At 38.3% G+C, this 65,875-nt stretch overlaps 5 protein-coding genes across 5 annotated transcripts in view; 4 read left to right on the top strand and 1 right to left on the bottom strand.

Annotated features, from left to right (window-relative positions):
• The window catches only part of LOC122086642 (ATP-dependent Clp protease ATP-binding subunit CLPT1, chloroplastic-like), an 8,355-nt gene extending 7,449 nt beyond the window's left edge, over positions 1–906 (bottom strand). Inside the window, exons 1-2 of the mRNA XM_042655598.1 lie at positions 210–906; positions 97–132 (exon numbers count right to left, since the gene is read on the bottom strand). Of these exons, the coding sequence (XP_042511532.1) occupies positions 97–132; positions 210–436 (263 nt within the window). The 5' untranslated portion in view covers positions 437–906. The remainder of the gene's footprint in view (positions 1–96; positions 133–209) is intronic.
• Positions 907–9,092: 8,186 nt separating this feature from the next.
• Positions 9,093–12,641, top strand: LOC122086251 (LOB domain-containing protein 19-like). Its single transcript, XM_042654992.1, has 2 exons — positions 9,093–9,573; positions 12,166–12,641. The coding sequence occupies exons 1-2, from the start codon at positions 9,280–9,282 to the stop codon at positions 12,481–12,483; spliced, it is 612 nt and encodes a 203-aa protein (XP_042510926.1). The 5' UTR covers positions 9,093–9,279; the 3' UTR covers positions 12,484–12,641.
• A 941-nt stretch (positions 12,642–13,582) lies between these two features.
• LOC122086250 lies at positions 13,583–39,430 on the top strand. Its single transcript, XM_042654991.1, has 2 exons — positions 13,583–15,511; positions 34,760–39,430. Exons 1-2 carry the CDS (start codon positions 13,664–13,666, stop codon positions 34,832–34,834), a joined length of 1,923 nt encoding a protein of 640 aa, XP_042510925.1. The 5' UTR covers positions 13,583–13,663; the 3' UTR covers positions 34,835–39,430.
• LOC122086791 (uncharacterized mitochondrial protein AtMg00810-like) lies at positions 36,941–37,622 on the top strand. Its single transcript, XM_042655748.1, has 2 exons — positions 36,941–37,306; positions 37,458–37,622. Exons 1-2 carry the CDS (start codon positions 36,941–36,943, stop codon positions 37,620–37,622), a joined length of 531 nt encoding a protein of 176 aa, XP_042511682.1.
• A 17,578-nt stretch (positions 39,431–57,008) lies between the features above and the next one.
• On the top strand, positions 57,009–60,671 carry LOC122085475 (ACT domain-containing protein ACR8-like). The gene is made up of 8 exons (XM_042653919.1): positions 57,009–57,492; positions 58,232–58,277; positions 58,381–58,495; positions 58,610–58,677; positions 58,795–59,361; positions 59,455–59,559; positions 59,669–60,019; positions 60,089–60,671. The coding sequence occupies exons 1-8, from the start codon at positions 57,431–57,433 to the stop codon at positions 60,254–60,256; spliced, it is 1,482 nt and encodes a 493-aa protein (XP_042509853.1). The 5' UTR covers positions 57,009–57,430; the 3' UTR covers positions 60,257–60,671.
• The last annotated feature ends 5,204 nt before the right edge of the window (positions 60,672–65,875 follow it).

The following is a 65,875-nucleotide window of genomic DNA, read 5'->3' as shown; positions in this document are numbered from 1 at the left end:
AAAAAAAAAAAAAAAAAAAAAAAAAAGGAACAGATCGAAACACGAATTCAAGTCCAAGAAAGCAAATGTGAATGAAAAAGATTCAATGAAACTTACTTGGGTGTCTTCTCAGAGGAAGCTCTATCTGGTTTCCTGCAGAAATTAAAAAATCAAATCCCTTCAAAAGGAGCTCCACAGAGAAACCAAAGCACAGCGTGATTGAAACTTACGCAGTCGGAAGACAAAACGAAACCGTCGCAACAGCCGCCCGAGGTCTCCGAAGGAGAGGCCTCAAACGCGAGGAACGAAGTGATAGCTGATTCGAAAGCAAAGAATTCACCAACACGTCTAGTTTGAGATTCGTAGGGGAAGATAGAGAAGACTGTTTGGGTTTTCTACAATCGAATTGTGAAGATGCTGCGGGACTATGCAATAAGGAGAGCGTTCTTGCGGCCATTTTTTCAGGAACCCTAGTTATTGAGACAAGAGGACAAAATGGGTTCTCTACTCAACCAGAGAGAAGTATTACCCGTTATGGATGGATCCAGACTTGCGAGAAGGAATTTGAGCGAAGAAGGAAGAGCAGTTCTAGCTCCGGTGGTTGTGCAGTCTCTGGGTTTCGATGGCTTGGCCTCTACTCGTTTTCCTTCGGCTCGCTAGTCCAGAGAATCGAGACTCGAGACTCGACACTACTGCTCTGAACCTGCAATTTGAGGATTGTTACGAGATGGGATAGCGCGCTTAGCAACTAACAGGAGACATCCATGACGAAATGTCGAAGGTAGAATGGTAGATTACAGAATCATTTCGTTTTCGCAATTCGCCGTCTTCGACAATCAATCAGGTCTAACCCGGCCCAACCCAATCAACACTGACTTCATACTGGCTAGGCTTCAGAGAACGTAAGGTTGGGCTTAGGCTTAGAAGCACACTGTTGGCGTGCCATAAGGTTTGAACAAAGGTTCAAACAAAATGAATCTGTGACAACTGAGAAGTGAAAACCTGCACATAATGATGGACAATCTGAAATCACAGTTTGCAAATTACCGATAACGATCATCGATAGTAAATCAATTACAATTACAAAATCTAGTTTAGCCTAGTGGTGACAGTTTTGATTTGAAGAGGCGATACCTAGGGAAGAGGTTGTGAGATAAAACCCGATCGTACACAAATGTGAGTGGGTGAGTGTGTGTAGGAGTAGGTGGTCATTGACCCCAGCTCAGTAGAATAGGATTAAAAATACAGAGAGAGCGAGAGGAAAGATCACCGTGTTTTTATCGTTGCAATTGAATCTTTTGCAAGAGAGAGAGAGAGAGAGAGAGAGGAAAGATCACCGTGAGAGAGTCTTTCCTAGAGACTCTCAACATTGATTCTTTGGTCTCTAGACTTTAGGTTTTCATCGTTGCAATTGGATCATGAGAGAGAGAGAGAGAGAGAGAGAGAGAGAGAGAGATCACCATTAGAATCTTTCCTAGATACTCTCAATATTGGTGCTTTGGTCTATAGACTTCAGGTTTTCATCATTGTAATTGGATCTTATACATTTTGGTATACAAAAGATAAATTTCAATATTGACCAATTATCGTTGGATTGAATTCGTAATGTTCATATGTGAATGGGATATATTCTCAATATGAATTCCAATTTATGAGGAAAAATATTGAGGGGAATTCATTGGTAGTGATTGACTAAATTCCAAGCTAGATGGAAATTTTGTAGACTTGACGGATGGTTTTAAATATTAATATTATTACTGAAATAAGAAAAAAATTGATTAAAATCGAAGTTGTAAACTAATAAGTTGTAAGCTTACTTTTTTGCCCTTCTAAGATAAGAAACATTTTTTTTTCCTAGTAAGAGTAAATCCTATCATTTCACATAAGTAATGGATTAAATAACTTTTAATTTTTTGGAAACTCTTTTTTACCTGAAGAGACCAAATGAGGACAAGAGCCATGAAGAAATATGTAGAAGGAAAAATATTTTCTTTTCATAACCCTTCCCCACAAGATTTTTTTTTTTTTTTGGTTTCAAAAGTTCTCATGCTTTTTTGGCGAGCAAGGCTTGATTCATATTAGCAAAAAGTTTTTAAGTCCCTTGATTTTTTAGATTTGCAAATACTCCACACGCTCACAGTCAGGACTCAAGACGAAAGATTTATCTCCGTTTGACCAAAAAAATTTCTGACTTGTGGAATTTTGATTCTTCAACAGAGTCGAAGGAAGTTCAAAAGAGGATATGTAATATTGGGGGATGGGAGATAAAGTGGCCCGAATTAAGACATGCTTACCAAAGCTAAACTCAAGAATTTAGCCTTCCAGATCCTCAGCTTATAAGTTAACTTTGTGTAATAGATCCTCACAATGAGCTTTGGTCAATCTACCGGCCACAATAGGGATTCCCAGATATGTATAATGATTACAAGAAGCAGAAGAAATATGAAACTACTCATACGGTCACCTCTTAACAGATCCAGGCTTGCCATGGTCTGGTTAGTTAATTATTCAAGCCAAAGCCCACGATAATAGTCTCGGCCCATGATGCATTGCCACCCCTACTGGCTAACACAACCAAAGCCAAGCATATAATGATGAGGAGCTAGCTTCTTTTTGGCTGTGATCGAGTTTATACAGAATTACAGAGAGGGCCAGTCATTAGCAGTTAGGTAATCTTTGAAAAAGCCTTCATTGGTGTACATATGAACTAAGACAATTAGGTAATTAATCATATTTATTGTCCTTCCATGTAACCGTTGAAAGATAAAGAGAGTCAAAGGTCTAATAATTGGTTTCTTGGGATTGTTTGAACATTAACTTAGTCTTCATGCATGCATATATTAGATTGCTAAGGTCTGTTTGATTTTGTTTTCATAAATAGTTTTTCCATTTTTCTATGTTCAGAAACGAAAAAACACCAAAAAAACCGTTTGATTTTTTTTGTTTCGTTTCACTTGTTTTTGGAATCAGAAATAGAAATTTATGCCTATTTCTGTATCTAGAAATAGGAATGGAGAAACAAGTTAGATTTGTTTTTCTGTTTTTAGAAACAAGTGGGAGCGACAAAATTTGTGAAAAAACCCTATACTTCACTCGAATTACCTAAAGCCCTAACCCATTGTTGAAACTTTTCACTATGCATATACGACGATTCTAACCTGGTTGTGCGAAGCTCACAGTTTTGGATTGCCTTCAGCCTTCTAAAGTTCATCTTCATGAAGCATACTTGCAACTCCAACACATGTCTTCACTCGTGAGTTGTATTCCTATAATGTTGTGCCTTCACTCATGTCTTGAACTTAACTATACTGTTGAAAATGTTTCGGGAAACAGAAAAATCAAACTCCTTTTTACATTTTCGAAAATCATTTCTTAACACAGAAATAGAAACAAAATCAAATGAGGCCTTATCATTAAAGCATAAATATCTTCCTTTCAAACCATCATAGCATTGTCGGTGTAGCCATGTAGCAATCTCTTAGTTTTGTTTCGAAAGAAAAAAAAAAAAAAAAAAAAACCACATGATCATAGGGGAGAAAGAATGTATATATACATATGAAACCTAGATGATCTAGAGTTTGAGAAAACTTAGAAAAACAACATCACATTGTCGGTGTAGCCGTGTAAGTATCTTTTTCCGAGAGTAATATCATAATTAATTATCTAAGACATTTGGTCTCTTGGAACATGGTTGTTTTGACTGAATGGCTTCTTGGAAGGTTGCCTAAAGGTTACCATGTGGTGGTTCAGTTGACTTTGAAAATTTGAAGGAAATTTTGAAGAATAATTAGATAACTTGACAAGAAAAAGTCACTTCGTGTTCCACCTACTTCTGCTTGATGTCCGATCATGGCACACGCGGGGCCAGCAAGCCAGCCGTCACGGCATGCTTTGAGAGGTAGCCATCCCCTCATACCTTCTTCTCCTTGCAGCCTTCAGCCTTACCCCTACGCTTTGCAGCTATAGTATGTGAGGAGGTGAGCGAGCCAAGTACGTAGATCCGTCGAGTAATTCTTACTTCATGGCTTAGTCTCTCCTCCAAATCCAATCCAAAAGGGTCTCCACAGCAGGTGTTTGCGTCCTTGCTGTGCCGTCCGTGTCGTCCCTCGCAGGCACCAGACAAGTGGCGGACGGCGCGGCTTTCTACCACAACGGCGAGAGCGAGCGAGAGAGAACCCAGACAAGTTAGGTAATTAATCCCCACATTTGTTGTCTTTCCATGTAAACGTTGAAAGATAAAGAGAGTCAAAAAAGTCACAGATGTTGATCACTCCAAAATGTCGTTTATGGCTTTATATATACAGTTTCAGTGGGATTGTTTGATCATTAAATTAGTCTTCATGCATGCACATATTAAACTTGTGAATCATTTAGTATTAAAATAACGAGAGAGGGTTCCTCACATGGACAACAGAAAAATCCTTAATCATACATCAATCATGATATGAGAAATAGTTTTATACTCTAAGAGTTCATTGTGAAAATGTAATCTTAAAATGATGCAGAAAATGATGGGAAAATAAGTACAATTAATCAAACAATGTAGACAGATTTACGAGATTCAACAAGATTGCCTACGTCCTTAGTGAGATGAGATCCTGTTTTACTATCAATGGAGAATAAGGTTACAACACTCGTCCTCACACCTCTCTCAACTTTTGCTTAGAGAGAGAAAATCTCGTTGCAATTATATAGTAAAACCCTATATAGAAAATTTATACAAATATATACCTATATAGCCCTCTGGAATTTCGGTCCACTGTTGCCACAAATAAAAGAAGAGAACATATGAACCCACATAGTCAAGATGTAAAAGAACATGAAGAAACATCCCCGTATTGTCCGTGTAACAGTGTATGAAACTTTTTTCTCTAGGTAATACCATTAGTTAAGGATACTTTAATCATGTTTATCATCATTAACTAAGACATTTGTTCTCCTCGGAACATGGTTGTTTTGAATGACTCCATTGGAAGTAAAGTTGGAATAGCTTCTTGTAGGGTTTGCCTAAATTAGCTACCATGTGGGTGTTCAGTTGACTTTGAAAATTTGAGACATTTCCGTGTTCCAACCTTCTACATGCATGGTCTCTTATCAGTGATCACAGCATACGCTGGACCGGCAGCCACGGCATGCTTTGACAAGTTACCGTCCCCATATACTTTCCCTTCCCTTTGCAGCCATTACCTCCCTACGCTTTGCAGCTCTAGTGCGTGAGGAGGTGAGCAAGGCACCCACGTTCGCCGTCGAGAAATTCTTACTTCATGGCTTTTTGCACCATTCACGTCGTCCCTTGCATGTACTAGACAAGTGGCAGACGGCGTGGCCCTCCACCACTATGGCGAGTGCGAGCGAAAGTGAAGCTATTGTCACTATTGCATCATACCTAGCTATTCATCCCCACACCTCACACTATACATCAATGACATCACAAGATATCTGAGTCCGGTGAATCATCACATACATGAATGTACGTGGATGTCCCTAATCCGTGGATATGGCATCTATTTGTTCTATAACTCGATATATACAAGTTATAAGATAACATATTTAATTGTTGTCTTTATCTTTTTCAAGAACAGTTATAAATCTCACTGTCTTTGTAAGTGTCTAACTTCAACTTCAACTTCAACTTCAACTTCAACTCTTTGAGTCTCATGAAGGTAAATTTTCTACTGCATCTCCTCCTCCCTCTCCCATCTCCCTATTTTCTATTCCCTCTCTATGATCTCTAAATGTGAACCAAATTGAATTTGCAAAATGTTTTTCAAAACTGACACTATAAATCGCATATAAATCAATTGTGAATTAGATAATAAAAACTGATAAAATCGGAACTGAATTTAAATGACTTTGATTTGAGCTTATTCATATTTGGCGCGGTTTTGATTTTGCCTTAAAAAATTGAACCGTATAACCGAAACTCCATCGTTTGACTGGCCTTAAGGGGAAACAACATTGCATGTGGACTACTTTGAATCTATTACAAGTAGATCACCTGATCGTATATGTGAGTGTCAAACACTTTTTCTATCTTATGCCATTACAATGATGAAGAAGGGTATATCCATAAACATAAGGGACAATCATTGCATTCGGTTATCAAATGATTTTGCCTTTTTTTTTTTTTTTTATTAAATATCAAGAGATATTTATTGATAACTTACTCTATGGGGGAGAGAAATATTACAAAGATTATAAAACAAAACTAAAGAAGCGAAAGGAGGAGGAAAATATCTTTTTAAACTTGTCATAGGTATAGCTCATAGGACATAGAGTCTGGGTGGATGCCACTAGCACTCCAAGGCCGCGTTTGTATATGTGGAGGAGGGTTGATAATTCATAACCTTACATTTGAAGTCAAAATGCATATATTTTTCTCTCATCCATTGTTGGACACCATACTAGCGTTAGGAGAAAATAGATATATGGTTTGTGCCATGTGGGGTTCACCATGCATGACAAGATTGATTGGTTTAATTAAGGACCTCTAGTTGATTTTAAGATGGCTTAAATGATTTTCTTGTTATAAAACATATGGCACCAAGGAAAAAAAAAACATATGACACCCAAAAAAAAATCCCAATAGATAGGCATTTAATCTTAACCTGAAATCTTTTATCCATAAATTTTTGACATCCATCTGAATAAATTTATGTTTATCAAAGAAAAATTCTAAATTTTTCATTAATTGAAAACATATATATTCATAAGTAATTAGCTGACGTTAATTTTTTACGTCTCTACCAAAATATTAATTGAGCCATCAAAGAGATACGACTGATGATCTTTATTTACAAGACTTTGTGCAAGATATATTAAATTTTTATTTTTTTTTTAGAGAAAAAAATATCTTGTTGTAACCAAAATTGATAAAAAAAAATAAATTTGTAACGATACTTTTTTTTCTTTTAATACACACTATTTTTTGGCAAAGATAACATGTCATTTCACATGGACAAGAACAACCCTTAAAAATATATATATAAAGGACAAAGTTTTCTGTCTAAGAATGCCCCTTGTGGTGCAAACACAAGGGATGCGAAATGACTACCCTCTTGTGCCTCTATGTTCGGATGGAGGGATGCTCTCAAATGGAATAACTTGCCAATAGTATAATTATAAAAAATAAAACAAGGGCCAATAAAAAAAAAATTAAAACACTATTAAAAGCAATGAAGAACACTAAACACCTCGTGTGAGTGGCCTAAGATGTGCCTAATGGGAGTCAAACTTATAATGTTCGAATTTACGGCTCGTACCAAGTTTGTTGTTCATCAATTGCGCTATCCCTTCGAGTTGACCATTGGAGACACCCATTAAAAAATGTTACTTTCTATATTAGGATCCACATAGATAAAATGATGTAACAATCACTAGCTAGTTATATCCAGCTTACTATGGTATTAAGTGGTAATTTACAATCAGCTACTTTTGGTCAATGTGACATCATAACCACCATCATATGTCAAAGTAAATGATGCCATCATTCTCATATCCAACCACTTCTATTGAAAGTGCAATGTAAACTTTCGGTCAGTGGGCCCCGCTTAATCGATCCCACAAAGACTTGACTTGATGGTTTTTTAACTGCTAAGAGTTGGCTAAATAAGCACACGGTTTTAAAATTGGTTGATTTTGGTTCATTCAAGGGACCAAACAGGCCTTGACCATCAAGCATGAGTCAAGGGACAAGCTTCTCAACTATAATCTAATACTTTTAAGGTTACGTTCGGATTGTTTATTGAGAACCGAGTTTCATCTCATGGTGGATAGAGAATCTTTTCACTATGGAAATCTAAATCGTAGTGAATTTTCGACCTTTATAAGAAATGTGGGAGTTAATAATATCCAATGATAAGGTCACATCACTAATGTTGAAACGATTCTCTCTTCTCTCCGTTTGAAGTGAACTTAATTCTTTTTCGTTAGTTTATTAGTTTTTGAGATTCTAAGAAGTCACCTATAAGTATCATCATAAAAATATGGTGTTAACCTTGGTTGATCTAAAATTAAGGAGATTCTTGCTTTGGTTTTAGAATCATAATGGAAGAATTTATCTAAAATCAACGTTTAATCATTCATTATAATTTTGTCCACAATATTTAAAATAAAGAACACATCCAAACATGGCCTATAGAACCTTCAAGTATCATATAAGTAGACATAATAAGGATGGAAAGGGTTCCAACTTTGAGAGAGCAGGGAATATTAACGTACGTGAATGTACGTGAACAATCCTGGTCCGTAGATATGGCATATATTTTCTCTCTCCTCATTTAACAAATGTCATATCCAAGGACCAGAATCGTTCATGTACATTAACGTACGTGAATATTCACTTTCCTCCAACTTTTGAAGCCCAAAAGGGAAAAAGATCCCATGTCAAGTGCTTAAAAATGCTTTCCCAATTCCTTTCACATCTTGACCATATAATTCTTGCACTGATAGTCTCTCTCCTCCCTGATCATGTAGGCCTTTCACTAGATGAAACTATTTCACATGCCTGATTAATATGCTGTAGGGAAGTAGTCCTTTGTCCATGAGCGTAGCATATGCTAGCACTCCTCTCTCTCTCCCTCTCTCACACACACACACACACAACAGAGGAGTAAATCTGTCATTTCATAGGGAAGCTAGACTCAGACTTAGACTGAGGGAGCTACACTAGTAGACAAAGTTCATTTTCTCTATAAAATAATAGATTTTCCCCATTTTCCCCTCTCACATGTTGAAAATTACCATAAGACCCAAACAAGCATTTGAAGATGGAGATAATAATAATAATAATAATAATAATAATAATAATAATAATAATAATAATAATAATAATAAAAGAATTAGACGAGACAAAGAGAGGAGAGGTCAAAGGAGCATTATATAGAAAAGGGGATGGGGGATGTTTGTCCCACGTGGGAGCCCCACGCGGGCAGGAGAATGGCAGTTGGAAGTGTGGGGGAAGGGCTTAGAGATTTGCTAATCGCCACTATCGTATCGCCTATCGATCCACAAGTATATATGTTTGCTTCACGCAAGCAGCTGCAATTGTGGCTTTGTTAGCCCTTCCGTGGCTTTAAAGTTTAAATCCGCACACAATACATTGAATGGGAAAAAAACACTCTATTTCTTTCTATGACCCACCACAGCAAACAACGTTTCCTTCCATTAAATTAATCATCAAACACCCCAAAACACCACCACTCTTAGGCATCTCCTATCCCTTATTCTTCTCTCTCTAAACACCCCTTTTGCATTTCATTCTCTTACCCATCTCTCTCTAGAAACATTAAAGAGAAGGAGATGAGCAAAAGTAGCACCATTAATGGTGGTGGGCCTTGTGGTGCTTGCAAGTTCTTACGCAGGAAGTGTATCAAGGGTTGCATCTTTGCACCTTACTTCGACTCAGAACAAGGGGCCTCGCACTTCGCTGCTGTGCACAAAGTGTTCGGTGCTAGCAACGTTTCTAAGCTCCTCTTACGCTTGCCTGTGCACAAGCGTCTCGATGCTGTCCTTACCATTTGTTATGAAGCATTGGCTCGGATTAAAGATCCTGTTTATGGCTGTGTTGGTCAAATCTTTGCTCTGCAACAGCAGGTATTGCCCTTCTTTTTTTTTTTTCTACTTTGTGGGTTTTAGTTGTTATTTGGTGAGGTTCATCCTTGTTGGGGTTTGTTAGTGGTGGGTTGAAGGAATTCATCGCCATTAATGGCGTCCATGACTGTGAGAACTCTCTGTTGCTTGCCGGACTAAGCATGTAAACTTGGGAACTCAGGAAATTTGACTTTCGAGGAAGAAATCTAAGGTATAGTGAGTTACCTTTCTCACATGAGATTCTACTGTCAGTATTTAGATACAAGTCAAGGTACATGATCTGGGATTCTGATATTTCATAGCGGATGAAATCCCATGTGGGTAGGTCTCCACGTGGGGAGAGGGTCCAGACTCTTAAAATATGATCAAAGGGTTAGGAGTAGTATTGGATTGCATCATCTGTGATTTAAGTACTATTCTTAAAGAAGGTAGCATACCATAAGGATCAGTTTGTGAGGAAGAGTGCTTAGATCATTTTGATCACAGAGCGGGAGTCCCACATGCAGTAGAATTAACCATTTCTATATAATTTCATGTAAGATCATCTCTGTGAATTGAAGGTGTCTACTGTTTGTGGAAAAGAAGAAGATAAACACTATCTGGTTAGGTAAAAACCCAACACTCATCTTTAATTCAAAATTCTCTCTCTAATTTCTTGGATAGACCCACAACTTTGCCCAAAAGATAATGAAAACAAATATAGCCATTACAAGTAGGTTTGTCATCAAGTATGGATCTCTTGACCATTCAATAATTAATAATTAATAATTAATAATAATGGAGGATCTATATTCTAGAGTATCATATTACAGTTTCAGTGTATATAAATACGTTTTTCATTAGCTAAATTGACATTATTTCGTACAAACAAATGTCATTATTTCTCTAATTCTTTTACATAGTTTTATTTTCATGTGTTTAAAAAAAAAAAAATAGAATTGAAGTACTTCATGTCTATTCTTTTTAATATAGGGTGCATCTTGTTGTAACCAAAATAGTGAAGTAAAAAAATTACAACTGATTTATTTATTTTTTTATAAGTCCTACTCCATAATATTCTATAGGGGAGGGGGGAGGTGTGAACCAAGAGGCTTGAACCTAAAACCGCCTAGTAGCAATAGGCTTCTAGGCACCACAAGCTACATAAACTTCTTTTGATTATACTTGTCCCCAAAATTATTTAACAAAAGGATTAAAAAGAGTTTTTGAAATATTTTGAAGATTACTTATTATTATGTTATAATCAAAAACTGTAATTGTCTTGCACATTTTCAAGTACACATGTGAAATGACGTTTCACACGATTTATACTCGTTAAAAAAAAAAAAAAAAAAAAAAATGCTTTAATAAAAGCGCAAAAAAGTAAGATTACAACTACTTTTTTCACAAAACTTAATACAACAATGGGATTGCAAAAAAAAAAAAAAATCTTGGATAATCCTCTAACAAGGACCTTGAATTTTTCATAATTGCATTCATGAAGGTTCGGCTGTTGGTATCCCTTAATTATTTATGCAACCCCAAATAATATAAGAGTAATAACTTATCATGCCAACATTTAATTCTAACTTATTAATACATCCTATTTTATATGATTGTATGTGTAGTTCTATATAAGTACATGAACATGAAGGCATTTCTTTACCTAAGTTTAGGTCACTCTTATCCACAATAATTAGTGTCATACTAGTATAATAATAATATACCAGAATATTTAATACAATTTATAGTCAACATGTCATCAGAGGTGGAACTTTTGATTTTGATATCAAACATCATTTTATACAAGTGTGGAACTTTTGTTGAATGCCAAATCTTGAAATCATTATTTTTTTTTTTTTGTTATATTTGGACCAAGTTTTCCTTTACTCACGGTGAAAAATGAATACCCTCACAACGGCCATCAATACCCTTGGATTGGAGAAAGATAGTTTCAACCTTATACAATAGAGGGTGAGAGTCAATGACAGACAAAAGTCCAATCACATGGTGGTATCATCACCTTCCTTATTTAAGAGGAAAACTTCGTCTTTTATTTTTGGGATTTTCTTATTGACACCTCTTGAAGCGTCAAATAATTTGTAATCTTATTTTTTTGCCCTTTCAAATAGTATAACACACAATTTTCATAATTTATTTCCTATGAAGGTAATAGTATCATTTCACATGTGTATTTCAAAAATATGCATGACAATGACACTTTCAGGATGTAATCAAATAGTGATACGTTACCTTTGGCTTATTTTTCAAAACTGTTTTATATCATTATCTTAAAAAACTTTTAGAAATAAGGCAAGGACAATTAAATGGCGTCATTCAGACACTCCCCTTTACTTCTAGTGCTAAAAAGTATAGAAGTATGGCGTAGAATCGCTATTGAGCCCAACCACACCAGCCGAACCACCAAACCTTTGAAGCGGCTGGAGAGGAGCAGACTTGTATAATCCTTTGGGTTAACCTGCTTTGATCAGATCATGAAGAATTAACATTCCTTCTCATTATTAACCAACCAATGTTGTAGTACATATACACAATTTCACTCTAATGATGATCACAAATATTGACCAAAAGAATTATTTATTTTGGGATCTGTAGGTGGTGAATTTGCAGACAGAGCTAGCCATTATTCAAGCCCACCTTTCAAACTTGGAGCTTCCACCACCACCCATGTCTTCAACACAGTCTCCTGCCTCTGCAAACTTCCATGTTTCCTCAAACAATTCACTACCCATTTCTGGTACATCAGCATTATTAGATCCAGTACAGTTACAAGAGATGTTTGAGACGACGAATTATTGGAACCAAGCTGATCTTGATGAAGATCCCAACAATGGCGATCTAACGGCATTAGCTCGAGAATTTTTCTCTAAATACTTGCCAGAAGCAAGATTTCGGCCACCAGATTCCTGTTAGAACCTAAGCAACTTGAGCCATTTTGGGACCAAATTAGCTTCAATGCTGTTGTGATATCTATTTTTTGGGGGGATATGCTGAACATTAATCCTATGTTCTTATATTTTCAGTTGTGTTTGTAAACCATATGAAATGAAATCATTTCATTTTGGTTTCTCCATTGCATTTCAATGTATGGTACAAGTTCAGCACCAAACTAGGTAATAAGGGAAGGGGAGATAAATCTCAAATGACAAAGCAAGAGTCTCTACTATCACATTGCCTTGCTTATAAGAAAAATGATCTGGGTTGTATGGTTTCTCATTGAAGAAGGAGGCTTTGGAAAGTTTAGTGGAAACTTAGGTTTGGATGGATAGTCTTGCTGCTAGAGATAAATTGGCCAACTTTCTTCCTATGACTTCACATATCACTAATGCAACATGCCATTGTGACCAGGGTTTTAAAGAAGGAATAGATTATTGAATCAATCTTTGTCGATTTCGATTAGATTGCACCAGTCAAAATCTATCATGAGAACCCTAGAATTGGCCATTTGATCTAAAAATCCATCTTTGGGGGAATCTTGGCACATATATTTGATTTGGAACGACAGAAGATCAATTTCAAGGTGGATTTTATGGGGCCGAAAGTAGCAGCATTCATTCCACTTCAATAATAAGAATTATTTCAATGGTTGATTATCTATCGAATTCATTAATTTTCAAAACCTTGAGAGAAACCCATGATTCTAAATCTCAGCCAACTTGATCCAAATTTCAAAAGTTCAGCCATCTCGTGGACTTCGAGATGAAACCTGATTTGTTAAAAAAAGAAAAAAAATAAAATTACATAATTATCCATTTTTGAGTTTATTTTTACAAAATTATCACCCGAAGTTTCAATTAATAAAAATATTTAAAATAAGATTTATGTTTATAAAATTATTTTAATTAATAAAAATACTCAAAATAAAATTTTGATTTACAAAAACTATCTAATCAAAGTTTCAGTTAACAAAATTACACCCCAGAGAAAAAGAGGGAGGAGAGGAAAAGGGGAAAAGAAGCAAATCCTAATCTAAAAAGCCACGATGTCAGAGTAGGGGAAATATGAAGCTTAGATTTACTTTGCGGAAATCAACCATCGCCATCAAGACTCTCTCTCTCTCTCTCTCTCTCTCTCTCTTTCTTTTCTGTGTGTAATGAGCCCCAACAAAACTCAGAACCTCCTCCAACATCACCACTACTACAGCCAAATCATGGACCAGCCAGAGGAATTACAACCTCCACCACCTCTACCATCACAAACCCAGACACAAGAGCCCTTCTCTCTTCCTTCCATGTCAGAAATTGTGGTTTTCAGAGACGACGACGACGAAGAAGAAGACGAAGACAAACACGGCGACTCCCCAAGCCCTAGTTCCTCCGACGCCGAAGACACCCATCACCTCTCCACCACTGCTTCCGCCTCGTCTGCTGCTCCTGGCACAGTCCCCCCTGGCATACACCAGCGTGCACCGGTCTACATCAACCCTGAACCCCATATCTCCTCTCAATTCTACACCTTTAACCGCGATTCCCATGCTCTGATGGTCCAGTGCATTCTAGACCGTCGCCTTGCTACGCCTGAAGAGATACGCCGCGCTACCCCTCGGCCTGTCCTCAGTAGCTGGCGCTCCGTCTGGAAGGACCGGAACGAGGACACCGCTTACCTCACGGCTTGGAAGCGCATCCAAGATAAGCTCAACGCTCACGTCGACGCTCACGGTAACGAGGTATTGTATTTCAAGAACAATTCTCAGCAGTATGTGTCTCACATTGATCAGTGGCAAGACATCGTCATGAGCTTTCACGGTGATGCTGATCTCAAGCACCTAGGGCTTAAGGAGACTATTGAACGAATCAAGCAAGTTTGGACCGTAGGAGCCAAATTCTACGGTATTCCTGAATCATTTATTAGGGTTTGTGTTGCCTCCTGTCCTGTTTGCTCTGATGCTTCAGGGTCCGCTACCAGGACTAAACGCCGCAGATTTGAGTATACGGAGTCGTTCGATGTTCCTGCCAAGGAGGTCCCTCACCGTCTGCAGCAGCTGGCGGCAAAGCATAAGGTTGTCCTTTGTATTCGTCAGAAGTATATCAGGTACAAACCATTCATGGCGGAGGTTAAGGATTATGCTTGTCATCGGGCTGGGGAGCCTGCGGTGAAGAAATCAAGGATTTTGAAGAGGGAGCCTTATGCCTCGAAGCGGTGCGGCTGTGGGTTCCGGATTAGGGCAATTGTTCCAATTGCAAACTATAATGAGAAGGACAAGACATTTGTGTATGAGGAAGAGGGGATGGCTGTGTTCAAGCTTTACGCTGTCCATTCTGGACATGAACCAGGGCCGTTGGACGGAAACGCTAGGATCATACATAGAGTTGTTGGGCATAAAAGTGGATTCTTGATGGATCAGGATGCTGTTTATGGGATGAATGAGGATACCGAGACAGATGCATTTTCCCTTATGGGTAAGGATGATGGTGATTTTCAGCTTGCAGTTTTGCACCAGGTGCAGGAACTTAGGGCTGAAATTGGGATGCTTGAGGGCAGAATCACAAAAATGCCGCATGAGCTGTTGGGTTCGTTGTCTAGAGAACTGTCAGAAGTTGTGAATAGGGTTAGGAGCATAGGGGAGGATGCATCTAGGCCGATTGGATTACTTCACGATGAGCAGCGGGTTGAAGATGTTCTAGTGGCAGAGAATGAGCTGGCACATTGGGGTGACCACCACCATGATCGGTTATATGGGGTTGGGAAGGACACTGAGCTCATTGAGGAGGACGATGACAGTTTTGAGCAGACACTTGGGGATGTCGCATCTTGGGATCGAATGAGGACTGAATGTAGGAGTAGAAAATCTCTGATGAATGATAGCTGTAAATCTGACAAATGGTTGAAGGATGCCTGTGGTGATTTCGATGAGAAGAGCATCCTCAATTGTGAGGATTCGAAGTTAATTAAGCCCATGAGGCATGATGGTACAATTGATGCCAGTCTTGTTGGTATACAGGTAGACAGCTTCTACCCAGATAATTCTAAGTGGTATGATTCACCTTGCAGTTTGGATCCTAGTACAGATTGTGGTGATAGTGGATTTAGACACGAGGAGATCGTGTAATTGTAGAGAGTTTGGTTCACCCATTTCTGCATAGTTAGTTGGAAGTGGGATTATAAATTATGTACACTATTGGAACCTACCACCCATACTTCGGCATCTTTACTGTTGAATGGTTTTGTGGAGTATCCCTTTTGGTTGCCTGCAAAGGCTTCATCAACTTTTCTAACCATGATGTCGGCCTTTGATATGTTACCTGGTTCTTCTGACAATGCATATAATTGACTTTTCTCCTTGTTGGTTCTTCGAAGTACTTATGTTAGTCAGAGTATATTGTCTACATAGAATTATTTTGGTTTGTGTGCTGTATTTCCCACTGCATCCCTATCCCTAAGGGGGCATTGACATGGGCTCCACTGGATTTATGGCTGCAGAAACAGCAACATTTCTGATTCAGTACCATTTTTCATGAACATCTGCCACTTAATTTGCTTGATTTTCTTGTGCTAGTCATGATGGGAGTCATTCTGCCTGTGTTGATTTGGATGAAAGATAGTTGGAAAGTATGCAGGTAGTAATGTAAACCAATCCCGAATCAGGAAATTCCCGCAGGAGATTAGATTAAACTTGAATAAAATAGATAGAAAGTTAGAACGGATAATGAGGTAGGAATCCACCAAAACCCATGAATAGAATCCACTCTTCCACCAAGAAATCCACCAAGCACACTATTGAATCCATTACAGAAAAAATTGAACTGATGAATTACTTCAAACCATTACAGGAATCCACCTTAGTTTTATTTCATGTATTGAGTTACTTAGTGGTTAAGATTGATATTAAGTAGAAGTTTTAGTTTTGTTACTTCCTTTTTGCATCTATTTTGCATGTAATAGCAGTGGATCCTCTAGAAGGATTCCATCCTAGTTTCTATTTTAGTTGCTTTCTATTTTCCGTTAGGATCCTTTCTAGAAGGATTCCTCTTTATTGTTTTCTTGGTAGCCAAGTAGCAAGGAGAGTTTCTATTCTTGTAATTAGTCCATTAGTTATTATAAATAAAGAGCAAAAGGCATGCTAGCCCACAGATTTGATGTTTGAGAAAGCTAGCTCTGTGTGAGGGTGTGCACTGTGGTGAATCAGTCACGGCCCTTGTGGTGAAGCAAGTGGCAACCCAAGGTGATGCAGTCCAAGACCTCAGATTGCGTTCCAACTTTGCTCTATACTTGGCCCATGTTTTCAGCTAAATAATCTAGTTCGATTCTGGCCCATTAGCAATCAAACTCCTCAAAAAAGAAAAAAAAAAGAGAGGTTATTGGCTAGCTTAATTGGAGGATTAATTAACCCAAATGATTCTGGTCAAGGACAACTAATGTCCAGCATATATTGTTGAAGATTGTCTTCAGGTTTGAATAGATTTTGAACCAGCATGTTTCTAGATTTGAAGAGTATATCATCCAGCATGTCAAGCTAATATTCTGTCCACATAACAGGGATTGACCAGATTTCCTTTTGGGAAGTGATGGTCATATCGATCAGCCTTATTTGAAGAGATATTTCCAGAATTGACTTCTGTCAAAGATTAATCATTGTACAGCCTGTCTGAGAGAAGATATTCTTCAGATTGCCAATATGTGGAGAAAATATTATTTGACAGCTTGTGTTAATGCTATTTTTTAGGGAAGTTTTATTCCTTGCATTGGGGATTTTATTAGCTAAGATTAGTTTCTATTTCATAGGTTGTTAGTAGTCTCCTTTTCTAGGACTCTTTAGTTTGTTAATTAGATTGGGATTGGGATACCTTCTAAGTAATTTCTATTTAGTGTAAAACTTAATTATGATTCCTTTCCACGCAAGGCCCCTTGATGTAACCGATTGACTACATTAATCTATGTACAAGAAAAACTATGACCCCAACACAAAATAAATGCATAATTCTTCAGAAAGCCATAGTTTGTAGCCTATGGAATTCAAGGTATGATTTGATTAATGTAAGAAAAGATGCAGTCAAAACTTTGGAGTAGAAATAGAGACTCAAAATATCACCTAAGCGTACATACCTTTAATACTTTTATATGGGCTAGAGATCACTGTCTGGTTGTGTGGCCCATACACCAGCACATGAGCCAATGGGAGTGCACATAGGGGCATCGATACATGGGATATTTTATTTTACCGGGGTGAGCTGAATTTCGCAAACCCCTATGTCTCGGCGTAGGGGCTTCCAGGAAACATTCTTTTTCCCTTTTGCTATTACTTTTCAACTGTTTGAGATATTAAACTTGTTTTTGTTTAGGAAGCAACTAAAGATATCACAAAATATATAGGGTATCCATGCATGTGGGGGTGATAGGGCACAACCAACCAAACAAAACAACAGAAGAGTAAAAATCCCCCCCCTCCCAATTGGTTGATCATAACCGGTAGGGTCAGGCCCATCGGTAGGTGGACCAGGGGCTGCCCAAGTTCAGAATTCACCACCGGTAGGTCCCCAACTTTGATCAACCTGTGCGGGAATTTCTGGATAAAAACTGAATCGTAAGTCTTTTCTCACTTTCATATTCACTCTTGGCTCTGGAGAAACAACCGGAGAGACTTCCCAAGGATTTCCCACACTCAACCGGGGCATCCTACGTCGATTTTTCACCGCACACTCTTCCAAGTAAGTTCTCCAACAGTTTTTATGGTGAAATATCAATTTTTTCTCCAAATTCCAAGCCCTAGGTTCACTTTTTTCTCTATAAACCCTAGGTTTTGGTTCCTTTGTGCATAGATTGTACATTTTTGCTTATTCCTCCATACAAATCGTGATTTTTACATGTTCTCGTGAGGTTGCACTCAAACCATTTCGTTAGAACACTACCCTCACTGCAAAATCACCATATCGGGGAGGTGCCTGGGCTGGCATAGGTGGAGTGGGAGGTGCATTCATGGCATTTGTGGCAGTCTGGATGCGAGTCTGTATCCCGACCATGAACTGTTCTTGCCGTTATTCCATACCTTCGTGTTGCCCACTATGGCAGCAACATCCTATGCGGTAAGAGCTGGCGGGGTAGCAGTACATTAGGTGGCCTGTCTCTACCTCACGTAGGTAGGTGAAGCGGGAGGTGGGATCGAATTGGAGCGGGTACTCTGACGGGACATAATTCCTGTTAAGGAATCAAATATTAACCGCCACAATAGCAACATGATTTAAACATATATTTAAAACAGTTGCAATTAGAACAAAGGCTGATCTAGAGCCAACGATTTGATGACTAAGGCTCCGTTTGGTATCGTTCTAAAAAAACGTTTCTGGAGTTTTTTCGTTCTATTGGAACGAAAAAAATGGAATCTTCTGTTTGGTGCATTTATGGTCCGTTTCTGTTTTTTTGGAACAAAAAGTGAAATAAAAACTGAAAAAACGAGTTGGACGGAACTCCAAAAATGGAGTTCCGTCTTCCCAGTTTCGTTCCATTTTACAAAAAAAAAAAAAAAATTTCTTGATAAAAATCTGAAATTTTGAAACACCATTTTTTCGTTTAAACACTGCGTTTTGACACAGAAACTGAAATTTTCGTTTTTGACACGGAACGGCGTTTCTGGAATAGAAACGATACCAAACGGGCCCTAAGAAAAGAAGGGTTGTTAACCACAACTGTGAGAGGCCGTGGCACTAGACTGAGATAGTACCTTGTCCCATTCTTCTTCCCTTTCTCTATCTTCCGATTTGTCCTTTGAATCAGAAATTTATTGATCGTGTTTATGACCCTACTTGGGGTTAGGTTATTCGTGATCCAACCTTATATTTCAAGGTGGTGAATCCTTGGTTTGGGACTGGTGGTGAAGCCTTTCCGCAGGCTATAGGTGGTGAAGCCTATGGTTGTATTCCCTTTTTCTCGTTTCTTTTCTTTTCTTTTCTTTTCTTCCTCTTCCTTAAGGCCCTGTTTGTTTAGTGGGGTTTACAGGGTGGGAAACTTGGACGAGTCGGTCCCATGTGTAGTGGGGTGGGTCAGCAAAAAGGTAAAGGGAAAGGAAACAGAAAGGGGAAGATATTGTAGCATCCCACTCCTTGCCTTTTGGTTGGGTGGGAGTGTCGGAGGGATTGAGAGAAATAGTATGGGGGGGACAGGAGAGTTGTAGAGGGGTGGGAAGGGAGGGAGTGAGAGAAATAGACCGGGGGGGGCGGGGAAGAGGGAGTGAGAAATAGAGGGGTTAAGTGGGAGAGAAACAGAGTGGAGGGGGAGAGGGAGAGTATGAAGGGTTTCTTGCATCTTCGAGATCTCCCCAGTTTTTGACAGCAGAATGGTTGAACGCCTATGTGTTTTAAGCGGTTCTGAGGGTGACCGAGATAATGATCCGAGCATCTGCACTCATAACCAACACTTGACATATGTATTCTTGGCACCACAAGATTGACGTTGGTGTCTCAGAAACACCTCTGCGGTGTAGGGAGATTTCAATTGACATAGGGGTATTCTTTTCTAACTTTTTGGCGACTTCAATTGAACGCCAATGAAAGATCGATTTCGGATTCAGAGACAAACTCAGAAAAGAAGGGGTGGCTGTGTGCTTGCATAAATGGTATCTACAAGAAAGGGAGGAATTTTGGGTTGGCGAGGAGCAAGGTAGGTTCATAAAAGAAGAGAGTCAAGAGAGTAGCAAGGATTCCATCCTAGTTTCTATTTTAATTGCTTTCTATTTTCCTTGTAATAATTGAGGATCCTTTCTAGAAGGATTTTTTTAGTGTTTACTTGGCAGCCAAGTAGCAAGGAGACTTTCTATTGTTGTAATTAGTTCATTGGTTATAAATAAAGAGAAAAGGGCACACTAACGCACATATTTGATGTTTGAGAAAACTAGCTTTATGTGCATGTGTGCACCGCAGCACCGTGGTGATTTATTCACAGCCTTTGTGGTGAAGCAAATAGCAACCCAAGGTGGTGATGAAGCCTTTCCCGCAGGTGGTGAAGCCCATGGCTATCCCCTTGTTTTTTTTTCTTCCTCTTCCTGCACTGTTCTGCAGAGTTTTTACTAACGCACATATTTGATGTTTGACAAAACTAGCTTTATGTGCATGTGTGCACCGCAGCATCGTGGTGATTTAGTCACAGCCTTTGTGGTGAAGCAAATAGCAACCCAAGGTGGTGATGAAGCCTTTCCCGCAGGTGGTGAAGCCCATGGCTATCCCCTTGTTTTTTTTTTCTTCCTCTTCCTGCACTGTTCTGCAGAGTTTTTAGCAGTATTCTCTCTCTACCGTGGTCTTCTCTTGGGAGATTGCTAACTTCCTTTCTGTGTTATCTAATCCTCTATTTTTTTCTTATAGTTTCTCTAATCTTCCTAGTAGAAGCTCGGTCTAGACCCTAGTATGACATCAAATAGAGCTGTTTGGAGGGCAAAGATCCTTGTTGCCAATCACATATAGATTGGATGTCTCAGAGATGTTGCTTTGCTATGTCTCTTTCTTTCCCTTTCTTTCCTTTGCCTTTATCTTGAACCATCATGGATCCATGTAACCGACCCTATTTAGTTGGGAAAAGGTCTTCTTGTTTGTTTGTTTGTTTTAGTTTCTCTCATCTTCCATTGATTAACATACTGTTACAGGTCTTGTGATAAGAGTTGTTGTCCTTTTCTATGTCTGAAACTTCAGCCTGATTTCAGAGAATTCAACCATCAAGTTAGGCTGGATTTGGATATGTTATTCCCTTCCCTTCTACTCCATTCAACCCAAACATGAGCACCATCACACTGATGGATTGAGAGATATGGTAGTTTTCCTTTACTCTCTATTTTCTGTGTGTGTTTCTCCTAATATAACCATTGCATTTGCTTTGATATTTTTACCATATACCCCATTAATGTTAGTTTCAGCTTGGAAGTTCTAATCACGTTCAGATTCTGCCATATTCTTAGTTTTCTGGTTCATTGCGATTCTGGTTTCTAGTGTATGTTTTGTATGAGCCTAGCAAACCTCATCAGATAACTTTATGCTAAAGGAAAATAATAGAAAACAGTAATCTATTTTACCGAAAGATTGACTCTAGAGATAGAGATAAAATAGAAAGAAGGTGGATTGCTAACACCAGGCCTATTCTTGTTAATGATAAGATGAATTAATAAATCAGAAGTAAAATAGAAAAAAACTACTAAGACCCCAACTTAACTAATAAATCCCGTATTCCTAATTTCTATCCATATTTTATGTCCAGTAAAGTGTCCTATTACAACAAAAACCCCTTGGACCAAAGGCACAACACTAATGTAATCCAACCAAGGTTTATGTCCACTAGAATAAGCCCACTTCTATGATTTATCCACATCAATTCCCCTTTTTGGAGAAAAAAAACTTATCTTGAGTTTTTAAGTGATGAAGAATCAACATCACATGATCAACTTTCATTATGAAATAAAGTTCTGGCGTCTCTCGAACTGAAAGAATAAAATCAGCAACTCTCGAACCCTTCTCATCTAAGAAGAGATGGCTCTGAAGCCAAATAATAGATTTCTATTGTAATGGATGAAATACAGCCTCGGGCTAATGGTAGCCGAGCCCTATGGGAGCTAAGCCCCTATTTTGGCTTTAAGAAAGACGGTCAAAATGGAGATCTTTCATCAACCAGGCCGGCTGCTGGATATCTGGGGAGGATCGACCTCTCTTTCGTGATTTCACCTTCCTCATGCCTGTCCTCAATATCCGAAAACTATCCGAATCTGTTTGGAACCTAATCAGATGCGGATATGGATATCTCAGTTTTCGATCAATTATTATCCGGTTCGTTTACATATCCGCACGTAATATTAAAAGAACTCAAAATATTTGTCTGTATCTGATTATAAAATAATTAAATATTAGCTTTATAAAATCTATATCATAACATGAATACCTTAGTGGATTGGACTGTGGGTACTTATTTAATTGAATATTAAAATATCGCACGTTAACCCTAGAGGAGTGGAGTAGTGGGGCTTAGTTTTATCATTTCATATTTTTTGTCTTCTGGAGTGTTCGATGGTGTTCATTAAAAATTCTCATAATCCAGATCTGTATTCTTCTTGTTTGGTGCTCCTTTGTCTTCTCCATAATCAAGATCTGTCTTTTGAAGTGAAAGCGTGACAAACCGAGAGGGAGAAGAAAGGAAGAAGGATGAGCAAGAGAGAGGAATCTCTGATAGGGTGGGAAGGCGGAAGGGTTTCTCATCTCATCTGCTAATCAAAAGTACAAATGAGGTTTGTAAGTAGGTATGTAAGCAGATTGAATATGACAACATCCGCATTTGAATCCATTTGTCAAATCCAATATTGGAATTCGGTTCGTTTATCAGTTGGGTCTATAAATGTTGTAATCAATTTGAATTCGATTACTTAGTCGGATTCTGTATATTATCCAATTTCATTTGTTCTCTCGGCCTAGCCACATAGTTTCCTGTTTTCATAATGATCACAAACATTTATTAGTGTTTTCACCTTTAAATGATAACCAAAGCTCAACATGGCTAGAGAAGCTGAATCGACTTAATTGAGCAGTATTAGAAATCAATAGATAAAAGATCATAATTTTTCATATACCACTTTATTTGTTTTGATGCATAGAATTAGAACAAACCATATACAAATATGATTGGTGCCTATGATGCATAGGACTAAAAAAAGAAACAAAAAGCAAGAAGAGATGTAAATGGATAGTCAGAATTGTATCCGTTTAGGGGAATCAGTATTCGAAAACTATCTGTATCCATTCAAAAACTAATTGGATACGGATATCTCATTTTTTTTTTATCGGATATTATCTAATTTGTTTACATATCTGACCATAATATTAAAATCTGAAATATTTATCTGTGTCCGAGTATAATACGAAGACCATGGTGGACTGGACTATGGGCGTTCGTATAATTAAAAATTAAAACATCTCACCTTAACCCTAATGAATTGGATTAGTGGGGCTTAGTTTTATCATTTCATATTTTTTACTTCTAGAGTGTTCTGTGTACATTCGTCTTTCCAATAATCCTTTTTCGTCTTCTGGAGTGTAAGAGCGACAAATCGGGAGGGAGAAGGAAGGAGGAAGAGCGAGCAAGAGAGAGGAATCTCTCACAGGGTGGGAAGGCGAAAGGGTTTCTCATCTCATTTGCTGATCCAAAGGATAAAGGAAATTTGGAAGCTCACTCTCTCCTTGATTTTTGTTTCTCTATTGAGTTTATGCATCAAAGGACGATTGTATGCGTGTATGGTTTGTTCTAATTAGAACAAATAAAGTTGTATATGAAAAAAAATATGATCTTGTGTATCTCTTGATTTTTGTTATTACTCGATTGAGTTGATTCAGTTTCTGTAGTCATACTGGGCTTGGATTTGGTTTGTATGTGGTTGTGAAAACATTAATAAATGTTTGTGATAATTATGGAAATAGGTACTTTGTATCTACGTCGAGGGAACAAATCAGATTGGATAATATTTGAAATCTGATTAAATAATCGATTTCGAATTTGATTACAACTTTTACTTATATTGGATTTGATAAACATATTTGAATGTGGATATTGTTAAATTCGATACGAATTTGATTCATTTACATCACTACTTTCTAGTATGTTGTTATGTAGTTGTCAATGAGATCTCACTACGTGGAGAATTTTCTATTTTGAATGTGGCAATCACTTTTATAAATTAAGAGAGGGTCAACAGCTTCCCACAGTTGGGCTTATTGATTATTTGGTGTCTTTCTTCAATGGAGCAACAGTTCTTGTGAACAAGTGCAAATAGTGTCACTTTGGTAATGGCTACATAAATGCTTGTACTGCCTTTTCACTCTATCAAGATCCTATCTCTTATGGGATTATAATTTGGCAGGTCTTTCCTCACTTCCTTGATCTATGTTTTCTGTTGGCAATCCTTTGCCCTTATCCTTTGATGCATAGGGAGCGGAATGTTAACTTTATTTATTTATTTATCTATTTGCCTCCCATTTAGATTAATTAATGAAAAATGACTGTTAAGGAGCCTGGCGATGTATCAATGTTCAGAGCCAAAGCCTATATGCTTGGCTTGGAAGCTCAATATTCTTAGTTAGGAACTTCTCAAGCAATTGTGCTATTGGCATTTTCCAAGTGGAAATCCTTCATGACACTGTAGTATAGTTGGTAAACCTTCAGGAGGTAATCATTTTGTTGTGTGTGCATGCGAAAAAAGGTAGGTTTCATATTCCGTTATTGTTATGATAACCTTTGATAGTCAATTTCTCCATTATCTTTCATGAGAAAAGTTCCGAGTTGCCTCAACGTAGATCCAGAAATTAGGTTGAAAAATTCATCTGTTCCTCTATTCCTTTGGGCTGTTTCTTCCTTCGTTCATTAGTTATTACACAGCCTTGATTTATTAGTTCAAACTGTAGAGGACCATCCTTGCCAAGGCAATACTTCAAGGGAAATCTTATTAACCAATTGTTAATGTACCGTGCAGCAGGGGTATTTGTGTCTAATCCTTGCGGTACTTTGTTTCCTTGTTAAGTAATCACGATCAAAAGAGTTCCTATCGTGGTGTGTCTTTTCTGTCTAGCTGTATTAGGTTGCTTTAGTATTATTTGGTTTCCTTATTTAGATTGTATTATAGTTAGGATTCTTGGTTGGATATCTACTAAGATTCTTGGACTAATATTATAAGTAAGAGGCAACCCATGATAGTCGGTATTCTGGACTATTGTGGTTCAGCAACTTCTTTCCCTTCCCATCGCCTCTCTTCTCTTTTTATTTGCGGTGCTGGTTCCAGGTTCTGGGTTTGTCACATGGTATCAGAGCAGTAACCGATAGCTGTTTTGAGAGTCATTCTAGTCTCTGGTTTGTGCTGAAACCCTAGTTCATAGAAGCAGAAGAACTAGGGTTTCATGTACTGATTTCAGTTGATTAGTATGAACACCATACCTTTTGCTGCTATGTTTTGAATTGCTTTCTGCTGAAAACTCAAATTGAGTCTCGTTTATTGTTTTTTCTTGATCGATTGCTGGAGGATTGCTGCCGAATTTATTATACCCAAATCGATTTCTCTTGGGCATGCTACTGTCGATTTGCTGCTTGAAGCTGCTTGAAGCATTAACTAGGCTTTGGTGGTGATGCCAAGCTATGGCCTTTTTCTTTCCCTACCTTCTCTCATCTTATCTTCCTCTCTTTCTTCTTCTAATTTACCGTTCTGTCAAATTCTAACAACCTTCTCCTCTATCACTGTCATCAGTGGGTAATGTCTATTCCCATCTATGCCCTCATTTATGTTTATAATATACTTATTAAGTTGGGATAAGGCTTTGTTGTTGTTGTTTTTGTATACTTAGTTGTTACTCACTGTTTCTGCAGGTTTATTTTCTGCTTTCCCCTCTCCTATGGTTTCTGGTTTTATTCCTTTTCAAACCGTTGCTTTATCATAGTGTTTCTCCCAATCCAGCCATTGGATGGGGCTCAAATTTTACCGAAGTATTCTTCCTTAAGACTACTTCCTTTGACCAGAATTGGTGGTCTGTCCATCAGACCTCTGGTTTGTGAGATATTACTACTTGTTTTCTGTTACTAAAATCTGCCTTCTTTAGTTTCTAATTTCTGTTGCCTACTGTTCTATCTGATTCGACCAGCAGATCAAGCTGATATTTGGAGGGCTTAAATAACCTCTTTAGAGGTCTATCCGATTCAAACTTTAGCCACTTCCGAATGTTAGATTCTGAGATATCAGAACTCTTTATATTCTAGCATGTTTACTTAACTCTTGCTCATTGCGATTCTGTTTCTGTGGTTTGTGTTCCATTAATATGTCCTACAGGTTTTCGTTGTTATCAATTGGTATTAGAGCTATGGTCAACAGTGACCCAGACCCTCCCAACTGCTTAGAATTGGTGATAAGCTGAACCACATCATTGAGGCACTTACACAACTTACCCAACGTGTCTCTAACATAGAACAGTGGTGTGTGGACTGTGGAGCCCCCTATTTGGCAGATCTAGACGTAAAGAAGATGAATATACTATTCTACTACCAATAATCTTCGAAGGACCACAGAGGATCATTGCTGAACCACCACATCCACAGCCGCAGCCCTCTTTTGAGGATCATATGCATACTTGCTTGAGGTGGGTACTCTAATCGTCATGTTATGGACGACTTCCATAAAGTTAAGAGAGAATGGGCATGTTGCAAAATTAAGTTTAATGCCGTGGTTTCTAGTACCACTGAGGAGAATGATGTAGTGGAAGTGACCAAGCCATTCCCACTTGATGATGATGCTAAATATGGTAATGAGGGGGGGTGAGGATATCCAAGGTGTCAACCTTATATGCCTTGACACTACAACTAATACTGACAAGGTGAACGACACTGAAGAAGTCAAGGAGCTTGGCGGTACTACAGAAGTTGAAGTGGAGTCGATGAGAAAGTTCCAGAGAACTTAAGATGCACCATTTAGAGCTGAAACCGAACCTGAGGTGGAACACATCGAGTCTTAATGCCACTCAAGTTTTTTGAGGAGAGAATGCAATGTCTTGAGGACTACCGGAATACTTTTATGGGCTGAAGATGAACACCCACCACGCCAAGCTTATCCCTAGACTTACTATAACTCGAGGGCGAGTTTCTTCAAGTGGGGGAGAGCTGATGTGGAACAACGCTACCTTAGAAGGACAAAGAACACCAGGCTAACTTATTTTGTGAACTGGGTTATGGTCCTATTTTGTTCCTGGTTCTGGAATAGGTTCTTGTACAGACCAGGACTAGTGCTTATCTCATACGTGGGCCATAGATGTCACTAGAAGATCTTTATATTCTGCTGGAATATTCTTTGGAGGCTATGTTAGCAAGTTTCTATTTTGTGTGAGGAGTTGTTTCTAATTTAAGTGAGTAGATCTTCTGTAGTTGCCGTTTTGGGGAATTTCTATGTTGTAGACTTTCTATTCTGTTGTTATTTAGTTGTCAAGGAGATCTCACCACATGGAGAGTTTCCTATTTTGAATGTAGCAAATCACTTCTATAATTAGAAAGAGGGACAGGTAGCTCCAACGATTGGGCTATTGATTATTTGGTGTCTTCTTCAATGGAGCAACAGGTGTTGTGGTGAAACAATTGCAACTCAAGGTGGTGAAGCCTTACCTAGCTTTGATGGTGAAGCCAAACCGTATCCTTTTTTCTTACCCTACCTTCTCTCATCTTTTCTCTCTCTTTCTTCTTCTACTTTAACTGTTCTGTCAAAATTCCAACAACCTTATTATCTCCTCTTGTGGTCGTCAGTAGGTAATATCTATTTCCTTCTACGCCTTTCATTTATATCTATAATATGCTTGGTCGTTACTCACTGTTTCTGTAGTTTTTATTTTTTATTTTTTATTAAATAATTAAATAATTAATTAATTTATTTACCCTCTCCTACGGTTTCTGGTTTTATTCCTTTGCAAACATTTGCTTTGTCATATTGTTTCTCCCCAATCCGGCCATTGGATAGGGCTCAATTTTAGGCTTTTTAGCCAACTATTCTACACTGATGTAGATAAGTCACTTAATGAGCTTATTTTATTGCAAATAAGCTTTGGGTTGAGTTATGTATGTATTGGGCCTTTTATCCCATGGGTTTTATTTGTAATGGACCACTTTAATGAGCCTAAAATATGGGTAGAAAGTAGGGAAACGAGATTTAATTCATTAATTTAGTTAGAGTCCTGTTTTGAGTCTATTTCCTTTGCTATTTCAGTTTTTAGTCAGTTTAGGTTTCCCTATTAGTGAATGACTAGTTCGTTACTTACTCAATGTTGGAGTTCTAGTCTAGTCCTATTTGGAGTCCAACTCCTATTATGTAAGGTCTAATCCTACTTGGATTCTAACTCCTAGTTATGGTATGACTGCTAATCTGCCTTCTATATATAGAGGAGCGTATGTACTCTCAATTCTCAGATTTGAATAATGAATGATGGCAGTCAATTGCGTAAACGGCCGGGATAGCTGCGGGTGAGATGCTCGGGCCGAGATAGCTAATCCCACTCACAGTTGTTTTGTTTTTTTTTTCGTTCTTATTCTTTGTTTTACTGTTGTTGCCATTACTTCTTGTTACTGTTTATCATTATTAAAAGATTCAGACCTATTCAGCCCTTCCAAGACAGAATCGACCATCATTCCTAATGGAACTAGGAGAGAGATCGGTCTCCTCTTCCTTCTCCAATTGGCCTCGGATCTGCATGCCCTTTTCAGAGGGTGTTCACAGCCTTGCAAGGATCACTCGATCCTCTCCGCATTGCTGCCCAAGCAGCCCTATCAAAGTTCTTGAAGATTTCTCTCAGTTTCTCTCACCTAGGTCTGAAAATCAAGAAAGTACATAACTCCACAGCCAGCCGTCGGAAGACTATCAACTTTGGGGGTTTTTGTACCCTCCTTGGGCCGTACAATCGACCAAGTTTGCAGCTCAATTGGAGCCCCACAGACCTGACCGCACTTCTCTCTTCAGCCCTATTGCATGTCCTTCTCTCTCCTATCGGGATGGGTTTTGGATTGGTTTTGCTCCTGCATTGCTATTGTATCCTTGGGAGTTTATTTGCTGGTCTTATTCCCTTGTTCTCCTGGGTTTACTTCTGATTATTGTCAAGCTAGTTAAGTGAGTCTTATTTGTCTTGTTTGGAGTTGTAATACATTGCTAGGGTAGTTAACTTGTAACCTACTTCTGCATTAACTACCTTTGACCAGAATCTGAGATCCATCAGACCACTGGTTTGTGAGATATTAATACTTGTTTTCTGTTACTAAATTCTACCTTCTTAAGTTACTAATTTCTGTTTCCTACTGTTCTAGCAGATCTGACCATAAGAAGATCAAGCTAGTATTTGGAGGGCTTAAACAACCTCCTTAGATGTCTATTCGATTCAATTTTCAGTCCCATCCAACCGTGAGATTCTGAGATATCAGAACTCCTTATATTCTGGCCTGTTAACTCTTGCTCACGGCAATTCTGTTCCTGTAGTTTGTGTTCCATTAATCTGTCCTACAGGTTATTGGTCTTCATTGGGGAACCCCCCCCCCCCGTCAGATAGAGTATATGAGGGGTGGATCTAAGGTTTGTCCATTGGGATAGGGCATGGATGAGTGGCAAGCCGACATGAAAAACTTCTCCCATCGCATCAAACACCAGTGTAGGATTAAAGAGATCAGGTCTGTGATTCGAGTCAAACATGACCTTCCCTCTCATCTCAGGGTGAGGCAATGGGAACCAATCTGGAACTAGGAAATTCCAACAGGAGATTTACTTAATATGATCGCAGAACAGGGAATGAACCAGATAATTGAGTGAAATTGAGGTACTGGAAGGTGAAGATTTTGATAATCTAACCTGTGAACTTGAATAAAATAGGTAAAAAGATATAAGAGATAATAGTGCTGGAATCCACCTGCAGTCGTTATGGAATCCACCAAATCCCATGAAGAGGATTCACTCTTCCGCTAAGGAATCCACCAAGCACACTATCGAGTCCACGACAGAAAAATTCGGAAAAACTGAACTAGTGAATTAGTTTGAATAGTTGGCGAGGCCTATGGTTCTTACATCTAATTAAAATGTGAACTCACTCAAATAGGATAGCCTCAGAACTGATTACTTACCCTAAATAAAGTAATAGAAAATGGTAGCATATTACTGGAAGTCTTACCCTAGAGATAAGCAGGATTGCTAACATCAGGTCAATTCCAACTGAAGACAAGATAGATAATAAGAAGTAAAATAGAAAACAACTACTGAGGCCCCAACGTAAACGTCATATAAATTCTGGATTCCTTCCTCCTACCCATATTTTAGGCCCATTAAAGTAGCCTATTACAACAAAAACCCCTTGGACCAAAGGCCCCACACATATGTAGCCCAAACCAAGGCTTATTTCCATTGAAATAAGCTCACTTCTGTGATTTATATGCATCAGATAGTTACTTCTCGGCTCCTGATATAATTTTGTTCTTTTACTGGGGATCTTTGTACTTCAACCTTGTTTTCCATCTACTAGGTAATATGTTATCTCAACTTAATTTTTGTTTTTACATGCAATATCTAAGGAGTTCTGATTGTGTCAATTACATATTTCATGTAAATTTTTGTATTGAGAACTGATGTTAAGAGTGTAGAACTCTTACTACTGGGTTACAACATATTTAGAGAACATTTGTATCTGATCTATTGATTCTTGAAATTTAAGTGAACAATTTTTCCAGATTGAATTTTAGACCATGTTGTCTTCTAATTTCGTAAGTAAAGAATTTCATCGTTCATGATTGTATCTGGCATTTATTGTCCAAGTTAATGTCCTTAAAGGTGTTTCCATTACTATTAGATATATGTAGGCATCTGATACAATTATAATGTAAAAGGTATTCTATTATTTAATCCTTGTTGAATAATGCATTCTTGTAATAATGGGTTCTAGGGGTTATATCCAAATGGACCTTTAAGCCCTTAGGGACTACTTATTTTGCTATAAATAAAGGAGGACTGTGTTCATTATTGTACAAATCTATATTTCCCCAATTCTTCATGGTATTAGAGCAGGCCTAATCACCAAAACCCCAAATCCCATACCCATTCCCCTTCTTCTTCATCTAGCCTTCACCACCGATCACCGCCAGCAAACGCTGTCACACTGCTGCTTCTCTCCTGCGCAGCCTTCATCCACATCGCTGCTTCTCTTGCAGCCCTACACGGCACCCCCCTAGCCGCAGCCCTCCATAGTCGCAACCCTCCATGCTGCTGTCCTCTCTCTCTCTCTCTCACAGCCCTCCATCATAAAAAAACTCCTTGCAGCCTTCATCGCCACATCTTGCAATCACTAAGCACCTAACGCCACCACCCAAGAACCCATTGCCAGACCTGCACTCACCAAGAACACATTGCCATAGCACCTGCAAACACACCACCATCCCCAAAATATGCCTGCAGCCTCCATCGCCAGCCCCTGCAAACACCAAGAACCCATCGCTAGACCTGCATCTTGCCATGAACCCATCGCCTGAACGCTGCGATCACAGGAACCTAACGCCATCACCTCTCGCCAACCTTGCTGCACTTCCATACCACCGCAGCCCACATCGCGGCAACCATCTCGCTGTGCCTCCCTGCATAACCAGAATCCTTCACTGTCCTCTTCTTGCTCCTTTCCTCTCTTGCGCCAAGTACCTATTCCCTCTCCTAATCTAACTAGGCCTCACCAATCCTAATCCAATCCCACCTTAGCACCTCCTACTCTTAAACCAACTACAACTAACCCAATCCCACCTTAACACCTAATCGTACTCCTAAACCAACTAGAACTAACCTAATTCTAATCCTCAACCACCTAGAACTACCCGAACCTAATTCTAATCTGCCACCACCTACCACTAACCCAACCCCACCCTATTTCCCTATGCACTAGCCTATCCACCTCACCCTACCGGAAAAATCCTACACCTATCCTATCTTGCACGCCAAGTTCTATTTGTAAAGGAGGGCAATTTTGCCTCTTATGAGCTATCTCCCTCAATGGTGGGTGTTCTCCCACTGGGGGCTATTGTCTTGGCATCATTCGTACTCCATCTCTATGTTTGATTAGATCTGGCTTGGTTGCCCTTTCTTGTGATTGTTTATTGATTGTGCACCCATGGCATCTGAGAATTCTAAGACATCAGTTAATCAGGAAGGAGGGGGTCGTTCCTCTGGTTATGACTATCCCTTCTTCCCTACTAACACCGTCAAGTTGGATGTGAGCAGTTATTAAGGCGTCGCCAAGGCGCTAGCAAGGCAATGCCTAGGCGTTGAGGCGGTATTGGGAGCATAAGGCAATGCATTGCCTTATTAGCTGCATGTAAGGCGGTTGCTTTAACTGTTAAGGCGCTATAAGGCGACGCCTTAGGCGCCTTATGATGCTTTATGGGCAAGGCAGTCGCCTTGTGCCCATTTTTTATTTACTCTTTTTTTTTTTAACTATTTTACCACTGATTCCATATAGATTTTATTGATTGGCAGGTATATGGGTAAGTTTACATATGAGAAGCATGGGATCAAGGGTATTTAAATAGAAAGCCTCAATTAAAAAAAAAAAAAAAAGCTCAAATCACATTATGTTACTAATTAAAAAATCGGGCAAGGGTTTTGGGGTCGACGCAGCAATCCTTCCTCCTTCCTCCTTCCTCCTTCCCCGTTCGGATCTTGCTCCGACGGCGAGGAAACTCCACCGGTGGTGGTGAGACTCCTCCGTCAAACATTCCTTAGACCAAGGCAGGAACGTTTGATGCATTTATTAAATTTTTTTTTGTCATCTTCTTTATTCTTCTTCATTCTATGGTTTCTTCCTGCCGTATTTTCTTCTTCTTTCTCTTAACATCTTCTATTTCCCTCTGTTTGTTTCATTTTTCTTTTCTTACTGCAGTTGGAAGTGTGGAACTGTAGTACGAGAGAATTTTTTTTCTTTTCCTTTCCCTTCTACAATTCTACCTTCTTCTTTCTTTTTGGTTTTTTTTTCAGCATTTTTTTCTGCTTTCTTTTCCTCTCCCAGTCTCCGTTCTATCTTCTCCCTTCTTCTTCTTCTTCACTTCTTCATTGCAACCTGCAACTCTTTTTTCTTTTTTCCTTTTTATTTATTTTTTGTTTTTATGAATATGCAGCTCCTTGGTTCTGGTTTGATGTTCTTGACTGCTGGTTTTCAATATTGATTGAGTAATTATATATTTATATTATATGCTATGATAATGATTGATTAAGATGAACTTAGTTTATTCTCTTTATTGATTTGTTTTGTTATGAATATCTTGCATTGGTATGAAGTATGAACATTTAATCTTTATTTAGCATATGAGTAGTATTTAATATGTCATTTGAGCAAAAGAGAATGGTTATATAAAAAATAAAATAGTAGAACACTTTATTCAATAAGGCGACACCTTATGCTCGCACTATCGCCAAAGCGCTCCGAAAGACCCTTAAACACCTCGGTCGCCTCACCGCCTTAATAACCTTGGATGTGAGCAACTATCTGATTTGGTCTTGGTTTTACTACCTGTTGATTGGTGGTCATGGTTATGCCGGGTTTCTCACAGGTGTTTTAGTAAGCCCTACTACTGCAAGTCCTGCTTAGGACAAATAGGATGCTGCCAAATGGATGGTAATGTCCTATATTATTAATTCTATGCCCCCTTCTATTGCTCAGACATATCTGTTACTTATTTTGCTGCTAAGATTTGAAAGGCCGCTAAGGCCACCTATTCCCATGTGGGCAAGCATGCCCAGTGCCATCGGACTACTTAGAAGGAGCTTTTTGTGGCTCAATATTACTCTGATCTGCAGGGTATGTGGAATGAGATTGATTATTGTGAGACTTATTAACCTGTTTGGGAGATTGATGTTGTTGGGTTTAAGAAGCGTGAGGGGGAGCTCCACATTTATGATTTTCTGGCAGGTCTCAATGTGGAATATGATTAGATTAGCGCTAATGTGTTTTATCGTGATCCATCACCTACCCTTGAGGAAGCCTATCCATCATTCAGGCTAAGGAACAACGTTGATCTGAGATGCTAGAACCTGTTTCTCAAGATCGATCTGTTTTGGTTTTCTACTACTGGTATAGATTCCCGGACTGCTACTTCATCCTCTTCCGACAAGTCGGTTGTCAAATGTGAGTATTGTGGAAGGAGTGTCACACTAGGGAGACTTGTTGGAAGCTTCATGGACGTCCTACCAATTCTCGTGGGTGCAATCAGGATCTTTGGAAGAACACCCAGGTAAATTAGTCTGAGACTATAGCTGATTCTTATAGCTCCACTACTAAAGGTGCCTCCTCTACTGACGAAATGGTTATGCTTCGTCGTATGTTAACTCAGATGTGATCCTCTATTGCTATTGCTGCCTCCTCCTCTCTGCAAACACACTGCCTCCCACTCAGTCCACTCAGGTACTATGGTTTGTGGCCAATGTGCATCTGTAGTCTCCCAGTCCTAGATAATTGACTCTGGGGCTACTGATCACATGACCGGTTTACACATTTTTTCTACCTATTGTCCTTGTTCAAGTAATACCGAAGTTCGTGTTGCTGATGGTTCCCTTTCATCTATTGCTGGATTGGGTTCCATTTTGTGTTCTCTTTCGTTATCATTGTCCTCTGTGTTACATGTTCCTAAGTTTTGTACTAATTTACTGTCAATTGGTAGTATTATTAAGGATTTGAACGGTAAAGTCACTTTCTTTCCTATTCATTGTGTGTTTCAGGACTTGGCGACGGGGGCAATGATTGGTAGAATGCATGGTAGTCTCTATACCGGATTGAATTCCTCTGTGCCATAGCAGGGCATCTGGCGCGCATCTAACGGTCAGAAACGCTAAGGCACAGAGTCCAAGGTGGTTTCACGTAGCCCAAGGCATTTCTGGGCGTTGGATTAGTGCCAAACGCCCTGTTGAGCCACAGAGGATCCAAGTCCTTCTATACTTGGATACTGGTCTCTTAAGGGCTCTGTATACTTCATCTGATTTGGCACTCTCCGCACTTTCGGGTTGGCATCGTCGTCTGGGGCGCCCCCCATAGGGTAATTTATCTAGAGTATTTCCGGCATTAGTTAGACACTATACTATAGATTGGTTTATTTGTGATACGTGTGTTTTGGCGAAACAAACTCGAAATATTTATACTCTTTCTGATAATAGAAGTATTGTTCCTTTTGCTTTACTTCATTCTGATGTTTGGGGCCCTGCACGTTGTGTCTCCATGCCATAGATGGTTTTCACTTTTATTGATTGCAATACTCATTACTTGGATTTTTTTATTGCATCATAAGAGAGGTTTTTCAATGCTTACGGGAATTTCATTGCATGTTTCGTACCTAGTTTGATGTTAAAATCAAGATCCTACGTACTGATAATGGGAGGGAACATATGGATGGTTCCTTTCAGTCCTACTTAGTTGATTATGGGATCATCCATCAGACTAATTGTGTGGTTACTTTGGAGCAAATGGGGTGGCTGAACGCAAGAATCGTCATTTACTTGAGATTGCTCGCTCCTTGATGTTTGAGATGCAGGTCCCTGCTCCCTATTGGAGTGAGGCTATCTTTACTGTTGCCTTTCTCATCAATAGGATACCTTCATGTGTACTTGGTTTTAAGAGCCCCATTGAGTTGCTATCTAGGTCTCGTACTTTTGTTGTTACTCCCAAGGTGTTTGGTTGTGTTTGCTTCGTTCGTAGTCATCAGGTTCCAAGCAAGCTGGACCATCGTGGATTCCGGTGTATTTTTGTGGCTATTCTTCCACTCAAAAGGGATATCAGTGCTGTCATCCACCTTCTCGACAACTCTTTGTGTCTATGGATGTGATTTTTTCGTGAGATTGAAGCGTACTTTCTACCTCTTTATGGGGAGTCATCTGATAGTGAAGAGGTGATTCAGATTCTTACTTTTGATTGTTCGTTCCTTACCATAGATGATGGTGCTACTCAAAGGAATACTGAAAAAAAGACTACTGATTCAGAAGCTCCCATTGATCCAGCAGTTACTGTTCAGGGGGAGCCATCAATTCAGGAGCAGGAGGCTCCCATTCAGAGGGAGCAACAAATTCAGCACAAAATATAGTATGGTCTAGTGATACATGTATTCTCTCGCCAGAAAAAAAAGAGAGAGAGAGAGAATTGACTCTACTCTATTCCTTCCTGATCCTGAGTCTTCTCTCCCATGTATAATCTTTCCTCTTACTTTTGATCAGTCTCTTGATCTTATTGCTCATAGAAAAGGTAATGGGACTTGTACCCAACATTTTATTTTCAATGTGGTGTCATATAATTCTCTTTCCCCATCATATCGTGCATTTGTATCTTCCTTGTCCTCTGTTTCTATTCCTAAAACTTGGCAGGAGGCAAATGTAGAACCTAAGTGGAGAGGCAATGAATGAGGAGATGAGAGCACTTCAAAAGAATACCACATGGGATCTGATTGTTCTTCCCCTGCAAAAGTGATCAATTGGTTGCAAATGGGTGTTCACGGTCAAACATAATGCTGATGGGACTGTGGATAGGTGTACAAGGCAAGATTAGTGGCAAAGGGCTTTACTCAAACTTATGGAATTGACTACTTGGAGACTTTTGTCCCTATGGCAAAAATGGATATAGTTTGAGTCATCATCTCCCGTGTAATGAATCGAGGATGGGAGTTACAACAACTAGATGCAAAAAATGCCTTTCTTCATGGAGAGCTGACTGAAAGAAGTGTATATGGATGTTCCACCAGGATACTCTAGTCCAGAAACATAAGATAAGGTGTGTAGACTGAAAAGAGCTGTGTATGGATTAAAACAATTGCCCAGGGCATGGTTTGGTCACTTTCACAAGGCCATAATAGCAGTTGGCTTTTCTCAGAGTAATGCTGATCATACTCATTTATTAGAAAGGTGGCTGATCAAATCACGATGCTTATAGTATATGTGGATGATATTGTTGTTACTAGCAATGATACATATGAAATCTTTGAACTCAAAGCCTATCTTGGTAAGGAGTTTGAGATCAAGGACCTAAGAAGGCTGAAATACTTTCTTGGTATTCAGGTGGTACATTCAACCAAGGGTATTGTTTTCTCTCAAAGAAATTATACTTTGGACCTCCTCTTAGAGACTGGTATGTTAGGGTGTAAACACCTGGATACTCCTAATGAGGTTAGCTCTCATCTCAGAAGCAAGGAGGGTGAAACTGTTGATAAAGGTCCGTATCAAAGGCTAGTTGAAAGACTCATATATCTATCCTACATAAGACAAGACATAGCTCATGCAATAAGTTTGGTGAGTCAGTACATGCATGATCCCTGTTCCTCACATATGGATGTTGTGAACTGGATCCTTAGGTACTTGAAGACTGCCCCATGAATCAGCATTTTATTCTCTCCTGCTAATCATATGAGGATTGAGGCATACACTGATGTCGATTGGGCAGGTTCCCTACATGATCATAGCTCTACTATTGGCTACTTACTGTACATTTGTTGATGGTAACTTGGTTACGTGGCACAGTAAGAAGCAGTCAGTTGTGGCTCGATCAAGTGCAGAGGCAAAATTTCGAGCTATGGCGCATGGGATTTGCGAGCTGCTTTGGTTGTAGAGTCTTCTTCATAATTTGGGTGTTTTCGTCCGGATGCCAATATTGATATTTTGTGATAATATGTCAGCCATCAGCATTGCACACAACCCTATTCAGCACAATCATACAAAGCATGTCAAGATCGATAGGAATTTCATCGCGGAGAATTTAGAGTTAGGACTTATCTATATTCCTTTTGTGCGGAGTGAAGATCAGTTTGCAGATGTTCTCACAATGGGACTTAGTAATAAATCTTTTTATTTTATTTTGTCCAAGTTGGGTATGTGTGAGATCCATAGACCAACTTGAGGAGGGGAGTGTTGAATAATGCATTGCTGTAATAATGGATTTTAGGGGTTATATCCAAACGGACCCTTAAGCCCTTAGGGACTACTTATTTTGCTATAAATAGAGGATTGTGCTCATTATTGCTCCAGTCCATATTTCCCCAATTCTTCAATACTGTATAATACTCTTTGTTTATAGAATTGACTACTGTATTTACACTGTTTCATAAATGTTCAGGTTCATGGATCCTGATATTTAGATTTTCTGAAACCGATGTTGTGCATTGATGTTGTTACAATATCAGAACTAGGTGAAACCAGTACCTGTGCAGAGAAATATGGAAGAGAAGAAGAATAGGAAGGAGGAGGAGGGAAACAGGACTCATGGTTAGACAAGTTATAGGACAACCCATAATAACCACCAAGGACAGAACTTATTCATTATTATGTACAACTCCCTGACAGAAACAAAACATTTATAATATAACCCCCTGCACTACTACTAGACATAATATTCTTAACACTCCTCCCTCGTGCTGGAGCATGCATCATAAGCTCCAGCTTAAAACAACCAGAACATAATAACCAGCATAAGCTCCAGCTTGAAAACAATATATTAAAAGTAGGGGCCAGTGGCCAGCAACCACACCCAGTGACCTAGAGATGCAGCAAACAAAAAACGGCAGAAAGGAAAATCTTCTAGGTGCAGCACAAACTGACCAAACCAGCATATGTCTGATCAGAAATACCAACCGTCATAAGCAGCAACAAAGAGAAATCTTTGTTAAGAGAAACTTGGACAATAACAAACATTTTAAGCGGCTTTGTCAGCCGCAGGCAAGAAAACAGCAGGCAACAACAGCAGTACAAGCCGAGAAAATAGCGGCTGTAGATAAGAGATCTTCAATGAGAAAAAATCCAGGAAAATAAGAGATCTTCAATAAGAAGAAACCCGCAATCACAGGTCTTCAATGAGAAGATTAAAAGAAATCTTCAATAAGAAAAAAAGCAAATAATCTCTTCTTCTTTTCTTTTATTTTCTTTTCTTCTCTTTTTTCTTTCTTTCTTTCTTTTTTGTGAATAATAAATTCATTACCAAGAAGAAAGAACTGGAAGGGGAATATACAAGGGCCTTGAGGGGGAAAAAGAGAAAAAAAAGTCAAGCAAAGGCATAGCAGGGCAGCAAACCCACTTCGGGGGGGGGGGGGACCCTAGGACCCAAAAGCGAGCTATTCCTTAGGGAATCCCTTATAGGGCGGTGGGAGAGCATAATGAGCTTAGAACTAACATCAAAGTAGAAGTCATTCCAAATTTTTTCGAAAGAGTGGGAGTTGGAGGTCCATCTTCGAAGATTCCGTTCCATCCAGATGTGGTTAATAGCACGCAAAAGGCAAGCTTTCCGGTGGTGTCACAGATAAAAAGTCCTTGCACAAGTTATATCAACTCAAATCCACTCCCTATGAAGGGGCAGGATTACCAGGCCAACAACTACTAAAGACTCTTTTCCACACTATGGAAGAGAAGGGGCAACTGGAAATAAAATAAAATAAAATAAAAAAATCTGGGTACAATCCCATTCTAGCAAAGAGAACTGGCAAGGGAGACTTGGATGTGTTAGTAAAGGAGAAACGACTTGGTAGGGAGGCAATTGGATAGGGCTCTCCAAGTAGTGAAACAGTTGCGGAGAATATAACTTTTAAACCAGACAATCTTATGCTAGGGGGAGAAAAGACCGTGAGACTGGACAAAATCCCAAGCTGAAGAAGAGCTGAAGATGCCAGCTAGCGAGGGGGCCCAGACAATGCTGTTGCCCCTACCATGATGGCCACGAGGGAGAGGGGGCAGGGAGGACCAGATGTCAGAGAGAGGAGGGGAAGGGGAGGGAAGTGGGGCCAATGCCTCGTTGGAGATGGAGGCAACGGTAGAATCTCTGTCCAAGCAGAGTAGTAGACTAATCTGGCTCCTACAACAGAGAGAACTCTTGAGGGATGCCAGTTCTTCCACTCGCGTGTAGTTCTACATGTGGACAAATAATTTGAGGGATCACAAAAAGAGGTTCTGTCTAGTCCCAATAACATATCGCGGCAACAATCTGCATCAACAATAAGCCAGGCATTGACAGAGCAATACTAGGCCAAAGTATCCAATCACAGGGAGGAAAGGGAACCCCAAAACAAATATGTAAACAGCAGGTATCGCAGACCAGCAACAGATGATACATAATAATATGGCAGATCAGAACAACCAGCTGCAGGAGCAGATCAACCAACTGAGCAGCAGGTGAACAGCCAGCAGATATCACAGATTGGTTAACAGAGAATATAAATAAAGTAAGAGCCAGCCACAGGGCAGAGATGCCAGCCATAGAGGGAAGTGATGAAGCTGATATATCGCAAAGATACTCTCAATAACTGGAGGAGAATGCTCCCAATATTAGAAGGAATTCGATCTCTTGCTCTTAGGAAGCCATGTCTGGACTTTCTTGAAATTGAGTTTATAACAGGTGATCTGTATCTCTCTTTTTTGCTTCAGCTTTGGAGGAATGAACCATTATGCTGCCGACCTAGCAAATTGTGATTACTTTGTTAATGAGATTACCCCCTCCTAATGTAGACTAGGATAGGGGTCTAACCAAGTCTCAACTGCAGGAACTTTTAACCAAAGAACAACCACATATTCACCAAGTAAGTCTAGAACTGAATACAAATCAGACTGAGATCAATCAATAAAGATAAGCCCTATCGATCTCTTTATTTCAGAAATTATGCAACTAGAACGAAACCAGAGAACAGAGACTTTAAATCACCAAAATCTGGGACTGAAACAAGGATAAATAGTGACCAATATCATGTACAAAAAATCAGAGGAGTCGATTGAATTTCTGGGCAGAATAACACAATCGGCCAGAACTGGAGAAAATTTCAGATCAGTCAAATCCCAGGTCTGATGATCCTCAAACTAGGATCGATCCTTCCTCTAACCTGATCTAATAGTCGACCAAAAGTTGAGCCTCATCATATGGCTAATTCCTCTTATCAGTGAGAGGTCGGTTGGGAGAAATCTGGGTTTCTAAAACCAGAATTATAAAATGATCAGATTACTTACCTGAAATGACTGAAGAAGAACAGCAATAAAAGAAAACTAGAAGATAAAAGGATCCACTCGGGCTTCTCACTGCAGAGTGTCGACCAGATCATACACCAGCCCCACCGTTCTTGATCAAACACAAGAAGCATCTCAGCAAAGACATCGCAACAGCAGCAGCAGAGTTTTTTTTGTTCTTAAAATCATCTGGCTTAATGGGAGCCCTCTCCTTTATTTATAATAATGATGGCAGGGTGATTACAATTTAGTAACTCAAAGTTACTAAAAAACTAAAATAAAGATTACTAACATCTTGTTACTAAATCTGGAAAAGTAAACTAAGAAATAAAACGACTGGAATTAGAAACTAACTTATGACTGAAAATTAGAGACTAACTAGGTATTGAAATTAGAAACTAAATATCTCCATCTAAAAAGGAAACTAATGAAAAATGAAACAAATCGGTGAATCCCGTATGCAACATTAGAATCTCTAGTTTAGGCCCATAAAAGTGGCCTATTACACTCAAAACACATAGGATCAAAGGCCCAACATGTATGGAACCCAACCCTAGGCTTATTCCTAATAAAACAAGTCTTTTTTTGTTATTAATCTGCATCACCTACCCTCTTACTCTTCTCCCATTTCTGGTGTTCTGTAAAGAAGGTTGCTAGAATTTTTAGATATTCTCAGATTCTGGGATGTGTGCTCAGCTTGTCAATGGTATTTATATGGTTTGCATCATGGATGGGATTCTTGTGCAGCTGAGTTACCCTGCAATTTCCTGGAAACCCATCAGTTTTATTTTCAATATTTGCGTTGGGGTTTGGGGGGGGGGGTGGAGCGGAAGTTTTGTAGGATCATACTAGATATCAGATGCTTTTCTGTGCCCATTTTAGCATGGGCCGTAGCCAGAGGCATTAGAAAAGAAGTTAAGATGAAGGAGAACTGCACACTCCTAGTAGAGTTCATGAGGCAGCGGTTGATGAGGCAGTTTTATAGGCATATTAAGAGTTTACGGGAAAATAAGTAGTTGGACAGTAGGGAACTTTTTCAGCAAGTGTTGAATATATTGCATCAGGCTTGTAACTGTTGGAATTTGGGAAATTATGGTTCTCAAAGGAAAATTTTTTAGGGCAGTTAAAAGACCAGCAATGATGTGTGGAGCTTAAAGTTGGGTGGTGACAACGCAACAGATGAACAAAATTTGTGTAGCAGAGATGGGGATGTTGATTTGGAAGAGTGGTAAAACTATGTAAGATAGAACACTGAATGAGCATATTGTAGGTAATTTATTAGTAGTTTTGACCTATGATGAAGGTAAAAAAAATTCGTTTGAGGTGGCATGTACAGGTGCAATGAAGATCTCTGAAAGTACAAGAACGGAGTAGTGACATGATTCTGAGTGGAGGAACTGAAAAAGCAGAGGGCAGTCTAAAATGATTTTGGAAGAAGTGAGAAAAGACAAGCATGGATTAGATATGAATGCAAAACAGGATCCATGTACCCGAACCATTTATTTGGGTTAAGGCTTGGTTGATTTGATTCGATTAGATGGTTTTATGATCCTGGTAGTAGTTGAAAGCAATCTGTTTGTAAATGCAGAGATCCTGTAAAGCACAGTTTCCTGTGGGTGTGTTTGCAGTTGTGTGCTCAAACATGTATTTTTTGTTGTGTGTTGATATACGTTGTTGTAGCCCTTAACAATTCAAGCTTTTGGGATAGCAACAGTACTCATATTCATCCTGGAAGTAGTGGTTCACACATCCTTGGTTCTATATAAAATTTCAGTTACTGGATGATGCTAGGCAGTGCACTAATGGCACCTGTTCTTCATTTCATTGATTGATCTAGATCATGGCTAAGATCTTCGAGTGCGCTAGTAAGGAGTGATATGGTTTAGATTGGAGGAACTAAAAGAGAAAGGGGTTTGGCCTAAAATGATTTTGAGAGTAGCAAGAAAAAGATATACATGACATAGATTTGACACTATGGTTTTGAATGGCAAAACAGGATGCATATGGTTTACCTCATCTAGTTGGGATAAGGTTTAGTTAAGATGGGTTCAAAATCATTGCATTACCAATACCACATTGCAGAAAAATCATCTGATGGCTTTTTAATAATTGGACTTACCTACCCACTGTATTCACACAAATACTCTGGGATTCCCCCCCCCCCTTCGTTTGAATTGATCTGGTGATGTAACTAGTTCATTCACAGTTAACCACAGGTGATGAATTGTTGACGGTTCAAGGACTCAGAATGGCATGACCAAGTCTGCCTAAGCTATTTGAAATTGAGCGGGAGATCCTTATAGAAATGAGAAACAAGATGGTATTCAGAATGAGTCCATTATAAGGTAATGTCAAAAAAAAAATATATTTGTTATGCAGGACCCATCCAGGTTCCAACTTCAAGTGTTACATTGATTTAGATTTTGGCAGAACATACATAGATTATTCTGTCTAAGCGTGCAAGTGCAATCACTGGGGATTGTGTTTCAGTTTTGGGTATTCTGGTAGTCATCTGAATTTCAGATGAGCCATGCCCAAGGTTGAACTTATTTGATGATTCTACTCATATTTTCAATGGTAGCTATACACATATTTGTGCAAAAAGCAGATCACTAGATGTCAATCCTACCCTGTTGGGTATGGCTTTGGGACATGCATAATGATGAGCTGGCCTAAATCAATGGAACATAATTACCTGTACAAATCTGTCAACCTTTATTCTTCTCATGAGGCTGGAGGGGAGATCAAAATAACAGAAAAGAATTCGAAGGGATATTGGGCAGTAATGTAAGAACGCAACGACAGCTACGTCATCTGAGCCGTTATGAATTTGAGCAGCGAATTTGAATTCGTTTACTTGCTTTTATGGAATCTTCAGCTTTATGCTAGTCTGTTTGAAATACATAAACTATTATGTGCATATGTAATTTCATTTCCATCTTTCTTCTCTCTTTGGCCTTCGTATTTTCTGATGGCAGCGATGTTACTCATCCCTGTTGCTGTTTGAGCTGTGAATAACAATTGCGGTGGTGGACAAGAACAGAGCTCAAGCTTGCTGCTCAGGGGTGGGAGTGATTTTGCAATAGACACAGTGGCCTTATTGAACAAGTGGAGAGTGGTGGCACCAAGGGTCCAGGGTAGTCTGTGACATAGCCAATGCTATCCTTGCTGATTGTGTGAGCCTCATGAGCCTTCCATTTCCTCACTGGGTTTGCAATGCCAAGTATCCTGTGTGCCTTGTTTGTACGGTGTTGGTGAGGTTAGCAAATCTTTAACATCAGGCTGTCGACTTCCCTGATCAGGATGTGTGTCTGGGAAGCCAGTTTGGATTTGGGATAATGTGATAAATTTCATGTGCCATGGTTTTAGGAAATGGAATTGGTCTCAGCCAATTAGACTGTTTCGACTAATCTGATTCAGGTTCTTAAATGATGGCTTCTTTGCTCATCTGGGGTGTTGTTGCTTTTATAGTTTTGAGATTGTCTAACACTAGTTTCTTTCAATGGCTTGACATAGATGGAGTTTTCTTGGAGCCACATCATCATTGTACTTGGATGGGTGGTCTGAAACAGTAAACCCTTCATTATAAGTGAATGAAAACTTTCGGAGTAATCTTCTTCGGCTAGTAATGGGCTGCGACAATTAAATCCCAGCTTGCATGAACAATTGACAAGTTTTGAAAGTATTCTTCAGGCATAAATATTAAAGAGGGAACCAAACATTTTCCATGGAACAGTTCTCAAGACTTGAGATGTGATGCTATGCTTCTAACAATGGGAAAAGATTATCACCTCTTCCATTACTCATGTCTGGCAAAACTGTGATGCTGCATAAAATTCCTTCAATTCTGCTTCGATTGATGAGCGACATAAACTTGCATCAACCACCCCACATCACCTTGTACTGTAGGTTCCCAAGTTTTCATGTCGGTTCCATTTTTAATTTGGTTATGTTCACTAGTTTGTTCCAACTTCCAGCTATGCCATAAAGAATAGGCAAGGAAAGTACCTCTTAAGAAAACTCAAATGTTCTCTTTTGCAGACTAGGAGTTTGAAGACTACAGTTGGACCGAGTTCCAAAGGCCATGGTGATCCGTTCACCATTCTGGGCCACTCGGGTTGCGCGGGTCTTGACCCTTCCATCCACTCGGTGATGTTCACCACTGGGTGAAGGAAAACTTCTTCCATATCATTTTGATAGGTCTTTAATTGAAGCAGCCCTTAATTTTCAGTTTCCCCAATAGAAGCATTATTGTAATATTGGTCTTATTTTTCCCAAGCTTCGCTTATTTTGGTTCCAAAAAAAATATGCATTTGGGAAATATTTTGTCTTGACCACCTATACCTGCATTGTCTCTGGACGAGTAAGAATCCTCTAGCCGAATCCCAACAAAGAGGCTTTGTCATGATCTGCGCTTTCCAAACTTTAAACCCCTTTTCAGTTTTGGCATTCAAACGGCATCCCATACAAGAAAGCAGATAAGGTTCACGTATGAGTATACGAGAACGGTCTTGGTCTGTTGATATAGAATCAATTTTCTCTCACTTCATTTAATAGATTCTATATCAACGGATCAAGAGTGTACGAGAATATTCTCGTATGTGAACCTTATCCGTTCACCCCATACAAGAGGATTTAGTCACCTCTTGTCCTTGGATAATGTTAGGGAGGTTTAACCAATTATATTCTTAAACAGACCATAGCAATTTTTTCTTGAATTTTCATATTTTTTATGTCTTCAGAAAACTAGACCTTTTATCATATATATATTAGGAAAAAAAAAAAAAAAAACAAAAACAAAAAACAAAAAACAAAAAACAAAACAAAACAAAAAATTGTTACAAATACTCCACAAAATAGGACGTCATATATGAATCTAGTTGGTGTAGACGTCTATTTTCTTCAGCCAAAGGTTTTCCTTATTTATTTATTTATTTAGTTTTAAGTGGGAGGAGATGTGGCACTTCAAATATGACTTGCCACTTTTGCAATGAATGGTCCATAGCTTACAACTTTTGAAAAATAAAGAGTTCCACTTATTATGCATTCAATACCAAGGAGGTGAAGCTCCTGCAACTTTTCAAGACGCATATGGGCTGCTAGCCGATTAGGACTTAAAACCTCAGTTTTCCGTGCACCATCTTTCCAGCAACTTATTCAGTATTTGTTTAATTCTGACTTTATACCTACACAAGACCTTGAGTATTTCTTTACCATTTTTATTATTCTATGTTAATATATCTGGACCCATAGGAATTGTGCATCATATTTAGAAAGGATAAACCAAACCCCCACCAAATCCTAGCCCCGGCACTAAAATGGATCAATAGTAACATTAGATATTGTCCAAACCAGTCCGAAAATCTAACTCGTAAACCCTTACAAAATTACAACATTTTCCCACAACCTCTTACTTCTTGTAAATAATGCTTGCCCATGTATCCAATAATGGTATGTGTAGTAATCACAGACACTTAAAAGCATTACAGGTTGGCTGTCTGTGGATATATTAGATAAGGGGGAAAGGCATGTACTAATAACCGATTATTTAATGACAGGAAACCATATTGAAGAAAGCGTCAGGGCTCTTCTGCTTGGAGCAAAGCACGCACAGAGGAGGGGATGAGTACTAAGGAAATTTGGACTAATTCAGAGGTGATCCGAAATCTTTCTTTTGATCTAGACAATTTCTTTTGACCATTAAGTGTGGCACCATTATTTTTGTCTGTATATAAATCCATGCAGAATACTCTATGTAGATTTGAACCGGTATTGGATCATATAATCCATTTTGTATCTATAGCTAGGGAAACAATAGCCAGCAGCACCTCAACTGTTGCTAATCTAAGATCTAACTGTATTAAATTAATACCATAATTTAATTTTCTGTTCTTGAACCAAAAAAAAAAAAAAAAAAAAAAACAAGGGGGTGGAGTTGGAGAGGTAGGTACTTAATTTAGCACTCCCCTTGTATAGTTGTATGCTCCTGGGAGACATTGTACATCTTAAGAATGATAAAATGCATTTGGTGAACCTCATTAGTTTTGACTTCCTTTCACTTATGATTTTTAATTTAATGTTACCTCCCTTTTAATATATATATATATATATATATATCAAGTCAACTAACTAGTAACTACAAAGTCCAAAGTAGATGATCACAAGTTAGCTTTGTATGTAGTTCATGTATTGAAGGGGTGTATGTATATAACCAATAACATACTACAAAAATGTAGTTATTAGTAAGCATAGAGTTTTTTTCTAGGTTTAAACCGTGGAAAATGGGATATTCCTTTAAAATAATTATTAAAGACTCTTGCATTATCCAAATAAAAATATAAAAAACTTGAAAAGAAAAAAAAGAGAGTGGGCATAACAGTTTTTTTTCCCTATTTTTTTGAACTCTTGTGATCTCAGATATTCCCATCATCATATGCAGCAAGTATTGACTATTATTCCTATTGAGTTTCCATTCTTGTTTTCTAAGAGGGGAAAAAAAAAAGTCTGGGATTTGGAAATATGTCAATGCCTGACAATCTGGAGGTTGGCGGAAAAAAACAAAAATGTCTACTTATGAAAAGGACTATTAAGTTCAACTTTGATACATCGGTTGCAAGTAAACTTGAATATTCTAAGTTTAACTCTCACTAAGTACACCTTAGGTCATTCACATGGGGTGTTTAATGCTCTTCACTGCTTTCAGTGAAAGTTGAATCATTCCAATTTAACCCCGGTATGACCCGGTCCATGCGGTTGTGGGGTCAGTATAGGGCCTATAGGCCCGCGGAACTAGTCAGGCCGAAGGCTTGAATACCGTTAGCAAAAAAAAAAAAAAGGGTATAACCTCATTTCAGAGTTAATTAACTACATAATATTGGTATTGCCTTTTTTTTTTTTTTTTTCTTTTCCATATATCATAGATTGTTTGATGTTGTTGTTTTTACTATTATTATCATGGGAGAGGATTCCTTAAAGGGCAATGTGGCCCCTATACTAGTGCGTTGGTTAATTCGAGCAAAAGCATCAAGAGGGGCGGGATTTTTACTTTTCATGAGGGTGAATTGATCATTTCTCCTTGCTTTGTGTTTAGGCGAGGGGTCATGCTGCCTTTTAGGCTTCTTTTTTCTTAATTATTATTATTTTAAAATTTCTCATGTTCCTAGATAAGGCAAACAAAGTGATTGACTATGAGGTTAAGATCTCTCAATCAGGGGTTTGGTTATCTTCCTTCAATTGTCATTTGAATTTTTCCCATAATATAATAATATGCTGATAGTAGACAACCATATATTTCATATTTTAATTGTAAATTTCATCCGTTTCAGTCAATTTCGATCAAAACTTCCAAAACTTCGCTGAAAAATCCTGAAATTTTGTATAGTGTATAGCTATTTAAAAAATGGGAAAATGTTGGGTATGCCGCCGATATCAAGTATACTAGCACCCATTGTGTCTATCTCTCTCTTCCCTTTTTTCTGAAATGACCCTCATATCCTTCCTGAATGATACTCCATCATGTGTTCCTATTGATGCTATCCGCTAGCATACTTGATATCGGCGGCATACCTATCCCTCTCCCTTAAAAAATATTTGTAAGTGAGAAGACTCAAACCAACCCTTTTATATATTAATATCTCAATTACTCGGAGAAAGAGACTTTTTTTAATATGAAAAATTCATTTTTTTTTATAAACAAAATATATGACTTTTAACGAAATATATATACAATACATATACATAAAAATATACATATATGTATGTATGTCTATCCACCGGAAAAATTAGACCGAAATTTCCCAATTAGATGTTTGATTTATCTGAAAGGCTGTTGACGCTAAACTTAAAATTTTGAGAGAGAGAGAGAGAGAAATCATATATATATTTTTTTGGTTTGTGGGGGGGAGAATTCATCTTAAAATTTTATTGTTGATTGATCTAATCAGTTTTCATGAGGGAGTACTTATGGGTATTTCAATTATGACACCTATATCTAGACTATGCATTTAAATGAATATTGAAACACTTAAATACTTCTTTTTGCCATGCAATATGATCGGATGAACTAGCTATCACATCCACATGAACCTAATCACCTTTGTTCTCCTTGGGTGCGGCAATATACAGTAAACTTGGGAGATCACATTCATGAATTTATCATTTTTTATTTTTTAATTTAGAATTTAAAGATACATTTGTAAAAGCAAGGTCACATTGTGCCTAATTATTACCAATTAGATTAAGTAATTATGGTAATAAAGATTGATTTGATTCAGACTAAAGTAACTAAAAGAGTTGGGGGCAAGTTTAAAATGATCTTAGGAGAAGTAGTGTGGAAAGAAATACATAATTTAGGCCTCGACTCAAGTATGACCTTGAATAGAGATATTAAAAGGGAAAGGATCCATGTAGCCGACTCCAATTAAAAGGAATATTGCCTAGTTTATTTATTTTTTTATTTTTTTTATTTCTAATATCTTGTTTTTGCTTGGATCCATTTAACCGACCCCATTTAATTAAGGAAAAAAATGAATTTATTGTTGTTGTTATTGTTGTTTTGGTGATAAAGATCATGTACAAATTGGAATGACATTTCCATATTTTTCCAATCCACATCCATCACACATTTATCTGAAATATCTGACTTTTTATTGACAAAATTATTTTGATTGGTTTTACAAGGATCTTTTGATATGAAGTGGATGAAATCAAATGGTAGTATAGATGCTCTTCATAGATGTTTATGATGGTCCAACACACATGGGCATTACATAACAAACATAAATTCACATGACAATTCAATTTAGCTTTACCCCAACTAAATAGTGTCCATTAGGTAGATCATTTTTTCTCAAATCAACTTTATTCAAAATTATACATGTTACTAGTCCTAAGGACCTAAGTTATGCATGCATTCTCTCAATATTTTTCTTAAAGTCATTTTAGGTCTACTCTTTGCCTTTTTTACTCCTTTAATTTGAATCAAGTACCTCGACCATATTAAAGTATTCATAGGGCTCTGTTGCACATGTCCATACCACCTCAAATGACTTTATCTCAATTTATTATATATCGATGCCATACTTAAATTTGCTCTAATTTGTTCATTCTTTTTTTTTTTTTTTTCCTCTCCTACATTGACCACTCATCCATATTAACATTCTTATTTTACATATATTAAATATATTTTAATGTCATTTCTTTACTATCAAAAGTCAACTCATTATATCATTGTGTTGATTGTATAACTAATAAAAAAATTTTGAGTTTCAATAGAATATGTCGATCACACAATTCTCTCACATAATCTTTCAGTATTTCATCAATCACATTTTAATTCTTTATGTAATATTATCTTCTATTTCTCTTTATTTATTTATGATTGAATCTAGATACCTAAAAATTTTTACTTGCAATAACTCCCTATCATAAATTTTTTTTATTATAAAATCTATCATTAATTATCACCACCTTACTTTCAAGTAATAGACTGGTTGTTGATTTCTACTTGCAACCCCCTTCTCTCTCTCTCTCTCTCTCTCTCTCTCTCTCTCTCTCTCTCTCTCTCTCTCTCATACATATGGTCGTTATGTTCCTTTATAATTTAAGTGTTTTTTTGCAATGTTACGTTAGCTTTGACCCCTCAATTAATTGCCCTAACTAATATGTTAATAGACTCTTTAACTTTTTTTCATATTCTTCAATTGCAGCCATCTGATTGGGATACAAAGTTAGCTGGTGATGCTTACTTGTAAAAGAAGATTTATTGTTTAATCCCCATCATATGCCAATGAAATGGACAGATGAACTAATTAATTAAGAGCTCATAGTCTTAAATCATAAGCTTCTAAAGTGGTCCAAAAAAAAGGACCCCCCCTCCCCCCTCATCACTAACAATTCTAGTGGATACTTTTGTTTGTTATTTCTACTACTTATATGGTTTAAACTTTGGATTTTATTTTTGCATTAAAATTGGTTTTAAGGGTGCAAAGCATGGCTAATAAATAGCCTAGCCAAGAGGTCAACCTAATTGATAAGTAATTTAAAAGAATGTGGGTATGGTGTTATCAAGTAATCAACTCTTAATTAGAACTCAATTGACACTCATTAGTCATATCCCCATCTGTTGTTGTCCTAATCAAGTGATTTTCTTTAGATTGTATGGTTGTGTATATTTGAAGTTTTGGCCATCTTCTGCCTCAATGAACCATAGCCATAAATATCTATTATGGCTTGATGATACTTCATACTTCATAGGAATGTTAGATTTGAAACATTCTCTTGATTAAGTGGTATGGATATCCCAATATATACTCTAATTACAAGACTATAGTTCTAAGAATTGAAATCGGATCGCCAATTGGAATTGATAGATGAATTCTCATTGAGGGTGGCATTCGTGAACCTTAACAAATTGCTGAAGTTGGCTAACGGAATCTTAATATCTACTATAATAAGGAGAGCAATGCCTTTGCCGATAGGATTTTTTTTTTCTCTCGAGAGTTCAACTATATTTACACTATGAGATCTGGGAAGGGTTGGGGGTGCCATATGTCACAAAGTGAAGACACGAGAATCGAATCCCTTGACCTCTTGGGAGATGTAAGCATGCACTCTATTGGCAAGGCACATACAAATTGAACAAGCAGTTGTCATGAAGGGGCCTTTCTCAAAACGAATTTTAGTCAATCATAATAGGTCAAATTAAATCAAAATATAAAATAGAATATAATCCATTCTTTTAATAATATTTTGAGAAACCATGACAATTTATTACCAATTATTCACTAATAATACTCTGTTGTTACATTAAATAAAAAGGGAAAGGTTGGGTTCATGTCAAAACCAAAATTTTGAAATGAACTGATAGTAGTAGGAGTGCCTAGTTTATTCAGGGGGGAGGGGGATTAAAAATGCGATTTAGTTTTTAAAAGAATACTAGATCAAACAAATAAGTTAGGTATAAAATTGCCAAATAAATAAATATATATATATATATTTATATCAGAAAATTGTAAATAACAAAATAGGCATTAACCATTGACATAAAACTAAATCACCACTCTTGAATATAAGGGTATCAAATCCGAATTGAAATCGAAAATCAAAACAATTTTAGGAATAAATAATCAGAATCAATCCAAACTGAATAGAATATGGTTATAATCCGGAACTAGGGAATAGAACCAAGGCGGGACTTGGTTATTTTTCAATTCGGGCATAAGAATCAATGGTTAGAACCGAATTTGAGTACCAATATATTATATTATAATATATGTTCCTAATGTTTGTTTTAAATTTTATTATACTACTACGATATAGTAGATATATTTTATAGACCAAGTATAAGACCCGGGAACTAAACCATGAAAGAACCAAATTTAGGACCGAATAGGAATCAGTTAGATCCGGTATGAGTATAAATTTTAGAACCGAGGTGGGACTTAACCTGGCTCTAGATCACACCAATACTCTTTGGACTCAAACCGAAATTGAACCAAATACCTAATTCCAGAACGATTTACACCCTTACTTGAACATACTCAATGGATATAATTGATGAAAAGAAATCATTACTTGGTCACATGGCCATTGTCACAACAGGGGAACCACTAGCGGAGGCGCATACACATTCAATTAGGGGGCAGGGTGGTGTGTCTCTGTGTAGGGCACGCAACCAAGTAGGGATCTTTTTCCCCTAATAGAATTAGATAATTGAATGAAAGTCATACTTAGAAAATTTTTTAACTTGAAATTTATGGACACCTAAAATGAGACCATTTCATTTTCAATTTCCAATTTGTTTGGAAGCATTAAGTTGTGATTCAAGGTGGAATATTTCAATTAAAATAATTTTATCTATATTAATAAAAATTAAAACAATAGAGTTTTGTGGGTATTAAATAAATATAATAAAAATAATTATATTATATTCTGATAAAGAGTGAAAATGAATTCACTTCCAATGCTATTGGAAGCCAAAATAAAACAATTTATCTTCATCATAGTTGACAACTAGGTGAAGCTTCAACATTATTTAAGTTATTATAAATCAAGAACTATTTTGATTTAAAAAAAAAAAATTAGGAGAGTCAAAATAGTTCCTTAACAATATTATGAAACATAAGACGACTTACATATATGTAAAAAATATTAATTATAAGAAAGGAAATAATATTTGCAACAATCTCAATGATACCACCCTGTATCTATTCAAGCTATTATGGACAATCTACAATACTTGTGTTTGAATTGCTTCAATATTCTTGCAACACAACTTAAAATGAATAGAAAATACTGAAAGTGTGTGATGTGGCAAATGTAAGACAAACATTTTTTTTTTTTTCCTCTTCGTCACCATCTCTCATTAACCTGCCTAAGGATTCCTTCCCAGGTTGCAGCGTAATGATCACTTTTTATATTTTAATAAAGGACATATCTAATGCATGAGACTCCCACCACTGAATGACCTAGGGAGGATCACAATATAAACACTATCTTATCCTCGCTTCATGGAGTAGCTGTTCCCTCTTCATGATAAAAACATGGCTTCATTATCGCACAAAGAGATAGATATATATATATATATATATATATACACACATATTTGATATTTTCAATACCTATCACAAAATATTAAAAGAAAAAAAAAATTATTAATTATCTTCCCTACGGTCTCCCCACGTTGTTTGGAAACAGTGATTGAGACACTCCAAATCCAAGCGTTGATTCTCTTTTCGATTTAGAAATTTCCCGCCATAAAACACGCACACAGACGCGGCGGTCAAAATAAGACCACGCAACAGAGCAGCAGCTGGATTTTACATAAACTGTCATCCACGTTGCCTTTTTTTTACCTTTCCAATACTACCCCTCCCCAATCAAATGTACAGGAAAACTGATCCTGTGCTTAGTCTAAGCCCTACGATTTCAGGAATCAAATGAGATCGGATTGACCTGAATCGATCAGATTGAGGATACCCAATCAAAGAATTGAAGTGTCTGTCTACGTATTGATACCTAGACTCCTAAAAATGATCATCGATATCTCCATTCTTGACCTGTTTTTCCTTCTTTCCAAGATCTTTAGATCCTTTAAATATTTTCATATTAAAAAAAAAAAAATGAAAATATTTAATTATTCTTTCTCCATTCTGATTTCTGGGGTTTACCGAAATGGACGAAGAGCAACGATCCCATGTTCTATTATCAGGTTTTGAAACCTTTTGCTCGCCGCATTCGCCAACCATACTATATCCAAAGTAAAAGGTTTGTTGGCTTGGGCCCCACCACTATTCTACTTTTAAATAACCCACCCCCCGGCTTTTGTCTCTCGAACCATGGCCCACAGCCCCACATAGACTTTTATTTGATGAGCTGGCGTCCATCATCCGATTGGGCGGGAACCTCGCTTGTTTCTCCCGCCAAAGAATCCAACAGAAAACGTCAAAACTGACCGATTCCATCTCGAGCAGTTCAGGACAGATAACCTTCCTTCCACAGTGACCCCAACTGTCCCCAACTGTCATTTTAACTGACCCTAACGTTATAGTTCCACAAGAATAAATAAAAGCGGCGAGATGTGGGAGTGGGACCCAGTGACTAGAGGTGCTCAACTCGTTCCTACTATGCACGTCGGGATGGTATACGTGGCAGAATCGTGGACACGGCGTGCCAATGGATAAAGGACGATCGTGCGGCGTAACAGTTAATAAGAGGATATTATTGAACTTGATTTTGCCCGGTTCATGTCGAGGAGTGGTAAAGGGTTACTGTAGAGAGTCAGAGTAGAAAACAGCATCTCTGTACCTTTCTCTAATCACGTTATCGTCGGTAACGGTGCCTTTTATCGCGGCGAAGAAGCTTTGCTACACGTGTTTTCTGATCCCAATCACATGACCCCCCTCTCTCTCTCTAGAGTCCAGACAAACGAACTCCTCATGGGTCCCACACGGTGGCCGTTCTCCCAGCATTTAAGAACCGATTTGTTAATATTCCACTTTTTTAACTCTTCGTTTAGCCGCATAGCTAAAACTTTTTCTGGTAAAAAATTTCGCCTCATCTGCGCTCTACTTGATATCCCTTAGATTGGTATCTACTGCGAACGTGGGTATTGGATCATGGACTCATGGGGCGGTTTATGATTATAATTATAACGCGTGCCGAGCATGAAATGGTTCAGAAGTGTTTAATGGCAACATAATAAGTCCAGACCCGAATGCGTGTTTCCAGGCTGCCTGTAGTCAGCTGGTGTGAGACCCCGCGGCTCCTTTTAAGCCAATGTAAGTGTGACACGTCGGAGATTTGGGCATTTTTTGATATCTTAAATATGGAACAGGAGACCAAAATTACCAAAACAATGGAGCGTGCTTCACTTTGTAAGAGGACTAAATTGCCCCTAAATCAGGGATATAAGCCTTAGATACCTCGTATTGAATCTGATTCATGACATAGTAATGATGTTAATGATTACGATTTCTTTTTCCATCTAATCAGAAGAAGCATCTCATTATATGTCCTTAGCTACTTCCTAATAAGGTTATAATGGGAAGTAAAGAAGAAAAAACCAATGCATGAGTATCTCGCCACTATAGGGTCTAAGCTTCTGGCAAGGGTCATAATGTGCAGTTTTACCCTTACTAGTCACGATGGAGCAACTTGACCATTGAGTTAAGATGCCTCTTTTAAGGCTATAATAGTATGGAATATATATATATATATATATGATGCACACACAATACGGGTATCAAACAGTTGGTTCAATCTTTTTGGTTAGGTCAAAATCGGACCGATAAGATGATTAATGTACAGAAGTCAAAGTGAAACAAGTAGTATGCTAATCAGGTCATTCTATTATCAATCTGATAGAGGTTTTCTAAAAATCGAAACCGATACTAAATCGATGAAGTATTTACTCAGTCTGGATCAGTTTGGCCCGATCTAATTTTAGGCAACCCCTAGCATGCAAGATGGATAATTCGGGCCATTGGAAGAGTATCAAATTAATTAAATTAAATGTTGCCCACCAACTAACCATTCAAATCCTTTATGGAATTAAACCTAAGCTTACAATCCACTCAACTCTAGGGCCATTGGGCCATATTAAAGTGATTCAATATACGTCCCCTTCCACCTCCAAAGTCACAAACTCATGCAATTCATATTTAGAATCCATGGAACCCCTTACCTTAAGCTTCATTGCCACGTGGCAAGTATCTGATACTCCCACGGTGAACAATTGGAAATACTCTATTAACTACTAATGGAGCAAAGATGCTACAAACCTACGTCCTGAGTAGCCAAGTACTTGATGTACCCATTTGAACGACCGCCACGTTCGTTTTCATTCTTTCTATTATAAATTGACTAATTAACCCTCAATAACTTCTAACAATAATTCGAAATTAAACGAGCGAGACGAGGGTACAGACAGGATGAAATGCCGACACGAGCGGACGTGGAGACCATAAATCCGGTCGGCGGATCTGGACTTGATCACGAAGCCATCCTCTCAAAGTCCATTCCCATGGTGTGGGACCTACTAGGTTCTTATCATACGTGGATGACCCGCTTGCGTTGATCAAGAATCTCACAACATCTCTTCACCAACGCCAACTGGGCACCATGGAGTGGAATGCACGCAAAGCGTAAGCCCGATCCGATCCCGGTTCGGTCCGTACATTTGGCATCCAACTTGGACCGTTGAGAACCCTCAAAGGAATAGGATCGAAAGACACGTGTACCTTCAGGGTTGTTGACCTGTAATTCTGAAAAGCTGGGTCAGGGTCAGCAGCGTGGGTCGGTCAGTCATCCGGGGCAGGGGATGACACACTCACGTCATGTGACCCCGTCTCCGCTTTGCGTACAGGCGTGGTTTTGAAAATAATAAAATAATACTTAAAAAAATTAATAAATAAAATAAGTATTAAATATTAAATTAATTAAATAATATTATTCAATAGCAATATAAATAAGACCAGGCAATAGGCAAGTGAGTGAGGTAACGTGTGCTTTCAGACTTGAGAGAAGAACGAGAAGGAAAATTAGGAAACAGAGTCGAGAGAGGGAGAGAGAGAGAGAGAGAGAGAGAGAGAGAGAGAGAGAGAGAGAGAGAGGGAGAGAGGGTTTGATCATTAATCAGGTGAAGCAGAGAAGAAGAGAAGGAGGTTTTGGTAAGGTTGTTAATGGCGATTTCATTGATGGAGAAAATGAGTGTTCAGAGGTTAGATAACGAAAGGAGGAGGATGGTAGAGTTTACGTTGCACTGAGCTATATTTAGTAGTGAAGCGTTATTTTAGGTTAGTTTCTTTATTTGAGAGATTTATTGCTATTAAAAAGGGGATTTAAGGTGGAGGTTGGCTCTGTTGAACGATCGCAGCGAGATAGAGGAACTTGAGAAAGGGAAAAGAGAGAGACAGTGTGGGGAGAAGGAAGGAAGGAAGGATGGAATGGTCTGCTTGTTTAGATGAATATGAGAAGCTTGTCATTCGAATGACCACTCCAAGGTTCGATGTTTTCCTTTACGGAGATCATGTGTTTCTCTTTTATTTTTTATTTTTTAATTTTTTTAATTCGGTTATCTGCCGTGTTTTTTATGATCTTCTTCTGTAGAATTTTTTGGTTTTTTTATTGTTTAAAGTTTAGAATTGGAGCTCTGGTGCTGATGCCAGTTAGTATGTTTTATATTTTTTAAATGGAATACTTGTTCAGGATGGACTCTGTTTTTAACGGTATCTTATGCATCAATGTTCTGCGTTTTACAAATTTTCCGAGCTTCCTCTGTTCTTCACCTTTTATTTCTCTGTTAATTTAATGATCTTAGAATTGGTGCTTCCGTGAACCCCAAGAAAGAATATCGCCGTTTGCTATCATGGATTGCAGGGCTAAGAGTTCTTTTTTAACTTGTTCTATTTCTCTGTTTAGATGTTCAGAATTTTAACAAATTCGATGCAGTTTAAGGCGATTTTTCGCATGTTTCTTCACCTGAATATGAATTCAAATTCTATTTTTTTGTTTGATTTCGTCAATATTTGCGGATTTTTTTATTTTTCTTTCGGTTGATCGATCTTCTAGTTATTTCCAGAAGTTCCCATCCCAGTCTAGCTCGACTTTTGAAGGACCGCTATTCTGTTTGATTCCCCTATTTTCCACCACCACTGACGAAATTCCTGCATTCTCCGTTTGATTTTTTCATAGTTTGAAGAAGAATCTCTCGCTAATTTTTCCACTTGACTTGCTTTGCAGGGTCGTGATCGACAATGCCGTTTGCGATACTGCTACCCTGGTCAAGGTGAGCTTCTTGGAAACCCTCAAAGCTAGAGCTACAGGCATAAACCCTAATTAAATAAAAAAGGGCGAGAAATTTAACTAACTTTTCTGGATGATAATTTCAGGTTGACAGTGCAAGAAAGCATGGAATCCTTTTGGAAGCCGTTCAAGTCCTCACAGATCTGGACCTCTGTATTAAAAAAGCTTACATCTCCTCCGATGGCAGATGGTACATGGATGGTAAGCAATCAAACCAAGCTCTAGTCATGGATTCCCTGAATGAATCCTTTCCTTTTTGTTTCCTTCTCCTGAAATTTCTGATATCTCATTCTCTAAAAACTTCTATATCTACAGTTTTCCACGTGACGGATCAAAACGGAAACAAACTCACCGATGAGAGCGTTCTCAGCTATATCGAGCAGGTGATTCAAAACCCTTAATATTCCTTCCATTCAAATCTCTCGTTTAAGATCTATGTATCTGTTTATAATTATTTCTTAATAAAAGCTAAGATTGGGTTTCCTTTTCATCCGTTACAGTCTCTTGGTACCTGTAATTCGGTCAGATCTAACGATTTCAAGGGCCTAACGGCATTGGAATTAACTGGAACGGACAGGCCAGGTCTCCTCTCTGAGGTGTTTGCAGTCCTCGCTGATCTTGAATGCAATGTTGTGGAAGCCAAAATGTGGACTCACAATGGACGGATTGCGTCTTTGATCCATGTTAAGGAATGTGATTCTGGGTCCCCAATCGAAGACTCTCAGAAAATCAATAGGATTGAAGGGCGTTTGAGAAATGTCCTCAAAGGAGAAAATGACATCCAAAGAGCCAAGACCGAAGTTTCCATGGCTGTCACTCACACAGAACGCCGGCTTCATCAGATGATGTTTGCAGACCGTGATTATGAGCAGAAATCAACAATGATTTCGACGGAAACCACACCAACTGTCTCAGTTCAGAATTGGGCTGAGAGGGGTTACTCCATTGTCAATGTACAATGCAAAGATCGGCCCAAATTGTTGTTTGATGTAGTGTGCACCTTGACAGACATGGGATATGTAGTCTTCCATGCCACACTTGACACTGCAAGCAATCTAGCATATCAGGTATTCATCCATCTCTGAAATCATTCAATATGAATTTAGTTATTCAACTGTGGAACCCTTTTGATTTAATTTTATCATTGAATTATGTTGCAGGAGTTCTACATTAGGCATACGGATGGTACCCCAATTAGTTCAGAAGCAGAGAGGCAAAGAGTTATTCAATGCTTGCAAGCAGCTATAGTAAGAAGGGCATCCGAGGTATTGGAATCTTCTGTTACTTTCAAGTTGTAGCTTAAGTATTAAGAATTTAAGATGATTCGTATCTTGCGGGGAAATCTAAAAGTTCTGTTTTGTTTGGTGGCCACAGGGTGTAAAGCTAGAGCTATACACAATGGATCGACGGGGTCTGTTGTCAGATGTGACCCGAACGTTCCGAGAGAATGGGCTGAACGTGACGAGAGCAGATATCTCTACTGCAAAGGATATGGCTTTCAATGTGTTCCATGTAACTGATGCAGCTGGTAATCCGGTAGAGCCAAAGACAATTGAAGCTGTTCGAGAAAAAATTGGGTATAGCAACCTAAAAGTGAAGGAAACGCCACTGATTTATCACAAGGCGGTTAGGGATGAGAGTTCGACGACAATGATGGGTACTGGTGGGGCTGTGCTATTATCCTTGGGGAGTTTAGTGAGAAAGAATCTATACAATTTGGGATTGATCAGATCCTATTCTTAATCTGAACACAACTGGGAAGGGGGGAGAGGGTCTCTCCCTTTTCAAGTTGTGTTCAGATTAAGAGTAGGAATGATAAAATTCCATATTGTATTCAAGGATGAGAAGGAGAATTGGGTTGGCAGATTCCTTACTTCAGCTTTGGGTTTGTGTACATATGAAGCAATAGGGAAAGGAAAGAAAAGGGGTGAGGAAAAGGAAGTGATTGTGTTGGTGATGTAGTTTGGATTTTTGTTTGATTGAGAGAGGTAGATAGGGATGAGAGAAAGGTTGTAACCCAACTTCATAACGTTGCAATCTATTTCCTTTGGAAGAAGGGAAGAAAAGGCAATGGGATAGTGGGGAGAGGGTGGGGACAGAAAAGGAAAAGGACTTTGGCTGGAGAGCTCTTGACTTCTTCCGTTCACATTTGCTGCCAAAGGAGAAGAAGGAAAGTTTGATAGAGGAAGATGAAAAGGAAAATCCATTACCTTAGAAAAATTTAGATTCAGTATACGACAGATACACCCCTACCTGTACATAACCGATTTGATTGTTACTCTTCTAGGTATTAATTCTAATAGCTTGACCAGATTTGTATAATCTCTTCTCTCTATTCACTTGTGGTTTAAATGTGAAGCTTCTTTTGTGGTGATAAGACAGGGTTTACTTTGACCAAGAAAATGCTTACCAGAGCCACGAGAAGAGAGATTTTTTTAAATAAAGAATAGCTAAAATATAATAAAGGAAAGTTAAAATGGCAAGAAAAAGACTAATCTAAGCAAAATAGAAATCTTCTTGAATGGGTCATTGAGGCGTGCGAAGAACAATTTTGCATTTGTAAAGGGCGTGATTCCAATTAGAAAAAGCCGGTAAGCATGTGGTGTGTTTGCGTTGTGAAATTCACCAACGTTGAGGTTGGGACTTTTGAGGGAATTGGGGATTTTGCTTGAAATGAAATTTTTTGAAATTGAAACCTAAGGAATTAATGAATTCTCTCACCTAAGGTTGGATGGATAGAGGGAGATTCATGGATTGGTGGGTCCCTAGTTCTCACCTCCCCACCACTAATTCTAATCCAACTGTAATTAGTGTTGGGAGAAGGAGTTCACGGATCACAACCATACGATATTCATTCAATGATTTGAGTCACTTGAATGTCTAAGTGAACAACTAATGGTAACTTCTGAGCAGAGCTGTGGTCCCAAATCCCAATCCGTTTGTGACTCCTTTTGAGTTTGAAATGAAGCTGGTGGGCTTGTGGGGTGGTGGACCTAGTGATTCTCTCTCCAAACGGTCAGTACAAGGATTCATTAAGGGTGGTGGGCCTGTGGGAGGGGCCGTTTTAACTTCCAAGCATCCCAAACACATGAAGACAATTAATTGTTGGGAGTTATATGGTTAAAATCCTATATTGGCTTGTTCCATAATATATTTGCAGAACTATTTTCACGAGTTCACATCCTCTGCAGCGAATGATGAAGTGCGATGAGCATTGGATGGTTGAGAGGCTCTCAGTCACCCGATGTTCATTGCATTAATGCAATAGCTGTAGACGATTTTCATACTATTTTCACCCGATTATTATTAATATTTTTTATCGTTTTATTTTTTGGTATGTATCATGATCTCATTTTGTAGACATGTTATTATACGTAAGGAGGTGTTGGAAGTAATAAAGTTATTATATGCATTAGTTTGTTTTAATTTCTTAAGTGCCTTCATATACTTAAAAGACCTTTTCTATCTATAATGCCCATCATGGGAATGACGTGTATTCAGTTACTTTCTTGAAGAATCATTATCCTTGCGTCTTTAATAATTAGTACAAAAAATAACTTTCTTTTTTGTTTAAACCCTTGTTTTTAAGTATTGAAATGGGTCTTAAAATTACTTGTTAACGTTCTTAAGGTATGGGGAGTATTCATATTTTAAGTATGCCACTCGTTAAGGGGTTGTCTACACACAAAGGAGTGTTGGAAGTTATAGAGTTATGAAAAGATTTTCCTGCACCATGGATAATGTATCTCTACTATTTTGTGATACTTCTACACACCATTGAGTTGGGATCCGTTACATGTATGTTCTTTTATACATATATGTGAGGATTCAACAACCATTTTCTGTCATTATGAGGGTGTAGGGGAGTATGTATGGAAGCTGGATCCTCACATTTATGTCTAGGTTAACGTATGTGCATCAAATTTGAATTCCACACTATTTGAACCCCTCAATCAAGGTATTCTCCCTTAACCATGAGTGAAGGAAAACTACCTCTGAAAGTCGTGGAAAAAGTCTTCTGCACCATTGAGTAATACAACACCATCATACCTTCTGCACACCATCTGAACCCTTCGATCAAGGGATTCTCCTATGACAATGGAAGAAGGAAAACTACCCCCAAGAGATAAGGTAAAAATCTGAACCCCTCGATCAAGGGATACTCCCTTGATCATGGGTGAAGGAAAACTACCCCAGATTTTTTTTTTTCCTAGTAATAGGTATATGAACCCTTCGATCATTGTATACTCCCTTGACCATGGGTGAAGGAAAACTACCTCTAGAATTATACTTCCAAATCAATTTATTCAAGTCATTAGTATCCTCATATACTTGAGGAGATCTCTCTACCAAATGGCAAAGTTTTCGGTTGAACCTTCTCATCACCTTAAAAGAATACTTACTCTTCAGTTTTAAACAACATTAAGTTTTCCTTCTACTCATGGATTTAAAGCATGGTATTGAAATTAGTATTGGTCATCCCTAAACCTGCTATAATATTGGAATGGATTGGTATCAGATCACTTGTATCGGATAAAAATACCATTTTTATCTTAAAAAAAGATTTTTTTTCTCTACTTGTTTACACCTGATCCATACAGTTCAACTAATATGCTATCGGCCAAGTATCGAGATCGAACACTTGCCAAACTAATATCGGGCAATCCAATACCGATACTTAAAAACATGGTTTTATTCTCCACCTACACCACCCACTCCCAAAAAACAGAAAATCATTCTCCTCTCCTCACCAATGGTCCCTCTCTGAAAAGACATGTATCCTCCAAAGCAAGGTTTTAGGTATATTAATATGACTGTGATTGATTGCGATATAGATCTGTAATATCTATAAAAATAAAAAATCCGATATGGTCCAATCCATGTCGGTATCAAAAGACCCAATACCGGTGTCAAAACCCACGCACTAAATTCCAGCTCCAAAGCCCAAAACAAGGGAAGAGGGGGACAGATAGAAGAACATTAACCCAAACCCCATTCCCATACAGGATGTTGACTTTTGAGTAGCCGTTATTTCCTCCCAACGCCAGAAGCATTAGATTCCAGAAGAACATCTTTAAGTTCCGATTAATTCCCTCTGCCCGAGTAGTACCAGCTACCAACACCAATTCTATATTTTCTACCTTTCTCTTTCAACTCTGATAGGGAATCTAGAGAGAGGGAGAGCCCTTCCTCTTCTTCTGTCCACTAAAAGTCAAAATAAAGACTGACAGAGGCGTTAGTTGTTCCAACTTCTATCTTCTTTTTTTGGTATCAAAGTCTTGTCTTTGTGATATTTCAAAGACCCCAGCAACAATAATAATAGCTAGGCCGGAGAAAATAGGTGCGTAGGAGGTAGGGGACAACTCACTAGTAGTAGAGAAGTAATGAGAATATTATTTGGGTCGGGCAGGTTATGGCCTTGTTGGTTGGGTTTGGTGGAACTCCAACCATAGCTAACGATTAGCTAAAAAAGCATGAGATGGGTCAATTTGTGTTAATGAGAATTGAGATTGATGAGAATCCAATGCCTTGAAAACATAAGGGTCCTTCTACAAGCTTCATCCACGAAGGGTGAGTAAGGGCCTAAAATCAAGTTGAAAGGCGTAGTCGATGGATAACAGGTGAATATTTTTATACTATCCATTGTTGGTCCCGAGAGACGGAGGAGGCTAGGTTAGTCGAAAGGTGGTTATCAGTTCAAGGACGCAAGGTGACCTTGCTTTTCTAGGATAAGAAGGGGTAAAGGTCGAGAAGTATAGTGTAAGCTAACTGTTGAGGAGAGGGTGCCCAAGTATTTGATAAATGGAATAAAAACTAGGGCATAGCAACTCTGGTGTGTCTTTGAGGATGGGAAAAATCCCTCGAAGAAGGTCTCAGTTCCAACGCTGTTCTAGTGTGGAAAGGGAGATTATTGGGATTCTATAATTCCACATCGGAAGTGAATAACCTGATATAGATCAAAACTAAGACATATCTACTTTGGTGCGTCTTTGAGGATGGGAAAAATCCCTCGAAGAAGATCTCAGTTCCAACATTATTCTCGAGTGGATGGAAAAATTATTGGGATTCTATAATTTCACATCGAAAATAAATAATCTGATGTAGAGACTTATATATACTTGGGCACCTACCCTCCCCATAACTTTTAAATATGAATTTTATCCAAATCCTTCATAGAATTTGAGAACTAATGTGATCCTTTGAACCATGATTAAAATTGGGTACCATGGCACTTCACAATTGTGCGTGGGGTGAATGTGCGCTGTAATGAGGTGACCCATTAGTGAGTTGCCGTTGGTGCGGGCCCTTGAGCTGCCTAACATAGTAACATGCAGGGAGGTGCGCCGTGTAAGACGGGTTGCTCACTGTGAACAGTGAGGAGAGTATTTTTCTACTTTTACTTCTTGTAGTGAGTGGCTCGGCTTTTTATGGAAGTTGGCCAGTTGGGTATTGTTACTGAGAAACCAGAATTCATCTTTTTTTCTTCTTTGGTTTCTTTCTCATTATAAAAAAATATCAGTGGACACATCACATGATTTCACATGGGTTGATGGGTTGGGGCTTGAAAACCTCTTTGACCATAGAAGTTTAGCTGTCTCGCTCAACTAATTTCTTCTCTTATTACTAACCTTTAAAAGGTTTAAGGTGGAAGAAACCACTAATCTGGTCTCTGGTTTTCTCAATTTTGTTTACTGTTCCACCATGTTATTTGTCTCTCAATCAATCTTTGTCACTTTCTGTGGTCCTCTGTGAAGTGAATCTGAAAAGCCCTCAGCGGGGATTTCGTGAGTACCTTATTACTAAAATCATCTAATGATTCACTTTGTACAAACAATACGAAAACCGATAAACCTCTGAACTCCAATGCAATGTTTTGCTCATTTTGACATTTTAACAAACATAACGCATGCAACAATTTACTGGGCTCATTCCAACGCCTTCTACATGGGTGGTTCTAGAAAACCAAGATAAGGGTGACTGGGTCTGTTTATGTCTATATGAATATCAAGAAAAACAGAGCCATTGAACCACACAACCACAGAGAAGATTCAAATCAAAGTGAGAGAAAAAAGAAAGAATTAGTAGGTAATACAAGGAATGGAATGGTCTTTTGGAAGGCTTTGAATGGGTCATCTTTTCCAAACACAGTAGCCCACATGAGTATTACTATTCCATGTTTTGATGTGATAACTACTCGGTATCTCTCCAACCATCCACATCTACTTTCAAATCCACAACAAACAGATTCACATGCTAGTCCCTCTAGTTTAACAAACCAAAGGGTTAGTAATGCACTATAAATTTCCCCTTTTATTGCTTCTTGAAGTGAAGCTATTGATGGTTGAGAGTTGAGACCCACTTTTCAAATTTAAATTGCCCCACCTTCCCTACCAAATATCCCAACTAAGCACTCTTGGCTAAATCTATCTACCCAGCCTCCACTTTAATAAGTTGCACTATTGACACAATTAAAGGTGAAAGATGGAATCTTTTACTATCCCATAACTAGAGTTGTTGCACAAATGGTACTTCTAAGTAATTGGAGTCGGTACAGTTTCGATATTGAAATTGCATTCGAGT

Source organism: Macadamia integrifolia, chromosome 8, assembly GCF_013358625.1.
Source record: "Macadamia integrifolia cultivar HAES 741 chromosome 8, SCU_Mint_v3, whole genome shotgun sequence".
NCBI lineage: Eukaryota > Viridiplantae > Streptophyta > Magnoliopsida > Proteales > Proteaceae > Macadamia > Macadamia integrifolia.
Note: the sequence above shows the minus strand (reverse complement) of the source record. Positions and strands in the feature narration are given on the sequence as shown.

What these genes read in the sequence shown, in the direction of transcription:
- LOC122086250 (XM_042654991.1), top strand. Translation starts at nt 13,664, where the DNA reads ATGAGCCCCAACAAAACTCAGAACCTCCTCCAACATCACCACTACTAC. An exon ending in CCAGTCTTGTTGGTATACAG is followed by an intron (nt 15,512 to 34,759) that starts GTAGACAGCTTC and finishes TGTGTGTTTCAG; the next exon opens with GACTTGGCGACGGGGGCAAT.
- LOC122086791 (XM_042655748.1), top strand. Translation starts at nt 36,941, where the DNA reads ATGCTTATAGTATATGTGGATGATATTGTTGTTACTAGCAATGATACA. An exon ending in TAGCTCATGCAATAAGTTTG is followed by an intron (nt 37,307 to 37,457) that starts GTGAGTCAGTAC and finishes TCGATTGGGCAG; the next exon opens with GTTCCCTACATGATCATAGC.
- LOC122086251 (XM_042654992.1), top strand. Translation starts at nt 9,280, where the DNA reads ATGAGCAAAAGTAGCACCATTAATGGTGGTGGGCCTTGTGGTGCTTGC. An exon ending in TCTTTGCTCTGCAACAGCAG is followed by an intron (nt 9,574 to 12,165) that starts GTATTGCCCTTC and finishes TGGGATCTGTAG; the next exon opens with GTGGTGAATTTGCAGACAGA.
- LOC122085475 (XM_042653919.1), top strand. Translation starts at nt 57,431, where the DNA reads ATGGAATGGTCTGCTTGTTTAGATGAATATGAGAAGCTTGTCATTCGA. An exon ending in ATACTGCTACCCTGGTCAAG is followed by an intron (nt 58,278 to 58,380) that starts GTGAGCTTCTTG and finishes TGATAATTTCAG; the next exon opens with GTTGACAGTGCAAGAAAGCA. An exon ending in TAGTAAGAAGGGCATCCGAG is followed by an intron (nt 59,560 to 59,668) that starts GTATTGGAATCT and finishes TGGTGGCCACAG; the next exon opens with GGTGTAAAGCTAGAGCTATA.